Source organism: Echiichthys vipera, assembly GCF_963691815.1.
Source record: "Echiichthys vipera genome assembly, chromosome: 8".
NCBI classification, from domain to species: domain Eukaryota; kingdom Metazoa; phylum Chordata; class Actinopteri; order Perciformes; family Trachinidae; genus Echiichthys; species Echiichthys vipera.
Window position 1 is genome coordinate 12167367 of NC_139833.1, and position 68782 is coordinate 12236148.

General features: G+C 39.9%; 7 protein-coding genes across 11 annotated transcripts in view; 4 read left to right on the forward strand and 3 right to left on the reverse strand.

The window, feature by feature from the left end:
- Positions 1-602: 602 nt before the first annotated feature.
- casp2 (caspase 2, apoptosis-related cysteine peptidase) lies at positions 603-13257 on the reverse strand. 3 transcript variants are annotated; one of them, XM_083918258.1, is made up of 11 exons: positions 13129-13257; positions 9732-9896; positions 8765-8935; positions 7856-7925; positions 7059-7153; positions 6590-6772; positions 6026-6154; positions 5830-5920; positions 3607-3795; positions 2604-2713; positions 603-2483 (listed from the first exon to the last, which is right to left on the reverse strand). In XM_083918258.1, the coding sequence occupies exons 2-11, from the start codon at positions 9879-9881 to the stop codon at positions 2349-2351; spliced, it is 1323 nt and encodes a 440-aa protein (XP_083774384.1). In that variant the 5' UTR covers positions 9882-9896; positions 13129-13257; the 3' UTR covers positions 603-2348. The 3 variants fall into 3 exon arrangements, with proteins under 3 accessions (XP_083774384.1, XP_083774382.1, XP_083774383.1); XM_083918256.1 differs by having other exon boundaries at positions 3595-3795; XM_083918257.1 differs by having other exon boundaries at positions 3595-3795; positions 13032-13251.
- Positions 13258-16425: 3168 nt separating this feature from the next.
- On the forward strand, positions 16426-22806 carry rap1gapl (RAP1 GTPase activating protein-like). Its single transcript, XM_083919101.1, has 19 exons — positions 16426-16505; positions 16668-16700; positions 16821-16911; positions 17115-17150; positions 17246-17293; positions 17473-17667; positions 17749-17846; positions 19019-19097; positions 19558-19611; positions 19692-19775; positions 19867-19967; positions 20060-20189; positions 20286-20447; positions 21142-21213; positions 21647-21733; positions 22102-22257; positions 22358-22441; positions 22537-22556; positions 22644-22806. The coding sequence occupies exons 1-19, from the start codon at positions 16435-16437 to the stop codon at positions 22726-22728; spliced, it is 1686 nt and encodes a 561-aa protein (XP_083775227.1). The 5' UTR covers positions 16426-16434; the 3' UTR covers positions 22729-22806.
- Positions 22807-26354: 3548 nt separating this feature from the next.
- LOC310950287 (glutathione S-transferase kappa 1-like) lies at positions 26355-30531 on the forward strand. The gene is made up of 7 exons (XM_083918001.1): positions 26355-26543; positions 26633-26714; positions 28424-28552; positions 28696-28841; positions 28938-29054; positions 29142-29235; positions 30063-30531. The coding sequence occupies exons 1-7, from the start codon at positions 26475-26477 to the stop codon at positions 30110-30112; spliced, it is 687 nt and encodes a 228-aa protein (XP_083774127.1). The 5' UTR covers positions 26355-26474; the 3' UTR covers positions 30113-30531.
- Positions 30532-32466: 1935 nt separating this feature from the next.
- Positions 32467-39965, forward strand: styk1b (serine/threonine/tyrosine kinase 1b). Its single transcript, XM_083918041.1, has 10 exons — positions 32467-32849; positions 33796-33851; positions 34013-34183; positions 35413-35745; positions 35842-36023; positions 36141-36215; positions 38152-38360; positions 38541-38581; positions 39011-39107; positions 39281-39965. The coding sequence occupies exons 2-10, from the start codon at positions 33797-33799 to the stop codon at positions 39471-39473; spliced, it is 1356 nt and encodes a 451-aa protein (XP_083774167.1). The 5' UTR covers positions 32467-32849; position 33796; the 3' UTR covers positions 39474-39965.
- A 178-nt stretch (positions 39966-40143) lies between these two features.
- Positions 40144-46840, reverse strand: phc1 (polyhomeotic homolog 1). Of its 2 annotated transcripts, none has more exons than XM_083918039.1 (14): positions 46601-46840; positions 45568-45689; positions 45340-45450; positions 45185-45250; positions 44933-45076; positions 44386-44568; positions 43501-44205; positions 43247-43382; positions 42950-43128; positions 42761-42824; positions 42555-42642; positions 42225-42396; positions 41116-41353; positions 40144-41019 (listed from the first exon to the last, which is right to left on the reverse strand). In XM_083918039.1, exons 2-14 carry the CDS (start codon positions 45682-45684, stop codon positions 40868-40870), a joined length of 2355 nt encoding a protein of 784 aa, XP_083774165.1. In that variant the 5' UTR covers positions 45685-45689; positions 46601-46840; the 3' UTR covers positions 40144-40867. The 2 variants fall into 2 exon arrangements, with proteins under 2 accessions (XP_083774165.1, XP_083774164.1); XM_083918038.1 differs by having other exon boundaries at positions 45173-45250.
- A 624-nt stretch (positions 46841-47464) lies between these two features.
- m6pr (mannose-6-phosphate receptor (cation dependent)) lies at positions 47465-52788 on the reverse strand. Its single transcript, XM_083918567.1, has 7 exons — positions 52494-52788; positions 50498-50670; positions 50203-50372; positions 49910-50019; positions 49559-49689; positions 49336-49462; positions 47465-49245 (listed from the first exon to the last, which is right to left on the reverse strand). Exons 1-7 carry the CDS (start codon positions 52497-52499, stop codon positions 49123-49125), a joined length of 840 nt encoding a protein of 279 aa, XP_083774693.1. The 5' UTR covers positions 52500-52788; the 3' UTR covers positions 47465-49122.
- A 2952-nt stretch (positions 52789-55740) lies between these two features.
- arhgef5 (Rho guanine nucleotide exchange factor (GEF) 5) overlaps positions 55741-68782 on the forward strand; it is a 14895-nt gene continuing 1853 nt past the window's right edge. The window contains exons 1-13 of one of the 2 annotated variants that reach the window (XM_083918660.1): positions 55741-56228; positions 56800-60483; positions 61080-61125; positions 61365-61414; positions 62161-62531; positions 63743-63903; positions 66158-66310; positions 66392-66521; positions 66632-66706; positions 66809-66898; positions 67840-67988; positions 68156-68299; positions 68387-68457. In XM_083918660.1, coding sequence (XP_083774786.1) covers positions 56820-60483; positions 61080-61125; positions 61365-61414; positions 62161-62531; positions 63743-63903; positions 66158-66310; positions 66392-66521; positions 66632-66706; positions 66809-66898; positions 67840-67988; positions 68156-68299; positions 68387-68457 — 5104 coding nt within the window. In that variant the 5' untranslated portion in view covers positions 55741-56228; positions 56800-56819. The remainder of the gene's footprint in view (positions 56229-56799; positions 60484-61079; positions 61126-61364; positions 61415-62160; positions 62532-63742; positions 63904-66157; positions 66311-66391; positions 66522-66631; positions 66707-66808; positions 66899-67839; positions 67989-68155; positions 68300-68386; positions 68458-68782) is intronic. The other variant, XM_083918661.1, reaches the window with a different exon arrangement.

Consider the following 68782-nt stretch of genomic DNA (forward strand, 5'->3'; position numbering starts at 1 on the left):
TTATGACAACCACAAAGACACACACACAGATCCCTCTTAACCCCGCCCTGCTTTGTGGTCCACACGCCAGCGCATAACAGCCTAATCACACAGCTAGAAATGTGTTACTCTGACCGCCGGTGTGTGTGTGTGTGTGTGTGTGTGTGTGTGTGTGTGTGTGTGTGTGTGTGTGTGTGTGTGTGTGTGTGTGTGTTTGTGTGTCAAGGGAGAATGACTGTGGACAGCTGGCTGGGCCTCTATCTGATACACTAAGAACATTATCACTGGGCGGCAGGCAGTGCGAGAGATACATACATCCCAGTTACAGCATGGAAGGACCTGAGTGCAGCGGAATAGTGGGGAGTGAGTTATACTATACCTGAGAACAGAGAGGACAGGCTGTACGCTAGGAACAACACACACAAACACAGCAACAAGGAGGATCAAATAAAGTGGATCACACACACAGGAGTGTATATTTGTGCAGAGGCCTCACGATCATGGTGCCGGATTCAGCTTAAACCAAATAAAAACACAAAAAAAACACAGTGACAGGAAAATGCAGATACTTGTGTGCACATGCAGCTGTAAGAAAACAAAAACGGATTGTCTTGTTTAAAAACCACAGCCTGTTTATTGTATAGAACATTTGGCAGTCATTGGTTGTTTACAGAAATCAAATCTCTCTAGGCCCCCCAACCCCGCACCTCAGCAGAGCTTGGCAGCAAATAATAACCTTCAAAACGTCTCACCCTGCAGGAGAGTGACCCTCCCATACCACTCCAATATTTCTTTGTAAATAATTACAGAAAGGACAAGAAGGGTAAGCACCTCCCACACCAGGGTAAACTCTACCCCAAACAACTCAAACACATGGCTTAAAAGCATCTTTGTTTACAGATTGGTAACAATCAATACATTTTCGACCATATACTCTGTTTCTTCACTACAACACTGTTGTAACAAAAACACACTTTGCTTGATCAGGGCTTTTCTGGGAAACATCAATGCTCACACAGCCTTGAGAAATGGATTTCTGTGTGTGTGTGGTGGTGGTGGGGGGGGCAAAGAGATACAGTATTCTGTGAAAGCTTCATGGTCATAAATGCAGAGATAGAGCATCCTCACATGGCACAGGCCGCTGTGGAAAACTGCATATTGTTTATGGAAGACGTAAGAAACACCTGTTTTTATCCTTACTGTACCAGATACAGTAAATACCACAAAAACAATAGCGGAACTAACTAAATGTGCAGCTTCCACATCAGGAGAAACACTATTAAAAGTCGGAGTTAGCGTAAAGTTCAGAGTTCACAATGTAGGTGTGTAACCCCACGAGTAGCACCATATTCCCATGGCAGCCCACCACCCTGACAGGGACAGATACAGTAACACAGCTGAGTAAAAGTAAAATTTACAGAGGCTGCCCTATAGGAAATTTAAGGTAAAAAGCTGAATTTTCCTGATGAACATCCACAAAAAAACAATTCAAGGTCTCGTTTTGAAGCTGCCCTGTAGGTTTTCCCCTCTTCATAAGGAATACTATGAAAAAAAAAGTGAATTTCTCTGACGAGAGCAGATTTTACAGTTTAATCATCACTGTATCGGACTATACCTAAAATAAATGCTTTCTGCTATCATGACTGCAAAGATTGAACTTGTTAAAAAAGAGAGACAATGAAATGCATTTGTCTCTGCTGTGCTGCCCCCTGTCTGTCACTATACTAAAAACAAGAAACGGTCACAACTCATAACAAACATTATATACACATAAAGACAATGGGCTTAAAAATCCTTATAAAAACAATTTCATACAAAATAAAGCCACAAAAATAGATCTGTGTACAAAATACATTTTAAAAAGAGAAGAGTGAAACCTCAAAGTAGCTGTGCAGTAAGAAAACAACAAAATAGGATTCTGTCTTTGACTAAAAAGGATTACCAACTAAACCCTCTAACTGGCATAGACACAGACACACGGGTATGTTGTATGGTAATACGTTGTCCATTTAGGAGTATATGTAGATTAACACAAACTAGACTTCCAAGATGTGTGTGAGAGAGAGAGAGAGAGAGAGAGAGAGAGAGAGAGAGAGAGAGAGAGAGAGAGAGAGAGAGAGAGAGAGAGAGAGAGAGAGAGAGAGAGAGAGAGAGAGAGAGAGAGAGAGATAGAGTGTGTGTGTTTGTGCATGTCTGGGGAGGAAGTATTTACACAGAAAACATGAATGAATAAATCCTGTTTGGACGTGCAGTTGTAACAGAGGAATGTGTGAGCATGTGGCATTAATAAGCCATTGTGTGCCATTGTTGAGAAGCTTCAATGCAAGGAATGCTGTGTGTGCGTGTGTGTGTGTGTGTGCGTGTGCATATCAATACTGGGGCTGGTACTTGGGGAAAAGGTAGAGGTCTTTGCACAGTGAGCTGGTGAACTCAGACATCTCTTTGCAGCGATGGTGGGCGGTGCCAGGAGCGTAACCCTCACGTTCCTTAATACGCCTGTTTACCTGGAGACAGACAAGAGGGGGAAAAAATAAGACTCAAGTGCACTAAAGAAGAAGAAACGAGAAAACGTTTTTTTATTGACACTTATTGCAAATATATGGGTATAGGACACTAATGCTCACCTGCACCATGATGTCTGCAAGGTGTGTGTCTCTGGCGTGGAGGCGCAGCGTTGTGTTAAGTTCCTGGATGAACCAGGATCCTCTCTTGGTGTTCCGCATGGCTGCTGTGCCTTGAGGAGCAAGAGATCAAACAATACAGACGTTAATATATTGAGATGAGATGCAGGGAGACAGAGCCAAGGTGGTGTCTGGTATTTACATGACTGGAGACAGGAACTGTAAGTCATAAAACAATCATAACATCTAAAACTGTAATGGTTATTGTGGAAAAGTGGCCCAGGCTGAGAACAAAAATGGTGGGGGAGCTAAAAGGAAACTTCATCAACCTTGATCAAGCCAGAGACATTGTATTTTTTTTTTTTACTCCACTCACTCTTCTTCCTTGTTAAAAACCTGGTGTCTACATTACCCACAATGCAATTGTTCAGTTGGAGGTTGGAGTGCCTTAGTGGCTAATGAAGTCTAGAGCAACACAGGTCTGGTAACCTAAGCTTTTCACCTTTTTCATTTTAAAACTTGCAGTTTTCATCCCCAAGTTGAACTTGAGGCAATTTATCAGACTTCGCTCAGCCGCTTCTGTGGCCACAAAAGGCTTCATTCAACATTTTTTTCACAAATGTACTTTCTAAGACCTGTAAACAGACTTTGATGTGTAAAATCGGTTGAGCTCCCCCTTAAAGCCACCAATATCCTCCCATATTGGTTTTGTTGCTCTTAATTGCTGTGCAGAATGCATGCATTACAGGTTGAAATAAAGTGCACATTAAACACAGTTGGGTACAGGTGCAGGACAAAATCAGCAGAGGAAAGACTGAGTCCACATACTGATTTGTTTTTTTTGTTGGTTGAGATGTTGCTCGACAACATCTCTTATTTCATTACATGGATTACAGCATATCTCTACTGCCTCATTAATTTCCACAACAAATCAATTTAAATAACACATTTCATACATAAATCAACCCCAGAATAGCAAAAGTGACAGACTTACAAATTCTCTGACCTTTGAGAGATGCAAAGCCACAGATCATGTCAGACCGTTGGGGCAGTTTAATCCTGGGCCTCCCCATGTCCCCTCTCTGTCTGGAGTTTACATCCCCCTGTCCTTCTCTCCCAGCATCTCGCTGTTCACAGCTTGGAGAGCAGGTCCTCGCTGGCCCGTCTATCTGCTCGACTCCGCAGTCCATCTCCTCTGAAAGACAAGAAAGTTTCAATTAGCCCATTTTTCTTTTCTTGAGTTCAGTCTTGGTTCTGCAGTGGGGTTGGATATCAAACTCCGTATTTTAAAGGATACAGAATGTGGAGAGATAGCGAGACTCCATCGCCCCTGCAGTTTGTTTAAGTCACAGTTGGTCAGGGCAATGGCGAGCCAAATGCGATCACAAGTGTGGTTACACAACTCTATGCAGGCAACACTCACTGCAATATGTCATACAATGGTTAACCAAAAGCAGCCGCAGTGTAGTTACACTTCCTCAGAGACACACAATAGTGTTCAATCTGCCCTGGTGACAGACTGGAGGTTGTACAGACGGGTTGGGGAAAGGTTTTATTTTGTGTGTTGTGTCAAACCTTCAAAATAAATTACATTTTCTAAGTAAATAGGATTAATATGTTTAGGCTTATTTTACAGCTGATATTAGAATTTTGTTGTTACAGACAAAAAGTACTGAAAAAAGGTAATGCTGGGTACCAAATTCCAGGTATCAGTTCAATTCAGTGAATGATACCCGATCTTAGTCTTGAGACGTTTTTTCGTTTTATACATCTTCACTTGTACTCATGTGGACTGACCCTTGATCTCAAAACAGCTCAGACTTAGACTTGTCTCACACTCGACTTAAGTGTTCTTGATTACAGCCCTTGCAAAAAAACATACAGTATTACTTCTGGGTGGTGATCAATGTGAATCTAATGAACCCAAACTGATTTTATTCAACTCTGTGACAAATTATGTTGTCATCACACAAAACCGACCATCTTTTTAACAGGTCTCTTAAAATTATTATTTTTTAAAAATCTGTAAGCAACTACAAGATTCTCAAAACCAATGACACCCTGAACACAATTATTATTATTGGTTTTCTATTTGCAGGCGCAGCGACCAACCACATCTAATGAGCGTAAAGCAGGACACCTGTGGTTGGCTTTGCGGTGGAGCGAGAGAGTGTGTGACAGTAATTAGGATTGCTGACCCCAGAGGAGTCTGAAGATTTGTCAGGGCCTTATACTCAGACCGTAACCTCTATGGCAGAGACAGACTAATTAGCTGGGAGACACTTAGGTCACAGATTAATTACATGTTTATGGACCAAATATTGCACTATTGTATTTTGTTGCGACCCTGCTGGACATCTAAACTCCTCACTGTATGGGAACGACCAAACAACAGCTTGTGGCTGTTACATTTATTTATATATGAAAATATGCTATTATGACTAGACTATATAGAGTAGGTTTAGATGTGTATTGATATATAGATTTTCCTTATTACATTGTATTAGGGGCCGACCGGTGTGGGAATTTTGCGACCAATGCTGATTTTTAGAAAGAAAAAAAACAACCTTGGCAACAAAGGTTGCATTCCAATTAGGGTCGAATACCCCGTACAAAGCGGGTCTCCCTTGCTGAAACGGCCCAAATTTGTCACTCGAGCGGCCGTTTGACCGGCCGTTTGTTTACCCTCTGGGAGAGCAGGGCCTTTCTTCTGCCCTGAGAGAAGTCTGGTTGCTGATTGGATATAACTGTAAACGGGATGTGACGTGTGGTAGTTGTTGACGCCACAACAACACGGCGAAGTAGAGTAGACACTTCTGTTGAGGTGCCTTGGTTATTTTAAAAAATAACAACAAACAACTAGTACATGAGTGGTATAGCCACAGCGGCTATTCTATCAAATTTTGAACAATAGAAAATAACTATATTTTAGAATAAATCAAGTATTAATACTATTATCTAATTTTGATCTCCAGTGTACATACAATGTATTATATTGTCAACCAATTCTAGAAATAAAAACTGAGAATATAAAGAATAAATAAAAATAAATAGCTAAATAAACATGAATAAACATTCAGTATCAGTCAATTGTTGACCACTTTCTGCATATACGACAATACCGATACGTCTGTGAAGGCTAATATCGATAAAAGGCCTAACTCTACATTATATGTTAATAAAACGAAAGATGATAGAGGGGTGCGCAGTATAGGATCAAGAGCTTTACCTCCTCTGCAGGCCTGAATGAAAAACATCTTCGGCTTGTTCTGTAGCAGGGGACAGTGTGCATTGTCAAAGGACTCGAACACCCAGTCCAGCTGAAATTGAACGGGTCACAGAGTTACATTTCTGAAAACAGGCTGCATATTTACCCTAGAATGACATCATACACTTGAACTCAGAAAAATACCAAACAAACACACCTGCAGGAGCTGTCCGTCTGTACCATATATAGCTCCTTCCACTCCATGGGAGAGCAGACACACTACACAGCTGTCCACTGTCCGATGGTCTGGCCGACGACAAAAGGTCTCAATGCATGTCCTCATGTCCTACACAGAGAGAAAAGAATTAGGAAAACGGCGGTTAACATAGACTTTTGCTTTTTAAATACTGAACAAAGTGGTGAGGTACATAGATCATTCTGGGTTTAAGTAGTAAATCTATTTAAAGTCAAGGTCTCCCCCTCCGACAGCCAATACCAATAGTTTGCAAAGTGTACTTTTAAAGTATCTTTGAGCAAGATATGACAGCCAACATGCTTACTGGTGCCAGTTTCTTAAAATAAGCTAAATGACTAAAGTGTAAAGTGTGTTTGCTCTTTGATAACAGCTAAGGACTTTCTCATAATGATTCAAGGTCAAAATGTTTTCCTCTCCCCTTTACAACTTCCTTTTTCTAGCTTTGTCAACTAAATAAGATATGTTTGTGTTTCAAATACCATCCTGTAAACGCATAATGAGCCTGCACCTGTGAGTGTGTGTTACCTGAGCAGTGAGGTCTCTACAGACTGTAACCAGGTAGTCCAGCTCTGTGAAGACCTTCCTGAGGACCTCGTCATCCACCTCTCCTCCCTTCCTAGGGTCAAGGTCAGGCGCAGCACAAGGGTCAAATGTCACGTTACTGATCACCAAAGCAAAACCCCGAGGTGATGATTTCATTCTGTAAGACTGGAGTGCAAAAAGTGAGAGGAAAAAAACAGGTTAAGAAATGAAGTGGAAAAGGGCAAGAAGGGATCAACTAGTCCAAAATAATCTAATTTGCAAAAAACAGAGCTAGAAACAGCTTTAACACCACACCTGTATCAATTAATTTACCATCACTACATTTTATTCAGCTCTGCATTAAGTCACTCATATCCAGGTGGTGTGACACTGAAGTCAAGTATTGCTCAATGATTACAGAGCAAGCTACTGCAAACCTGTTGCTTTGACCCGAGGAAGACAAGTATTTTACCTGCGGGCAGTGAGAGAGGTAAAAGTCGGGAGTGCACGGTAGCACAGGAGTGTTGATGGGACTATCTGCATCCAGACTGAACTCCATGGCCTCTGCTGCACACACAAACACAGACACACATTGTTACAACGTTGAACTCTGCTTGTTTCAAGTTAAACTGCTGATGCCAAGTTTACACACCATTGTGTGCTCCCACCAGCAGTTATGTGACAACAAACTTTGTACTACAACGCTGTGAATGAGTCACTCTTGGGGTGTGGTGACTGCAGGTACAGACAGTAGCCGAACGCTAGAGCGACCACACTCTCAGTAACAAGATTACACAACAAACTGCTCACACAGACCGAACTCTGCTTTTGGTCACAAATCAGAATCAGAACAAGGTTTATTACCAACAATGTTTTCACTTAACAAGGAATTTGCCTTAGTGGTTGGGCGCATACAATAAACATATAAAGAGCAAATACAAATAAAGGTAAAGCACTGCAATAGTCATAAATTATAAAAAAAATTACAATAAAAACATGAAAAAAGATGGAATAGAAAAATGTTTAGCAAATATGTACAACTAGAGCTGTGATGTATGAATTTTACTGTTTTTTATTATTGGACTTTATTGAAGGATACTATTATCAGAGCAGCGTATTTGTGTTGAAGTATATGCATTTGACTGTCTATCTAAATCAGACAACAGATAAATCATTTATTTAAACACCACGCCTTGTTTCCATAGAAACAGAAAAATATTGACAACAACATTGGACACAGAACGCAGGGCACACTACACCACCACTCACCATGTGTCCTTGCTCTCTTGGCAGCAATTTCTTCCTGGATGGGAAGTGGAAAAGAAGTGTCCACAAACCTCTGAAATATAAAAGCATGCACAAATTATTAATGACGAAAAATGAGCTGCTTAACACAGAAAAGACAAGACAAATAATAGGGGATGTTGTACTTTACTGTGGTATCAGCAGTTGCTTGTTGTGGGGTAAATGTCAACTGCACTCCTATCTTAACTATTAGGGAACCTCCTGCCTGCTGTCTGACTACCTCAGCAGGCCATCAGGTCCCCTAACATATGATGGATGTGGTTTGTGATGCTCACATCTGTCTGCTTATCTCTTCCTCTCTTCTTCAACCTCTGTCTCTCTGTCTCCCTATCTTCCTCCCTCACTGGGACCAATCTTCTGAAAGGTGACTCTGAGTGCAGGCAGCTATCTGAGGTTCGGGCTGGGCAAGATGAGGTGCTGCTCACCTCTCTCTCTCCTTCTCTGTCTACTGAGGATGCCTGTGGAAGACCATTTAACTGGAGCATACTGTCATTAGAGATGTGGAACTTTCTTCAAACTGTGAGCATGTATAATTGAGTTGAAATTCATGAAACTCTTTTAAAAGACATTCAATGATACAAAGTTATACTGACATTAGCTTTTGTTCGGTTTAAGTCTTGTGAAAATGGCAACAGTGAAGATAACTGTAGTAATCCTGTTGTGGGGTTATGAGCATCCTGCTCACCTCTCTCTTTTTTTCACGTGTCAGCATGACCCGTCGCCCTACATTTCCCTCTGGCTTTTCTTCAGGCTGAAAACTCTGTGAGCAGAAAACAGTCTAAAAACTGCACTAAGTCTGGAAAGAATCTGCTGTATACTTTAGCTTTGTGTTGTGTGTGTGTGTGTATCTTAATGCATGAAGTGCATGCTCACCTCTACAGGTGTCTCTTTGCCATCTTTTTCTGGCGATTGTGTGAGAAGGTCACACAGGTGCTGCTGCTCAGTTTCTTGCAGAGCTGAGCAGAAGCTGCTGAAGGCTCTGGGTCCCCGCTTTGGTAAGAGTAGTAGTAGGCGCCAGCTTCGTTTGTGAGATGTTTGCTCAGCCTAGAGTAGAGGAGATCAGACAACCTAACATCACTGGAAAATATAACATCTAATCGTACATTTACACCCCTAATATTTGGACATTTGGTTTTCCAGCCATTGCCCACTGTTGAAGCTCTGCAGTTGAGTGTCACCAAAATCTGTCAAAATAATATAATAGCATGCAAACACTAATTGTTTAAAGGGGGCATCTCAGGTGGCATGCAGAATGGTCAGCCTGGGAGAAACCCATGCATTTTCATTACATGTTTAAAAGGTTTGTCGACCTTTCATTTTGGCCTTTTTGTAACGTTATCCATGTAAAGCTAAACTTTAAACTCATCCCAAATTAACTTCTTACTTTAAAAGTTATCTGAAGGCCATACTCTGGAGAAGCTTTACCCTTTTTGGCAAGTGATCCCTTAAAATTAAACAATGTCTACTTGTGACGTCTCATCAAAGGTTAAGTCTTAAGCGTGGACATGAATGGTAAGTATTTCAGCAAAAGAGTTTTTTTGTTTCATTAAATATATGTTTAAAGGCCAAAAGTAGTGAGAGTATCTGGAATTTTACAAAACAAAAATAATAATATTAAAAGAAGCGTTTCCTGTCCATACTTTGACCCCGAAGGTTTATCATGTGACCCATTTGGGGGTGGAAAACACAGGTTTCACCCTTGGGTTTAAACTTGACTATAACCTTTACCAAACAACAATCTATGATCAGCAATTTAAGCAGGTGCATCTAACATTCAAAGTGTAGGTAGCAGTAAATTCTTCTTAAACATTTAAATTAAATGTTATTCGTGTCCACATACCATGATGCTCTCTGCCATGCTCTCCGTCAGGATGTCATCTGCCTGTAAGGACTGGATGAGCAGCTCATCTACCACCAGCTGTTTGCAAAGGATCGCAGAACGTCTGCGTAGAGCCCGTCTGTCCTGCTCCAGCATGCCACACTCCAACATTTTTGCTCCAACAGACTAGGTACAGGACAGGTAACAGACACATGAACCTCCATACAAAAGAACGAAAGTCAACCTACAGTATAACAAAGTGACAATGTCCAGCCTCTTACTACATCATATATGTAAGTTACTGTGTCTTAGTTTAACATTATTACTTTAAATAGCAATGAGGCAGTATGGTTGGACAATTCACTGTTGCTGGGCTCTCTCACTCGGACAGGAATAAGTTAAATTAATAAATAAAACCACCACCAATGCTAACGATTGGTGGAAAGCAATTAGGTATATTTACTTTAGTGCAATTTTGAGGTACTTTACTTGAGTAATTCCATTTTAATCTACTTTATACTTCTACTCCACTACATTTCATAAGAAATATTGTACTTTTTACTCCACTACATTTATTTCTTAACCCTATAAAGCCTGACCCATGAAAAAATAGTCAGAAAATTCTAATTTTTTGGGACTGAAATGTTTATTATGCCCTAAAACAAAATCCCAATTTTTTTTTTTGCCACATCATTTTGTTTATGATATATTTTTTGTATCAAATTTGATACATGGGGTTGTTTTGGCAACTTTTTGTTCCCAACTTATGTTAATTTTAGATACAAAAACAGATCTTTCCCACACCATTTTGACAATATAGAACATGTCAGGTAGTTTTTCTCATTGTTTTGTTTACATTAAACTTTTTATAGCCTTTTTATTTCATGTTGTGGTAGGCACAAATACATTTACGGTCCTTGTTCTGGCAAAGATGCACCTTACACTTCTCACAGTAGACATGTGAGAAATGATTGCTGGTGCAGTGCTTGCATCTCTGACGGGTTTCTCATGTTGGAAAATGATCAATGCCCTCCCTTCTCACATCAAGAGGCACACTGCAGCCTGGCCTTTTACGGGGTGGTGTTGGAGTCTCTTCTGGAGAAGATAGTGGTCTGAGTTTGGCCTTTCCTGCACTTGTGAGACTAAGTGCCAACCAAAGCCTGAAACTTTGACAGTGCCATTGGTTTCATCTGGGGCTTTACCACTTTCTGGTCACTTCTGTAGAGTTTCCATGCATTGATGACAGCCACTGTAACAGTGTGCCACCAGATGTACATGTACCATCTTCGTCATCTGTAGCTGAACGTGTAAAGTGCAGACAGCATATCAAGGAGATCAGCATCTCCTATGAACTTGTTGTATGTTTCAACAGTGGCTGGTCTGGGTACCATTATGTAGGTTTTGGAATTGCAATCCCAGCGTTTCACATTTCCCACAGGTTCAATGCCACCAAAAGAGGAATTGAGGTGCACTGCTTTCGTCAATTTTTTTCATCCTTCATGGTGCAGCCTTTCATCCTGTTCATTCAGATTGTGCCAACATGGTGGATTCCTCTCTCTTTTAGGTGTTGCACCAGGGGAACTGATTTTAAGTAGTTGTCTGCAAAGACCTTGTGATTCTTTTCCTGCTGGAAGTGTTGATGTCATATTGTCGCACAACTTCTCCTGTAACACCTTCTTCAGAGTTTTCTCTGGCTGGATTTTCTGCACCTTGACAAACATCAAAGTCATAAAGAAAGTTTGTCCAGCATGTCCCCACATCTTAATACCCCATTTGTGAGGTTTTGCAGGCATGTAGACACATAGATGAGATTTCCCTTGATTGGTACCATAATTTCATCAACTGCATGGAATTCTTCTGGTGGTATGCAGAGAAACTGTTCTTGCATGGCCTGAGCTTCCACAAATTATCTTTCTTTGCATCATCAGACACACTGAGGTGGTCCAGAAAGTCAATCGGTGTAAGCAATTTCAAAAACCGATCTCCAGACATCCCATTACAAACTGTAGGGAGCTTTGTCTCCATCCCATATGCATGTACATGCCTAGAACCTGCTCTATCTCTTTGAAAGTTGTGTTTACTGACCTGCCCTCTCCTTGTAGTCTGTACAGGTTTGTTTATTCTGTAGTTTCATCAGTGACAAACTGTTTGAAACACATGTACGGTCTCCCGTCACACCTCTCATCTTTGCCTTACTCAACACATGCAATGAAATCGACTGATTGATATTTATTTTTCTCTAAATCAAATGTAATTTAAGGTGGCATTTCAGCCATTAATTAGAATAATAAAATCATCAAGATAGTCTGTGTATTGTAATACATGTGTTGATGTAGATTATATTACAAAATTGTGACATGAGTGTTCAGGGATTAATCACCTTATATACCTACAGTATCAAATTTGATACACTCATTTTTAACACGATTTAACTCTAATAAAAATAATGAACTATTAAATAATTATGCATTATTTCAATACAGAAGATATTTATCATGAAAAATGAGTAACAAAAATGTTTTTATTCTTACTGTAAGTTCTTGAAAATGAGTAAATGTTTTCCTGAAAAAGGTGTGTGGCTGATCTGATGACGGCAGCCATTTTGAAAAGGTCAAAAAAAGCCCCTCCAATGACTGCATTGGAATGATAATCCAGTAGTTGGCAGAGTACAGGTATCAAGTCGTATACAACAGGTTTTTAAGGAAAGTTTTGATAATGGTGATAAAATAGAGCTCTCAGAAACTAGCGTAGCAAATATGATACAAATGGTTTTATATCTTTAGTTACTAGATACTTTACAGATTCAGATAATACAAAATAACAACAAATTGATAAGATACATTGTTATAGATGAAGCTACACAGCAGTATATAAAGTAAATAAAAGTAGCCCTACCTTTACAAGCTGCAACATTAAAGTGATATTTACATTAATCTATCAATAAATATGATCTAAAAATCTAATATTCTGAAATGGGCTATTATGCATAATGAGTACTTTTTATTTTTGTACTTAAAGTACACGTTGATGCTAATACTTTTGCTCTTTTAGTTAAGTATTTTTCACATTTTGAATGCAGGACATTAACTTGTAACAGAGTATTTCTACAGTGTGGTATTACTACTTTTACTTAGGTAAAAGCCACTGATGCTAACGTTAGCTGAACAATGCATATGTACACAAAGGTGCAGCTAACTAATGAGTTTGCGAAGACAATAACCTTAGTGTATATTATTGCATTAAGGCAACGCCACGATGAACGTGACTGTAGTGAAATCACAATGACAGTTAAACGCTGATGGCTAATTAACGTTACCTTACCAATGCTAACTGGCTAGCTTTAGCTCACTTCGGATTGCTCCTTTTACTCTTGCATTAAAGTGAGCGACATGTATTTTCTTCCAAAGCCTCTTCTTACCGGTCTTCTGTTTCTGCAACACAATATCAACCCGTCCTGGAAAAACTACAAAAAAGATGTCGACGTGTTTCACACTTTTTCACACGAATATAACGTTAACAACATCCCGTCCTCACGATACAAACCAACTTCCGCGGGGTATCAGCGAGAGGGGCGGGGCTACGAACTAGTTGTTTTGGATTCTGACCAATGAGAGTCGAATACATTGTGACGGGCGTTTCAAGTGGCCAATCACCTGTTTTGTTACAGAACGGCGACAAGTTACTGAAAGTCAGGGGCTTTTAAGTGAATTTTGAATTTGAATCTGTTTTCTGTAAATAAGTAGCCAATTGATAAGGAGCACTTTGAAGATAGACACAAACAGTTAACTAATAGAGAGCCACTTATCTCGAATGGGACGGACTGTTATAGGCTGCAAAGAAATACACGGAAAGGCAGCATTATTATGGGCATTATAATACAGATATGATTATAGCTCAAATTCATAAAAAGCCACATTTAATTGAGATATGAATTATTCAATTAATTTATTCATTTCGGTATATATCAAGCTTTTATAACCAAAAGGGTGTATGTTGGAGCCAAAGCTTTTATACCCCTACCCCTTTTACCTTAAAAAAGTAAACTCATTAATCCAAAAGGATCAGATAGATAGATGGATAGATAGATAGATAGATAGATAGATAGATAGATAGATAGATAGATAGATAGATAGATAGATAGATAGATAGATAGATAGATAGATAGATAGATAGATAGATAGATAGATAGATAGATAGATAGATAGATGGATAGATAACTTTATTTATCCCCGAGGGGAAATTAGGTAATCGTAGCAGCGGTACAGAGCAATCAGAAGTACTAAGAATAAGATAAAATATAAAATACAAAATATGAACAACAATAAAATAGAATAAGATAGAAGCACAGTATCGCAGATAAAACACTATATTAAAATGTGCTGTGTTTTAATGTGCAAGTGAGATAAGGTGCATGTCAGTGATCACTATGAGTAGTGTGAGTTTATTCCCTGAGAGATCACAGACATTTGAAGAAGAAGAAGAGTTCCTTTATTAGTCCCGCAACGGGGAGATTTTTTTCACTCTATTATTGTTTTTCATGTTACACATTCACACAGGCCCGAAATACACACATGCACAGACACAGTTAGAGCAAGGGGGCCAGTCCACGCTCCATTCCCCGCCAAGTCACCTATGGACTGAGCTACTGCGGCCCCAACTAATCTGTACACTTAAATTTCTGATCACAACAAAATGAAGAATAGTGCACAGCTCATCACCCAAAATAGTACAAAATCGTTCAGTTTAATTTTCCATACTGTAACGAGAAATTATGTAATTCTTATAAAGTCTATTAAAGCCAAGTACAGCATTATTTATTATTTTATTTTATATTCAAGATGTTAACCTCTCTACCAGAAAGATACTTACTTTTTACAGTTAGTCTTTGGTTTCTCAAATAATAAATAATAGTGGTCTTCTCGGGTTATAACTGGAATCTTTCGCTTTAACCAGATTCTGGATATCTTGAGGAAGAAGTTTAGGTTTTGCTTTGTACTTGGTTTGTAATGTAATGTAATCAACTTGGTCCCTGAATTTCAAAATGTTCAAGCGACTAAATAGTGGGTCGGATTTAATTAACAGTGGTGGGATGTCATACTCATATAATTAATAATGTTGCGGTACTTGTACTTTACTTCAGTATTTCTATTTTATGTTATTTTATAAATACAATTCAGAGAAATAATGTCATTTTAATTCCATTATTTAACAAATCTGCTGCCTATACATCAAGGCAGTGATCACAATCCAATCATATTTGAAAATATAATTTTGTATTTTTTTTTTACATTTTTGTATTTAATTTCCATTTTGCTATTCATTCTTTCTTTAAACAAATTTTCAAAAAAATTACATTTTCTCAAGGCTGTTTTTTTCCCCTTTACAGAGTTACGGCCAAACATACATTTCATGAGGTCAAAGTGACCTTGATCTTTGACCTCCAAAATAAAATCAGTCCAAGAGGACATTTGTGCCGCATTTGAAGAAATTCCCTCCGGGATATATCACATTTACGAGAATGGGACAACCTGGAAATCTTTTTACTTATTCTTTTATTTTGAGAGGTCATCAAGCTCTTTGTTAAGAAGTACATGTTTCTTAGTTCATTGAATGTTTTATATTGTAAGAGGAAGTGCATTTCCGTCTCACCTTCAGTGACTATATGTTTAGTTTTCTTTCTCTGCCATGATTTTTTTGTGTCTGCCTCCACTGTCAATTTGTGGTCACTGAGCCTGTACTTATTCGGATTAGGAGCTCTCTACCTCTGTCAGTAGACAGATATTCTGCCAGTTCATAATCTCCTTTTCGGGCCCAAAAACATTCTTACTTACTTTGGCTTTGAGTTTCTTCTTTCTAGTGTTCAAAATGCAGAGTGCATTATAATTTGGCTTACTCTGATTGTTTGGGGAGAAGCGCTGTCTGAGTCAGAGAGTATCAGCTGACATAGGTGACTCTTTTCTGGGCTCAGCTCTTGGGTTTGGAGGTCTTTTGAGTGGGACGTCTACGGGGTTGATTTAAGGTGATAAACAAAAATTGAATGCTCTCTTTTGAGAGTTGGTATGTGCGTAACGGCTCTACACATGTTTGTTGGTTTATCTATCTGCGTACAGCACATTGTTAACATTAAGTTTTACTGACTAAAGATTCTGTTGGATGTTTGACCCAATACTTAACTATTGTGCAGCACAATAGGCTTAATGGCACTATCAAATATTTTAAGCCTCTCTCTCTCTCTCTCTCTCTCTCTCTCCCTCTCCCTCCTCGGGCTTACTTCACCCTCCCCTGCTGTCTATCTCCTCACCCTCACTGTGTGTGCTGTCAATAATTGATGATCCTCACTGACTCAAAGGGTAACAGGTCCGGGAGAAAATGTCTCACCCATATCTTTATTTATTTACAAGTCTATCTTTAAGTTCAGTCAGTCTGAGAAACCACCACGAGTGTTCATTCAAGCAGGAGGATCGATGGCGTGAAGCACCCCGACCGTGTCCGTTTTATAGTTTGTGGTATAGCTGCTGCACCTGTGACCATGAGCGGGTTAATGCTGAATGTCTGGCTGACAGCAGGACAGAAGGAGGAAAGGGAAGCTTAAATGAGTGAGAGGCAGGGGGCAGAGAGGAGGAGGAGTGACAGAATGATGGAGTGAATTAATTCAACCTTAGCCAGCCCTGATTGACTCTGTAGCAACCTGGCATGTGCAAACATTTACAGTGACACCAAAGCCATGGAGAGAGAAAAGAGGAATGACATGTCTTTTTCCAGAAAGAGAAGTTTCACTTTTGGGGCATATGGAGGGTGAGTAACGACACCGTCTCAAATTAGGGATCATGTTTTCAAGTTACTATAGTCGCTACATAACCTGAATGAAAAACAACATTATTTCTAGATATAAGTCGTCCTGTCTGTGTAAGATGATCCGTTTTCTTCTCTGAGTAGTTCTCACTTCCTTGTTTACAGTGTGGACAGATTCACATGTGGGGATGAGACGAGGTGAGGTTTTATTGTCCACTTTATTGCAGCTGTTTCACACTAACATTCAAGCTATATTGTATGAAGTAAGAATTGAATGAGAAGTAATTATTTATCCTGAAAATGAACCTGTTGCTGCAGACCCGAATCTGCAGAGAGCAACATACTGGACATCCTGGACTCTCCTGCTGGTGACAGAAAATCTTTCCTCTCTGCCAGCAGCAACCAGAGGGTGATATCATTATCGTGTTCAGCGTGCATCTTCCCCTCTTATTTGAATATAATTTGCTTATTGTATTCCCATATCCTGTATTACGGTAAAGTTTCCATTCGCAACTGAACCATCTGTCATGTTCCTCTTCCTCCCTTCCCCTTCTCCTTTCCTTTCTCTTCGTCTGCATGTATGTGACGTCTGCTGCCCGTTGTTCGTATCAGGACACAGAGCTGTTTGAAATCATTGAGAAGCTGCAGGTGAGTTACAGCCCGATTGATTTTGTGTAGTGTTCAGTTGTGTCTGAGCAAGAGAAGTTTCTTATCATCTTATCAATACTCCTCTTGTCCATCAGGGCAGCCGGATCGATGAGCAGCGGTGTGAATTCCCTCTTCCTCTGAAGGTTAGTCTTCAATCTGAGAATAAACAACACACAGAGTTGACTCTACATACATGTTTGATCCTGTATGTCTGTGTTTGTGTGTGTTGACACTGACCTTTCTATGAACGCCATGACATTTGTTTCCCCAAACAACAGAAACCTCATCATCGTCATCAGTTGCTCCTTTGTGTCTATTTTAGTCTCAGCTTTTAACAATAGGTGGAGACCTGCCACTCATCCTGCCTCCGAAGCTGGGGGGCTACTGGATAGACCCCCCTCTGGAGAGGCCAGATGCGAGTCCCACCTCCTCCCACGATGGCCCTGATCCGGAGAGCTACGACATCATGGAGAGAGATGGGGAGGCCAAAATCTACCATGACTTCTTCCGTTCACGCGTAAGCAGACTTTATCTAAAGTCTCAAGAAATGTGTTGTCTTTCCTGTATATATGTTTGATCATATTTTTGTTCCCTTCAGTACCATCACTCTTTCACAGCAATGGATCCATCTTTGGGGCCTCTGGTTCTCTCTGTGTGTTTGGAGGAAGAGGAGAACAAGCTGCGGGTGATACTAAGGTTGAGATCTCAAAAGGGGACATATTATTCTCATTTTCTGGTTCATACTTTTATTTTGGGTTTATACTAAATCATGTTTAAATGCTTCAATGTTCAAAAAACACATATTTTTCTCATACTGTCTGTTTGAATATACCTGTATTCACCCTCTGTCTGAAACAATTTGTTTTAGCGCTTGTCTCCTTGAGGCCATACTGTATAGAAAAATGGACGTAGCCTCTCTGTCGAGGTCCGTTCTCTCAAGTTGATCGCCAGCTTGTCAGACTTTGACTCCGCCCCATTTCCTCTTACCAAAAAAGGGCATTGATGTGACATTGGGGGGAGGGAGATAGGTCCATCAGGCTGACGTTTACCTCCGAGGAGAAGTGAGGGCCAGCGGCTAGCATTCACTCAAGAGACCACTTCCCTAATTATTCATTAACTTTAACCTCCAATAAAATAAAAACTAGTTAAAAAAAATCACTCCCATCAGTGTTGTCATGGAGTTATGACCTAAACATACAGAGCAGAATGGGTTTTTTTTGTACCAGGCTTTAAACAGGTTTACTTATGCTGTGAAAACAGACTGCTTAACATGGTGGTCAATGAAAAATTGCTCTATTGTGCAAACTACTCCTAGTGGACACTTGGATAACTGCAGCTTTTGGTACTTCCGTATTGTATCAACTAGGAAGTAGCTGTGGGAAGTTGCAGCTAGGGAGTGACTGTAACAGCACTGTAGCTGCACTTTCTGCCTATATAGTATAGCTATGACATCACAACTGTACAGGAAGTCCTGGCGGCTCACTTAAAGGCACAGTTTCTGAAAACATGCTGTGTGCATTTCACTGTGGATTGAGTGTTTTGATACTTTCAAAATGTTTATACAGCACCTCCACCTGCTTAAAATACACTTTTACAATATGGGACCTTTAAGTTTAGTCAACTATGAGACCATTTTTGTATAATACAAGATGGAATACAACAATAAACATTTCCCAGAGCACCATGCTTTTCCTTAGTATTCACCTTTCACTCATTCATGTGTGTTGCTTATTGTAACACCTTGTGGAAGTTTGAGCTTCACTGTGCAGGTTGATGTTTGAGTCTTTTCATATGAATATCTCTGTTTAACTGCTAATTACAAGCGATCGTGCATCACAGATGATAATACAGTGTTTCTCGTCTCACAGAATGAAGGAGTGCTCTCTGCATGGAGTCTTCTCTGTGTCTCTTTTCCCCAACATCCCATCTGCTGTTGAATTAGCAAAGGTATCAAACTACTTATTCTGGAAATATTTATATCCATAGAACTAAATCAGAAGTATTATCAGCAAAAATACTTTCAAAGTATATACAGTATATATATATTTTTTTTTATTGATGTATTAACATGTATGAAGCAGTTTCATTGTTGTAGCTGGTTGTGATTGTGCTTATTTCAACTACTGTTTATACAGTTGAGTCGTGTTATTTATTTAAAGATAATCAAATTTTTATAACCAATATTGTGTATGTAGAATTTATATGTAAAATAATAATAATCTGAAATGTAACTAGTAGTACTACTAAGTAATTAAGTGTAGTGGAGTAAACATAGTATAGTATAATGAGTCGCAGAAATACTTAAGTAAAGAGCCTCTGAATTGTACTTCAGTACTTTCAGTACCTGAAAAATACACTACCTGTGGTTGACGGCAAAGTCTAAATAACAGACTCATATTCTTTCTAGATGCTCTGTGACAAAGTGAATGTCTCAAAGTTTGAAGTGGTCAGCTACCTCAAGGTAATGCTCCAAACTTACCAACGACTAAAAAGTAAATAACCACTTTTGTCAAAGCTTCTCTCCCTCTCTCTCCCCCCCAGGCTCCAGAGCTCATAACTACATTTGACGAACACAGGGTGTCTCCTAATTTCAAGTTTGGCATTCTGTACCAAAAGGAAGGGCAGGTAAGATATTTGCACAAAATGTCCTGCATTCATAAAAATAAATGGCAACATATCATAACAACTGCCTCTCAGACAACATCTGTCTCTCTAGTTCACCGAGGAAGACATACTTAGCAACAATGAAGAGAGTGAAGAGTTTAAAGAGCTCCTTTCTATTTTGGGAGAGACCATTCAACTGCAAGGCTTCAGCGGGTAAAGTGCACCACGCTGATGTTGTTTAGCCAGATGAATGACACGTAATGTGTAACGCCACATGATTTCTTCTTCTCGCTCTGTTTTCCCAGGTTCAGAGGGGGGTTGGATGTGTGTCATGGTCAGACAGGAAGTGAAGCCGTCTTCACTTCCTTTCATGGGAGAGAAATCATGTTCCATGTTGCAACTAAACTGCCTTTTACAGAGGGCGACCCGCAGCAGGTCAGCTACTTTGTCACCCTGATGAGTCACGGGACAGCGTTTCTATGAGGGGAATTAGTTGAAAAACGCTGACACACTTTTTTTCTACCTACACAGTTACAAAGAAAAAGACACATTGGCAATGACATTGTAGCTTTGGTCTACCAGGAGGGCCCAACCCCGTTTCTATCAGATGTGATCAAGTCTCACTTCCTGCACTGTTTCCTGGTGGTCCGAAGAATTCAGGGTCCGGAGGAGACAGGTGAAACTGCATACCAGGTCGGTGATTAACACAACTAGTTGAATCTATGGTCCCTATAATAAGGTGACTGGCTTATTGTTTTAACAGATTAACCCTTAAAGTATATTTGAAGCCGAACCAATGCAAGTTTCTTCAGGTTGATACTGAGCCAAATAAATCTAAATTAATAAATCTCCTCATGTTCTTTTCTCCCTTGTCTTGTTTTACTGCCGCTCTTATGTTTGACTGCACGCTCAGCCTGCAGATGTGCTCAGCTTAGCACTCCTGACAGATTTTGCACCTAAACTAGCTACTGTATCTCATATTGTCTCGTCACAAGATCAAATAGAGACTTGACATTGGACAAACTAATGTGCACATTACCCAGCAACCATCGTCGCTGCATATCTGTGTAAAAATACCAAAGAAAATAAAAGATTAATCATTAAATTAAAAAATAAAAATCATCATGTCATCTGATTTTTCTTTCTTTTATGTAAATGATAAACCTAACAAACTTTATTTGCTAAGATATCTTAAAGGATCTTTTTTTATCAAGATATGATCTCCGTAGGACGTTTTACAGTAGAAAGATCATCACTGCTCTCTGGTGGACAAACTGTGCAATTCTAAATGACCTTGGTGTTTCTGTGCTGCAATGCTTTGTTACTTGGTAGCTATTGTTGGCCAGGATGGTTTATCAGTCAAATATATTTTTTCTCCTCTTCAAAGGTGTCCGTCACAGCCAGAGAAGATGTTCCTCTCTTTGGTCCGGTCCTCCCAGACCCTCCCATCTTCACAGATGTAAGAAACTAAACCAAGGGCAACAAGCTGTTTTCATTTCACTAAAATATATCTAAATATATAAATAATATCCTAATAAATATCAAGCCACAGCAAAACTTTTAGTTTTCAGCATTCCTTTTTTTCTTTGCTGTCAGTCTAGCAGTGAGTGACTTATACAAACTTCTCAAATAAACATCAAAGATTTCATACTTGTTTAAAAATGTTCCAGCTGTGAGCAGCTCCCTCATTTCCTTTGTTCATTGCATTGTGGGAGAATAGTGTATTAATAGAATATTTATGCTGTGTGCTTTGTTTTTAATATATCTTATCCACTTCCCTAGTGAAAACACAAAATATACTCAAAACCTGCTGAGAATATGTTTGAAGCCTTGCTCACAAAGTACAAATCAGTTATTGAGACGCTCTCGTTTTCCTCTGTCCTGTCTTCAAGCGTTCCCAGCTGAGAGAATTCCTTCTGACCAAACTCGTCAATGCAGAGATTTCCTGCTATAAGGCTCAACGATTCAGCAAACTAGAGGTGGAAGAAATAACCCTCTTTTCAGTTATGCTCTTTATTAGTGAATATCCAAGCTTGTTCTCTTATTTTTTCTCTGCTATCCGTGTTAATATCATCACTATCAGTATAAATATAATCACCTCTATATACACTATATATACTGTCATATCCACCTGCCTCCTGTATATAAAGTAACATGTTACACAAATCATCCCATATTTATTCCAGCACCCTCTGCACCATTGCACTACAGTGTTGTCCTTGTTTTTAGCTGCATGTCTGTGTCTGTCTGTACATTACAGAGGCACATCCCTTGTATGTGTTCACACTTACTTGTCCATTAAAGTCGATCCTGCTTCTGATTCACGTGTCCCTCCTTTCTTGCAAAGCTTCGCACTCGTTCGCTGCTCCTGGAGAGCCTGCAGGCTGAACTCTCCACCCGTTCCCAATGCATGATGGGGGATCCATCACTGTCTTCTCTCCCGTCTTCAGAGGGTGCCCGGGGGATTTCTGAGGGGAGTGGAGGATTCATTGAAAACTTTAAGGTAATTTTTTTCCCTCCTTTTGCCTTTCAAGCTTCAGAAATACTCTCACATACATGACTTTAATGTTTAACCATTTTCCTTCTGAATCTCATGTCATTAGAGAGCCATAAGAGTGCGGAGTCACTCTTTCGACACTCTCGGGGTGCCCAGAAAGACTGGTGGCAGTGCATCACAGAGGCCTAAGGTAAAACTTCACAGTGGGATCAGATGTGTTTGATTGAATAAATACTTACTGAAAGATAATATTGAGATAATATTCTGTTCTATCTTCCTTGACAGACAGACAAAGATGGAGAGAGGTGAGGCTGAAGAAAACATGGTAAACATTTAGTCTTGTGTGTGATTTGAGTGAGAGATACGGAGAACTGTTTTTTTCTGCTTTTCAGTGACAACTCTCCAGGTCCTGTGCCTGCTGACAGTCTGGGGCCGGCTGAACTCAAAGATCAAGCAAGTCCTCAAGAGGAGACATAAAAGGAAGCATCAGATTGAAGATTTTAAATGTTAATATACTTATAGACATTGCTAGCCTATATTGTTACTAATTTATCATCCTGCTGGGTGGCTTACATGTAAATAGAGTGTAAAAGTAAATGGTATTTCAGAGGATATAATTACTTTACTGTCATAGCAGTGATATTCTACATTAATGAAAAATGTAACATTGGATTTCAGTGAAATGTTAAAGATATAAAACTGCCAGGGAAGGCTCAAATGTTTTGAGTTTACACTTGTAATTTTTTTTATTGTTTATAAAACAGTTTTACTTCATTGCGGGGTGTAAAGATAGGAAGTGAAGAGGACACGGAGTTGGAGAACAGCAGAGGAAATGAAATTAAGATGAGCTCAAAATAAAGAAAATGAAGAATGATGATTGTTTTAATAACGATGATGATAATGTTACCAGTAAAACATGATTAGTGAAAAGACAGTTGATGTTGTAGATTTAAGAAACAAACACAGAATGTAAAACGAACCAGAGCAGAGGAGGAAGAAGAAAAACTGCACGTACTGACGGAGAAGTATTCAGATCTTTTACGTATATAAAAATGTTTCAAGTAAAAGTCTGCATTAAAATCAAGTAAAAGTAAAAATCTATCATCAGCAAAAGGTGCTGTTACTTTGTTGGAATTATTATTAAATTAAAAACAAGTTTTCTGTGTTTAATCCTAATCTGCAGTAGTCTGCAAGTAATTTATAGCGGTAAAATAAATGCAGTGACATATTCTAAATAAAAAGATTAATAAAAATATTTTACTCTCAAATTAAATAGCCCTCAAAAATGTACTTATTTTTTGGGAACTCATCTTGTAAAATATAGTATTATCATTTAATCATCTACTTTTAATTCATATTTTGTTAGAAAATGGTGACAAATTAGACGGACACAAGTCTAACAAAATAAACAATAACACAAAACAATGAAACATAACAAACGGAGAGTGTTTGTTTCCAACACAGGATTTTATGTGTTTTTGTCTCAGGAGGGGAACACTTTAATAATACTTTCTAAATTTGGATCATGTCGATGCTTTTTGTTGTATTTTTCTTAATTATAGTAGCTTAAGTTTTCTTTTCCGGCTTTTTTTAATTACTTTTTTGTAATTGTTTGCTTTTCTCCTTAAATTGAGGGGAGGTTTGTTGCGTAAGACTGTGGATTTTTCACCTCTCCTGATACATTTCTTGTTTTTCCATCATCTGAATTTTATGCAGTTAGCGGGTGTGTGCAAATGAAATAACAAATAATAAATAAATAAATAAATGGAAAAGGTATATATACATGTTAAATTAATATAAGTAAGTAAGTATATAAGTAAACAAGACTATCAGAGAAAATGTTTGGATACAAACACATTTGCACAATCCAGATCAGATTATTTTTACATTATTTACTTTAGGCTCAAACATTTTCATATTGTTTCAACATTTCACACACTTTTAAACAGTTGTGTTAGCTTACTTAGTGTACTATGTGTCTTCAATTCCTCGTGACAGCTGCTCCACAGATTTACGCCTTTAACTGAAATACAGTTATATTTTGTATTGGTCCTCACTAAGTGTTTATTGAATATACAAGTTCCCCTTATTATAAATAATAATAATAATATTAATAATAGCTTTATTTATGTAGCCCCTGTAAAAACAGACTTTTACAAAGTGCTTTGACAGGCAGAGCGAAGACAAACGCACATAGAAATCTATACAGTACATTCACATCAACAGGCGAGATACAGAGTAGGAAACTTCTACTAACATTGAAAACAACAAATGACCAAGACAACTGACATTAACAGATGACAAGGTAAGAGGACGGCAAGAAGACCATAGGATAAAAACGAAATGAGCAAGTAAAATAAATAAAATATATATATATATATATATATATATATATATAAAAATACTGTATACAGTAAACAAATATTGGACACTGTCTGCTGGTAATTGATAGTTATTCGCTTTGTACATGATTTGTAATATTTTTAATTCAACTAAGTCTTTATATTATAGTCCAGTAGGTGGCGGTAATGCACCAATGCGTGTCTATCCAACCGCCAATTCATTAAAAGAAGAAGAAGAAGAAGAAGAAGAAGAAGAAGAAGAAGAAGAAGAAGAAGAAATAGAAATAGAAGAAGAAGAATTTTTTTTTTTTTTACTATTTACACCTCCTGCTCCAGATGAGGGCAGTAACGTGGTGTGTTGTTGGTTCATTAAATCACTTAATAAATTAAACTGAGCTTTTCCGTGTTGTTTGGAGCTCGAGCGAACTGTAGTCAAGACGAGTAGAAAAAGGCTGAGTCACCAAAAAAAAGCCTGAGCTTCGGGGTCTGACACATGCGCAGTAAGAGCTGGTCTGCAGCTGTCAGTGGGCTTCATAGACCGCGCACTAGGGTTGAACAACAGAAGCAAGCCCAACTGGTTTTGTATCCTGTTTTGGGAAAAAAGCCCTAAAGAACCCAATATAGGAACGTTTTGAGAAAGACCCAAATATACCCTTTTCATACGCCTATTTATTATTTTTCTCATGCGAATATGGAAAAATATAACCTTCAGATATCCCCATGAAAATTACTGAGTTGATTACTTAAATCAAGACAAACAAAAGCATGTATAACAAGTTTTTTTAATGGTTAACATGGGGAAATTATAATGAATTATGTGTGTGCTAATTTTCATAAATACCATAATTGATCTAAACATTGGGTAAAGCTGGTGAAAACGTCTTGTTGATAAGTAACAGTAAAAAGACTTAATGTTAAGGTCATGAGCATTTATAAATGGAGCAGGAAGAAGGACTTTAAACCAGGGACTTGGGTCACTGTTGAATGGATTTCCCTCCTGTCGATGACTGAGAACAATAAATGTATTCTGCACAAGATACAAAATTACACAATAAACATATGCATTATTTTAGCTTATTTTTGTCTTCTGAATGCTCCTGTTGTCTCCTGTTCTTATCTCGACCCATCCCTCAGAAACAGCCCCACGGACCCAGACCCAGCCTCTGCTGGTTTGAAGTACTACTAAAGTACATTTATTAATGCTCATGGGTCGACTAAAGGGGTCCCATTCAGACCTTAATATTAAGTCTTTTACTGTTCAACAAGACATTTTCACCTGGCTGTACCCAATGTTTAGATCCAAAAATTAACACACACACACCTTTTGCCAATGTAAACAAACAATTAAAAAAACTATGTTTGTTTCGATGTAAGTAATCAACTCAGTCATTTTCATGGTGATAGCTGAAGAAAAAAAGCCCTGAAGAATCCCAGTAGGGAAAAGTTTTGGAAAATAACATAATAATAATAATATAATATTTTTCTCCCCTATTCGTGTGAGAAAAATAATGAATAGGCGTATACATAAGGTATATTTGGTTATTATTCAAAACTTTCCCCTATTGGGATTTTTTTCCTCACTCAGGACATATTGAGGATACAAAATCAGTTTGCTTCTGTTGCAATTTGTTCAACATTGACCCCTATTTTGGCTCCAGTTCCACTGCGCATGCGTCGTACCCCAAAGCGCAGCCATTTTGTTTGTTTGTGTCCTAGCCTCCTTCCAAAGCCTTGACTGTTGTTAGCCTAGTTGAACTTTGACACACTGCACAGCCCGACACAGAGATTGCTTGGAGGTAAAGGAGGCGCTTTCAGTTTGCAGTTAAACTTAAACATTTCTTTTAATAATTTAATTTAATACTTAGTGTTTCTGACCTGAAGATGAAATCCAAGAAAGTGATCGAGTTGTTCTACGATGTGGTTTCTCCGTACTCTTGGCTCGGCTTTGAGGTTTGTTTGTTTTATGGATGCCAGGTTCAAGAACACAGACACAGAGTTGGTTAAAGGGAAACTTTCTCAGGGCTCGTTTGTGTTCACAGGTCATGCTCCGCTACAGACACGTGTGGAACATAGAGCTCAAACTGCGACCTGCGTTTCTGGGTGGCATCATGCAAGGATCAGGTCAGTAACACTGTTATACTATAGGTGGTGCACATCATCTGACAGCTGGGAGGATTCATTTGAGATGCAGCTCAGCACTGTGTCAAGATTTTCTATGCATGAATCAGAAAAAAAAAATTAGGCCAGGCAAGTTTATTTGTACAGCACCTTTTCAACAACAAGGTAACCCCAAAACATTAAAGCATCTGGAAAGAAACACGTAAAAAAATAACAAAATAATAGGTAAAAAAAATGACATATGACAAATAAAAAACAAAGATACAATTTTAAAAAAAAAGAATATCAAAGGAATAGAAGTTACAGTGCAGAATAAGCAGTTAATACATTGATTTGTTTACTGAAAGGCAGCAGCAAACAGAAAAGTCTTCAGTCTTGATTTAAAAGAGCAGAGAGTTGCAGCAAACCTGCAGTTTTTTGGAAGTTTGTTCCAGATATGTGGTGCATAAAAACTGAGCTCTGCCTCTCCATGTTTAGTTTTTCAATTAAATTCAATTTCATCATAACAAAAGTTATCATGGTGGTGATCATGGACAATGTCTCCCACCCCCTCCATAAAACCCTGGACAAGCTTCAGAGCAGCTTCAGCAGCAGACTCATCCAACCCCGCTGCCTTAAGGAACAGCACAGGAAATCATTCCTACCTGCTGCCATCAGACTTTACAATGCTGCACAACAATGCTGAGCGACGCTCAGGGAATAAACTCACACTACTCAAAGTGACCTATCACTGACATGCACCGTATCTCACTTGCACATTAAAATCCACATAGCACATTGTAATATAGTGTTTTATCTGCGATACTGTAGTTTTATGTTATTTTATTTTATTGTTGTTCATATTTTGTATTTTATATTTTATCTTATTTTTAGTAACTTCTTATTGCTCTTTACTGCTGCTACGATGACCTTATTTCCCCTCAGGGATAAATAAAGTTATCTATCTATCTATCTATCTATCTATCTATCTATCTATCTATCTATCTCAGCACACTTTACAGAGTAGGTATAGCCCACACTCTATGACTTATTTATGATTTACATAGACCCATTTCCATCCGCACCACATATCTGGAACAAACTTCCAGGACATTGCAGGTCTGCTGCAACTCTCTGCTCTTTTAACTCTAGGGACACAGAGCAGACATGTCCAAGACGATCTGAGAGGTCCGGATGGAAATGAATGAATTAGAATAAATTGTTAAAGTGTATAAGGGCTTAGTACCTTATGATTTAGGTTTATAATGCCCATTAGCATGTATGCTCCATAATGTCTCATAAGTTATTGCAGCATTGTTTCTGTTGATACCATTTGTTACACGTGTTTGGAGATAAATTTAACCGTTTGAGAATTGATTAAAATGGTCAAAATCCTCCAAAATCCCATGTTAACACACCAAAACGGCGAGGAACACCATTAGCTGGTCGCTGCAAGTCAAGAGGATAAGATAATCCAGCGGTATAGGAAGTAATTACCTGTACCTCCAGCAGCTGTAACATTAAAGTATTGTGCACATGCATCAATTATAATTCAATAATATAATATATAATATTTTTAAATGGGCGTTTCCACATAATGAATACTTTTAGTACTTTAATATTTTGATGCAAATACATGTACTTTTACTTGAGTAACATTTTGAATTTCACTCATATCAGTGTCGATACTGTAACACTGTTATATTTCATACAATATTTATCTGTCCTGACAGGCAACAAGCCCCCCGGTCTGGTTCCAAACAAGTTCCTATACATGACCAAGGATCTGAACCGCCTGTCAGAGTATTTTGGTGTTCCCCTGCAGCCTCCATCAGACCCCTTTGAGGCCATGTTCAAAAAAGGTGCTACGATGTGTTTTGATTGAACCGTGGCTGGATTAAGTTGGTAACTCAGCCTTGCACAAGACAGTGTTGGTACTATGTATTTACTAAGCAAAGCTATTAATGCAGCAAGTTTCAGGTCTTCTCCTGCTTTCTTCTCCTAGGCTCCTTGTCTGCGATGCGATTTGTTGCAGCGATACAAGAGAAGGAGACAGGTGGAGACCAGCAGGTGGAGCGAGTGTCCCGGGAGCTGTGGAGAAGGATCTGGAGCGAGGACAAAGACATCACAGAACCTGCATCACTGTCTGAGGTACACATCTTATTATCCGGCCTGGTTGTGTGTGAGAAGATTAAGAAGCACTGTTTAGTGATGTCAGGTTGTTTTTTTTGTTTTGTTTTTTTGTAGGCAGCGATGAAAGCAGGACTGTCTGACAGCGAGATTAAAGAAGCGCTGAAGCTGTCCACCTCAAAGGAGATCAAAGACAAGCTGAAAAGCGCAACGCAGGAGGCGCTTGATCGGGGGGTCAGTTGTCCTTCAGTTCTTCTTGTAGATTCAGGCAAAACAGACAATACCTCACGATGTAATGACAAAATCCTTGCCTCTTCCTAGGCATTCGGCTTCCCCCTTGTGGTGTGTCATGTAAATGGGAAGCCAGAGATATTTTTTGGATCTGACAGATTTGAGCTCATGGCCCACTGCATTGGTGAGAAAACTGTTGCATCATCCATGAACACAAACACACGTCATGTAAAAGTGACAATAGAACAATTCAACACTTTGCGTCACCTTAAAGTGTAATTACAGTGTAAAATCATCTCAGGGTCTTTTACAGCAAATTCGGTCATCAAATAAAGCAATCAAGTCAATCTTTTTCGTATAAGAACGATTAACAGAAAAATTCGGTAGCAGCCGGAGGTGGCTAACAATAATAAGCTCAGGGCAGCACATGCAGGCATTAAAAATGCTTTTTTAACCACTAATACTGATCGAAATAACACCAAACCTCTTCAGTAGCTTAATAAGAGTCCTTACACATAAAACAAAGCACCAACAACATAGTTTGTGAACCCGGAGTTTATTAAAAGAGTGTTTTGAAAGACTTACCTACTGGCCCAGGTACCAGCTTCTCTCATAGTAAAGTCCATTCAAGTCAATTACCAAATGCAATCCAAAAGGAAGGAGCCCATTGATGCTTCGTTTTATGTGTAGGAATTTGGTGTTAGTATTTTGAGCAGTATTAGTGGTTAAAAAGCTGTTTTTATGCCTTCACCGTAATGCCCCGAGCTAATTATTGTTAGCCACTGGTGGCTGTTAGCGACTCTACCGGATTTCTCCGTTAATCGTTCATACAAGAAAAAACTTGTCTTTCAATTGTCATTTTTTGAAATGTTCTCAACATTTTACAACATAACAAAACTGTGTTACGACTTTTCTCCTTTTTGTTTCTGTTGTTTGCGCAATGTTCAGCACCTCATTAGCGATTCAAGCTGAAGCCGTTTACTGACAATCTCATTTTGTTCTCTGTTGTAGGGGAGAAGTGGCTCGGACCTCAGCCCGACAAAACGTCTGCCAAGCTGTGAGGTGCAAGGCTGCCTTCAAACACTGCTGGTGTGCTCACACATTTTAATGATGTCTGAAACCAAGCAGTGTATTTCCATTGTACCTTAATAACTAATGGTAGTGTAAATAATGTAATACTAAATCCCTGTTTGGCTCGGTGGTTACTTCACATCCAGAAGGTCCTGAGTTTAAACCTATAAAGGACGGAGGCCTTTCTGTACAGGTTTCCTCCCACAATCCAAAAACATGCAGGTTTGGTGGATTAGAAACTAAACTGTACATATACAATAGGTTTTATTGTTAGTGTTTATATGGTTGTCTGAGGTGTTTGCTTTGTGGTTTACTGACGAGCTGTAAGGGTGTGTTGCAACGTTAAACAGGATGTGGTTATAGGTGATGGATGGGTGGATAAAATCTTTGTTATGAAATAAATATCGAATGTCAAATCAAGCGTGTCACTACATGGGATGGCAACAAAACAGTCAATTTATAACACTTTGCACAGTTTCCATTTTTTATTTCAACAAAATACTGCTGCTCAATATCACTCAGATTATACAGAATCACATCAATAATACGTCACAGTGGTTCAAAATAAAAAATGAGTGAATAAGTGTGCAGTGGATCTCTGCTTACACTGATCAGCTACAATCTGTTTACACTCTCAATTATATTTATTGCTACGGATAAATACCATCATACAGCAATCACAATATGCTAAAGAACACAAGGCAGCTCCGCGTAAGAGCATGCAGGCAAAAAAAAACATTTTTTTTTTTTTAAAGGAGCACTAAAGACAAAATGTAGATGATTGCAGGTGTTTATGTTCGCGTCGTATGGCAACTGATGGAAAGCCAACTTGTGACAAAACATGTTAAAATGGGTGGACTGAAACGAGGGGACAGCTCGATGATATGTAAATGGAACTGGAGTACAGAGTGTTTTGAGATGTTTCTAGATTACTGTGAAACATTGTGCTGCATTTACAAGAAAATGCACAATTTAACAAACTTCATAGTCAACGATTTTCAGTCCACTCTACACATCCATCGATCTGATTAATCTGTTTGTTTGTTTTTGTCATTTTTAAACCTGTTTTGCACCTTGATGCTTTTTACTGAAGCGGACATGAAAAAGACAAAAGTCCTTCATTTGTGTGGATAGTTTCATGTGATGAAAAATACAATATTAGAGAAAATGCAGTTTAAAAGTCTTTTCACATTTATGGTGTTGATAAAAAAAATGTTTTGTGAGAGAAATTAGCTTTGATCAAATTCCTAACTGTCACGTCAGGAACGTCCAAATATTTATAGGAGACTATTATTATTATTATTTTTACTGAAAATAAACTAGTTACTGTAGCTGTTAAATACAGGAAGTTGAATAAAAAGTACAATATTTCCCTAATGAAAATATAAAGTAGCATGAATGGAAATACTCAAGTGCAATGACTTCAAATGTGTATCTAAGTGCACCAGATTGAGATTTTTCATGTAAAAGAAACATGATAATCTTACACATGCATCATTATATATTCAACTTCCCAGTCGCTTTGGCTCCTGACCCTTTACAAAAAAATCAGTGCATAGGTTGAGCCACGGTCACTTCCAGATACCCTTTCATTTAAATAAGTGTTTGAAGCTCAAAGACGTAAAATGATCCAATATTTAACAAAAAAAGCAGAGATTAGAGAAAAGTACAAAACATGAATAGGCTATAAATGTATGTGTCAGAACCTTATACTTCTTATAAATATTCTATAAGCCTTTAGATATATCTTGTAGGTTGGCAACCACTGGACTAATCTTTCCAGGTGCAGATGCATTAGTTAAATCAGTATTAACAACCTAATAATATAATAATGTGTCACGTTCATGGGCCATTTTTCTACAAAATCAATACTTTTAATCCCCCCGGGATTATTAAAGTAATTCTGATTCTGATCCTGATATTTTATTGTACTTTTTGAATGCAGGACTTTTACTTAATATAAATAATGTCACATTGTTGCATTGGTACTTTTGCTGTGAAGGATTTCAGTACATCTTCCTCCATTGTAACAATTCATTATCTCAATTGACAGCATGCTATGTTTGTATTTTTATAATGTGGGAATGTTTTATCTACATTTAATGCCTGAACCCAGGAAGTTTATTGTTGTTGACTAAATACTCCAGAGCAGGCAAAGCTTGTCATACGAGTTCTAGTAAAACGAAGGCCAAACATGCTTAACAAAAGGCCTAAAAATGTCAAAGAGTGGCAGGACCAGTTTCCCTAACAAAGAGGAAAAAGGCAGGGCCAGAAGGAGCAGACATATGTCGACTTCAGGGAAAAAGCTAATTACAGAATGTAATGTAGTTGAGCAAACTCTTAAGAGAAGAAGGGCGAGGACTGTGGATCTCCATGACAGTGGTATCAGTTCGATACATCACTTCGTAAACAGATTAGAGAGACAGAAAGGAGGAAGAAGGAAGAGGCAAACAGGAGAGAAGGGGGTTAAGGTGTTAGGTGTGGAGGGTGGAGTTAAGAAAACACACGCAACGTGGAACATAGACAAACAGAGAGCAGCGCGGTGATCCCCAGAGCCGGACAATTCACCCGAGAGGAACAAGACAATGAAGATCTGAACAGCACAACACATTCAGCTGGAAGGATGCAGGAAAAGTGTGTGACTGTGTGAAGGAGGGAAACATGAGCCTGGAATAATAGGATTGAACGTTTTCTTTTGGGATATAAGACGCAACTGGAGGAGCTGAGGTAAGGATTTTATACACTACATGGCTTATTTCCCTATAGAAATAGATGGATGTGTTGTTTTTTAAGCCATGTAATATATTATTACAGTAGCTTTGAGGTGGAGTGAGCTACTGGTCATCCATTATGTTAATCTAATGAGACCTGAAATGAAGTTGATGTCTTTCTGTGACAAATGTGACAGTTTTAAGATTTTAAGCCTGTTCTCCTTTATGTTTGCCCTTTGGGTGTGTAGTACAACACTAGCATTTATGGGTTAAAAAATGTAGCTGAACAGGTTTAGGTATCTTGGATATGACGTAAAAAGAAGATCATGTGGTGGTAGATTTTCCCTGTGTGTCTGCAGTCATTTCTGTTCTTATACACTGCATTTAAAGCAGCTCTTCATTCAGATATACAGCACAAATATACCTCAGTTAGAGATGATAATGTTTTCTTCATTTATGCATACACCTCAAAGTCTTTATCTTAAGGTTGACCCACAGTTGAAGTCTGTGCTGTAAAAGGATCAAAGTTTTGTGTTACAAAAAAAAGATGAATTAAACAAAAGCAATTTGATGAGGTGGCAGGGTCTTTATTCTGATTGTCAGTCGTCAGTGGCTCGTAGAAACAGTTTGGCACCTCCGAGACAGTGATACAACATCTGAAGGTCTCAGTTACACGTTCGCTCAGACACCTTCTCGTGCACGATACCTGAAGAAGAGTCATGTTACTCTTCACAGATTCAGCTCCAAAGACAAAATGGCTTTCAGGACTTAACCACTGTCACTTTATGTGTTGTTTTTGCAAATAGAAAATGTCCTGAAGCTATTACACAACTGTAAACATATGCACGTACTAGAAACCCACTGAAAATAAAGTTTGACTGTGTGAACAGCATATGAGGAATTAACGAAAGGGAATGACATATTTTTCTTTAATCACATCTCTCTTTTCTTATATTTAACAGGATGTCTTCAGTATCAGAGGCAGACTTCCGCTGCCAGCATGGAGATACGATCTGTGGTACGTTTTGTCAGCAGAGACAGAACTAACCTGGTCTGGCCTTTAAGAGACATGTCAAATGTTTAGTTCACAGATGAACAGATGTCAAACCAGCACAGACAAACATGTTATGCAACTTTTACCTGTAATGATTGTTTCCATGTATCTGCTCCTGTTTGCAGAGATCCGCGTGTACGAGCAGGAGGTGATCATCGTGCCCATCTTGCTGCTGGCCAGCTTCCTGGTCACTCTGGTCTTCATTCTCCTGCTGCGCTTTTGTCCAGAGAAAGTCGATCGTATCCGTCCACAGGCCTTAAAGTCGACCTCCAGGAGAACGCTGCATGGCATCGATGGTAAGACCCTAGAATAGACGCACAAATTTGAGATTTAAATAAATGAAATCACAGATCACAATATCATAGACATTACATTGGATGTACACTGTCAGTAAGCTGTTTTTGTATTTGGCCTTTTCCAGGAGGTCTAGTTAAGAGAGTAAGCCTAATTGTAGTCTCTTTTTTATCAGGTTTTTCATTTTTGTCTTAGTTTTGCACCTTAAAACTTAAACTGTCCTTAGTCTGACTGATCATTGTGTCAATTTAACAAAATATAGCAAAGAACCCAAAATGAAAAAAATGACATAGGTGCAAAAAATCTGTAGTGAAGGTCACCCAAAAATATTATTATAGAAAAATTAAAGATTGCCAGAAATATACACAAAAATACAGAAGAAAAACAAAGAAATACAACTATATAACAGCCTATTTACATGTCAAATGATTTAATTCCAACATGCTTTTGTTTATTTGTTTTTGTGTATGCCTGTAAATTATTCGCATTAAATGAATTGTTTATGGTCATCAGACATACATGAAATACTGTGTCAAAGCCACACATCCGCACTTTTAATGGGCTTTCAGTGATGTTACTATAAATAAAACATGCTCAGTGTATTCACAGTATAAAAGACGAGTGCTAGAATGTTTAATACAGGCAGTAAAACCAGCAGCAGAGAGCAGAGATGACAGATGACAAGTTTGAGTTTAAGCATCCACTGTATAATATAACAGATGCACCGATCCAGTTTTTTCAGATTCAATCCGATACTGATACCTGATACCGATCCGATACTCCTGTTGAATGAATGAAGCGTATACATTGCCAAGAGAGTTAAGGTATCAGGCTTGACATTAACATTTAGCCTAGTTAAAAAGGTAACAAATAAACACAAATATAAATGTACTTAATATAATTTATAAACAAATAACAGTGTACATTAGCAGCAAAAATAAATAAATAACACTTCCATGTAAAGTGCACTGCAAACAGATATTTTTAAATGTAATATAATAAATAAAATATAGCAACTGCCTGAAACCCAACAAACAATGACTTAATTAACTTGCTGTGTATGATACTAATGAAAAAAAAATTAATTAGTCAATATCGGAGCCTCTGCATCTCTATATAATATAAAGAAACATTTTCATATTTACCTTCTCTCATGTAAATCCTTGCACTTGTCTCTCATGATAATTACTCCGTCTTCCTCTCTTTCTCTCCCTTTACTTTCTGTCCATAGCTCCACCAGGTATCAACGTCCTGGAGCACGAAAGCATTGCTCTGGACATGCCCAATACCTACTTCACCTTCCAGTCCCAAAACAATTATCCAACCAAAAACCTTGCCATGCCTGTGGTAACACCGCCTCTCCCGCCCAGTCCCCCACCGCAGCCCCCCAAGCCCAGTTTCACTCCCATCGTCCAGCCCAGAGAGTTGCCCCGTCAGAGGCTGCCAGAGTCCTTCAACCTGGTCACCCCTTTGCCTGCTGCCTTCTCCCTGCACTCAGACTCCTCTGTGTCGCTCTACAGGGCCCGAATGGAAAACAGGAACGTTGTGCTGCGAGTCTTAAATGGTGAGATGGTTGAACTTGAATAAAGTGGAAGCTCTTATCTGTAGCTTCTGTGTTCCTCTTTCACTCTCATCTCCCTTTGATCCTCGCCCTTTACAGACTCTGCTGATGCCACAGAGAGACACAGCTTCCTGGGCTTTGCATCTTTCCTGGCCCAGCTGGGACCACATCCCTTCGTGCCAGAGCTTCTTGGTGTGGTCTCACTTCGAGCTCCTCTGGTGACAGTTGTGGAAGAGATGGAGAACAGAGACCTGCTCAGCTTCCTGTGGCGATGCAGACAGGTATTTTATACTGCTGCCATGTGTGTGGTAACTCACTAAAAGCACCAATGCATATATTTACAGCATAGAAAGAAACAAACATTCATCTGTAACTTCTCTTTGTGTTTATTTTTTCAGGAACACGTGGATCCTCCATGTGAGATGACCGAGAGACGAATATTCACCATGGCCAAACAGGTGGCTTCAGCTCTGGTCAGTATGCTAACCAACATGTCCTCGCCTTCCTACATACTGCTAGACACATATTTGACTTTCAAATCAGTGACATACACTTACTCTGTCTTGCCCCCATCTCAGTACTGAGTTGTTGGGTTTCCCCCGAATCTGCCTTCATCAAACAATGCACCCACCTCACAATCCCAGAAGGCATTTTTATGTACACTTGTGTCATTACTTTTACTCTGTGGAAAACAGAAACATTCTGGAGATTGTACTTAAGCTAAATCTTAACATATGATCGTGTTACCATGTTAACATATGTTAATTAGCCCTAGACTATAGCTGATCGGGAAGGGGTCACGCCTACGTGTCCAGGTTCCTATGCATCGTCTTATGTCTCTTGATAATCTAGCATTGCAAATGTGCTAGATCTATGTTCCTGGCTTTTCACAGAAAGGGTCCCATGTTCCCCGGTCTGTTATTCTTTCCACAATCAGTGCTGAATTCCACGGAAAATAGGCCTATGTAGCCTGTACCCTAACCCGTAACCCTGACCCTAACCGTAACCTCTAAGCCTAACCCTCTAACCTATTTCATATTGTGATTTTATTGTCTGACCGTTTGAAATACTGTACATGCACCTACATTATAGCACTTTTAAAGCACTTTTATCTAACCTTTTATCCTGGGTACACATTTAACATTTTATTTATTTTACTTTTTAATTTTTTAAACAAGATCATAGAATGACCCCTCATGATGTCTGACATGCAGAGGGAGCAATTGTGCAGAAAGGAGGGTACTTTAATAACTAAATCTTCTCCGGTTGACTTTCATGTCCAGTGGTATCTTGTATCTCTCTTTAAATATAGATTTACATTTTAACCATCATTTGAACCTTTAACAACTGACTCAGGTCTTTTTAAGGAGGTTTTTGAAGTGTTTTAATGACAGGGAAAGTCCCCATGGGCTTCACGTCAAAACCTAACAAAATGGTAAATTAAATTAGCGGAGGCATAGGCTTATGCGAGCAGGGAACATAGGACCCGGGTAACATAGGGATGACCCTGCAAAAGTTTGGTAAGGGCTATCTTTGCAGTTCAAATTGCAACCAAAGGAGATGGACGGTTCAATTACAGTTTGAATGGTTAAAAAAAAATGTTACGACACTGTGGAGGTATCAATGTCTAAAGTCAAGAAAACCGTCTTACCCTCAGATTTGAGGGCATAGGTTTAGAGGGGTTTAATATCAGATATATATATAGATATAACTGACTCAGGGAAACATACACTGAACATCTGATCAAGGTGCTGGGAACATAAAACCCTTTAAAAGGTCTCCTTAATGATTCAAATTAAGAGCATATTGAACTGGGGAACCTGGGAAAATGGATACTCTCCGCTGAGCTGATGGGAATGCCGTTAGTTGTAGCTGGTATTTGATGATAAAAGTATAGAAATTTTAACCTAATGATGAAGACGCTAAATGAAAAGCTGGAGGATCACTAAAGTTATTACAGTCTTGATGGGGAACATGAATGTCTGCAGCTAATTTCCTGGCAATCAAACATAAAGTTGTTGAGACATTTCTTTCGAAAACCACAATGTGAACTTCCTGGTGGCGCTACAGGAAAAAAAATCAGGGAACCACCAAAGTCGTTAGGGGATCTTGTATCTATATGATAGCAATCCACCCAGTAGTTGTTGACCAACAGAGGCCATTGCTAAAAAAATTACTTATAAACAATTTGATCCACCCAAAATAAAACTGCATTAGTCTATTAACTTCTGCTTTGTCTCTCAATGCTTTAAATCACTGGAACTGACCTAAAAATATTTAAAATAGATGCTCTTAGGTTTGAGGAAGACCTTTATGAACTTCATGTCAGCAGTGATGACTGAACTGAAAATAGCGGCACAGGCTTTTCTGTTTAATCCTGAGATGACCATTGTCTTGTTGTCCAATTAGGAGTTCCTTCACAGCAAAGATCTTCTCCATGGAAACATTCGTGCCCGCAGTGTCCTGGTCACCAAGGAGTTCACCGCCAAGCTTTGGGGCCTGCATGGCGTCTACACAAGGAAAAACCACGGAGCCACTCAAAAAGATGATCTCAGCATGAAGAAATGGCAGGCTCCAGAGCTGTTAGCCAAGAGATCTGCCGGTCAGAGCAGCGACATGTGAGTTGTTCTCTTTTCATCTCTGGTATTGTCTGTCGTTTAAATCCTCCAATACAGATTCTGCTGCAGCATTAAAAAAAAATTTATTATTAAATGCTGTCCTGTGAGTATATTCTTCTTATTATTACTATGACAATTAATAAGTCTCTAACCATCATTTGTTTCTGTGTTCCCCTCTAGTTGGTCATTTGGCATCTTACTGTATGAAATGGCAACATTAGGTAAGTTGAATTTTAACTTTTTGGAACATAAATAATTGATAAACCTAAAGAATAATTTCTCAACTGTGTGACATCTTCCTATACCATTTAAACTATCTGGTATAGGTGTCATCTATCACTTTAATGCAAAACATATGTGGATGTTAGTCAATGAAAACCTATAATCAGGATTACTTTATAGCCATCTTGGATTTAGATATGATTTCTGCATCATTGTGATGAAGTAAACTGTAAGGTACTGGATTTAACCAAAAAAACAGCTCATCTGGCTATTTTATCCATGAGCAGCTTTTCTATTGGTTTACCACAAAATTGAGAATACATGTTGATATTGCAATGTAAAATACCATTATACATATACTTACAGTACGTATACCTTTATATCATATCACCCACTCCTACCTACAACATTTACTCTATTTGTTCCAGGTGAAGCTCCTTTTGCAGAAATCTCAGTTAATGAGCTTTTGCAGTTTCATCAACGAGGGAAAAGTCTGAAAAAACCTTCCAACTGTTCCAACACGCTGTAAGTATCCACTGCATACAAGACGATATGATTTACTGTACTGTTGCTGAATTTTTTTCTTGGGTTAAGTTAGGTAGAATTCTTACTACAATGCGTGCTCAACTAAACCTGAGTGCAGAGCGCAGTTCCTTTCTTTAACAAAAGCCTTATGAATCTGTAAATCTCTCTGTCAGATACTCCGTCATTAAGGGCTGTTGCCAGTGGAAGGACCAAGATCGACCCTCTCTGGCTGAGGTGAGCCGCAAGATCCTCTCAGGAGAGAAAAATGCCTCTGACAAAGTCCTCAAAGCGTCTGGGACAGTAAACATTGAGCAGTACCTGCGGGAGGCAGGATACGGGGAGGCTAACAGTTACACTGTTTTCTGATCATTCCATGTGCCAGCTAAATAAATTGCACTATTCTCCCACTTTGCACTTCTACAAAACAATATCTTTCAGGTGCAATAAAAGTGTTCCACGCTTTGTTTATGAGTGCTTTGGGCATTGAAATGTTTCTTTTATTTTATACATTCTCATACGAGAAATACTGTATAAGTTGTTTACTTTTGGGAAACTTTTCTTCTGAGTCAGACCTCATTCATGTCTTTGTCTGTCGAACTCTTGGAGGTTCAGTTGGGGACAACCTGTAGTACCCTTAAGGATATGTAAACTTGACCAGTGTACAGCTACTGCATCCTGAACTTGTAGTCGATATATTTATGACGGTTTACAGATCTTGTGTATAACCTAAAGCAAATGTATATCAGCAGATGTAATATATGTATGTTTTTGTACGATTCTATATTTGGCAAATGTGGAAATGAAGGGCACATAAATGTATTGATGCTATTATTACAACCACTGTCTTCATGTGAACATCTACGAGCAACAAATGAGCTCAAATTGTTTACACAAATTGAAATGTGAATAAAAATAATACAATGTTCTTTTACATATTGAACGTCAAACACACACACACAGAGGTCCAGTAACAGGTATTGTTTATTGGTAGTACGGCAACCATGTACACAGAGCACTTCTACTCCACCCTTGAGAGAGCAAACCACGAGGAATACCTATTTTTCAGGTAGTTAAGTTGATTAAAGCTACTAAAACTATATTGTATCTGTGAAAAAATAATTTTGATTGTAGTACAAAATGGAAAAGATACAAAACTAAACTTTTAAAAACTGGTAAAATGAACTAAATGAAATACCAGGCTTTTTGAGTGTCCTTTGCTTGATGTGATTGGAGCCTGGATCAAACATCTATGGTAAATAAACACTACACTACTAAAAAAGACATATATAAATGAAGTGGACATCACTCCAAATCATATCACTAAAGTTAAAGCACCATTTGAAATGCATCAACAAGGCAACATTTCTTTTTTTTTTACCCAACAGGTGAACTGTCCTTGTTAGCAGACCTAGCACCAATTACTGCAGGCTGGCAGATTTGCACAGTTTCATAAGAGTATACATAGAAAAGGTTTCTACTCGCAGAGTCAGAAAAAAAAAGACAAACACTACTGACATGAATATTTCAGAATGTCCCATAATCACCACTCACACATACCAGTAAACATACATGTTTTTGCACATTCAACGTCCAGAAAGTAAACTGTCCATCCCCATGTCCACATGACTGATGGTGCACCATTCTTATGTAATAACCATCATCACCCCCCGCCCATAGATCTTAGTCTTTTTAACTTCTTACTAAAAGGAGGAGCAGGAACTGAATCCAATCATCAATGTCCCTCTGAAGAACTCACTGCATCACTCACGCAGGGTGTTTATGGAGGCACAGATCTTGAGAGCGGGACCCAGCTTGATATTCATGGTGGAGATGAGATGGTCCTCTCGCAGGAGCAGCAGAGCCTGCCCGTCTATTTCCTGTGACAGAAACTGGGCGGCCAGCTCTTCACAGCCTGGTGTGACCAGGACAGAAAGACAGAATTAGTACAGAAAGAGACAGGAGACTATGTTTGTATTAAAACATTTTTTTCTAATCACTGAACACCAACCTTGAAGTGAAGAGATAAATCTGCAGACTTCTTCCACACTCCACTGAGCTGGAGTTGCTGAGAGAAAGTTAGCCCCCTCTAGTGGGAGGCTACCGGGAGCTGAGCTGTCAGACGGCGGAGCGCTGCGCTCGGCTCTCGAGCAGGAGTGTGAAGAGCTCGGGGACAGTGAAGGTGAATCGTCCTCCTCTTCTTCCCCGTCACTGGATACGTCATCTGAGCGGCTGGACTCAGAGTGACACTAAGTCAAGAGAGTGGAGATGCAAAAGTCAGCTGTATTTCTTGATAATGTAACCAAGTGATAGGAAGCATAAGGCTGCATTTTTTTCTTTTGTTATCAACAAAATCCATGTATAGCAAAAAAACATCCAATGTGTTAGTCCGACTCTCAATATTTTCTGACTTCGAGGTCATTTGTTCTCTCTGAAGATGTAAATCTTTTTTTTTTTAAAACAATATGTTAAGATTTATTATTTCACACAACAAAAGATATATTTTGATATAAAATAAATAAAGAAAAGGGGTTAAACAAATTACATTTAAATAAAAGCAAGAATAATGATAATACTTTTAGTACAAAACTAAATACAGTACATTCATAAATTGAGGAAAATATTCAATACAACATATTCTCTAACATCATGTTGCAGTGCACTCAGCCTTTTTACGGTTTACCCATTGCATTTGTTGGGGACTATTTTTTCTGCAGAATAATACACATTTAACACACTACAGGAAACATAAGCGTATCTGGTACCGACTTTTTTTCAAATTTCTTTTTTGGGGCTTTTTCATGGCTTTATTTATCAGGACAGCTGAAGAGTGACAGTGTACAAGAGAGCGAGAGAGAGAGGGGATGACATGCAGTCTAACCTGGGCTGCTGCTGCAGTATTTTAGCCTCTGTATGTGGGCCGCCCGCTCTAACCACTAAGCCACCAGGAGCCCCATTTGATGGGTTTTTAACGTGACGTCTACAAAACCATTTCAGGTTTTAGATACATTGGCAATACGTGTTAGTAGAATGAATTCATTGTTTTGATTTTTAGTGCGATTTGTTAACTAGGTAAATACAGAATATGACAAGTCTCATGCTTTAAACTGCAGGTCTTACCTTAACAGACAGATGCCTGCTCGATATTTTATTACAGGTGATATTAGAACTGCTCCTGCGAGAGGGGCCCCTTCGCCGAGCAGCGCTGTCAGTGGGTGCTGGAGGTGGAGCCAGCCCTGCACCACTCCTCCCCCTGCTTGTCTTGAAGTGTTGGCTGCAGCTCACATTATACCTGTGGATCCAGGAGCACAGTCAAAACGCAGAAAGACATTCCTTAGATTGTTGTTCTCCAGTGGCATCTCCTGGTATGACCTTTAGATGGTAGCTTACGTACGAACAACAAACCACAATAAAAACAACGCTGAAACGAGAAGCGGAAGTACGTCGTACCTCTTTGCACAAGTATTTGAGCAGAACCTCTTTGTTCCTCTGAACTGGCTGGCTGGTGCGAGGTTTCCGCAGTACTCACACTTTAACACTGAAGAGGAAAAGGAACGGATAAAGCTACATTATGGAAATACGGATCATGCACACAGATTTATTTTATCATTACTTGATCATTTAAAAAAAAAAAAAAGAGTTGTTCCACCACTTACACGGAGGTCCATTCTCTGAGCGGCCAACCAGGGCAAAATCTCTGTCTTTGAGAAGTCCAGCAACCTGTCACATCAAATACAAGCCCGACCGTAAGGAACTTTTACACACAGGAAAGCACATACATTCCATTTCAAATTTGGGATTTGATTTAATGTGAAATCTGTGTTGTCACAGCAGTGTACACTTACTGGGAAGGGCTCAGCTCCCTCCTGGATGACAAAGCCCTCTATGAGATGGGTGAGGACTTGAGGTTTGACCACTGCCTGGGGAACAGGCGCTCTGTCTTTGTCCACGTGCCCGACTCTTGACAAGGGCAAGGGCAAGGACAGTGTGGGAGGAGATGAGAAGGTAGCTGCTACAGGAGGAGCTAGTAACAAGTGAATGAAACAGGGAAAACAATGAGCTTTCGAACCAGAATTCTAGACAAAGCAAAGTATTGCTCCTAATAACCAATGCTTGAGTTTGGAGATGATACATTGACTAACCCGAGTCCTTTGTAGGGGCAGGGGATAATGGAGGAGCGGAATCTTTCATGGGTGCAGAGTCTATAGATTGTGTCGCCATCTCGTTTGGTGCATCACAGTCAGATTTTCTCTTCAGGGAGCCAATGGCAGGCTTTATCTGATAGTATGTGGGGGGGAGAAACTGTTACAACTCAATTTAAACTGATAGTTATCCTTACACTGGACCAAAGAAGTGTCTATGTTGCTTAGTACGTTCTTTAAATGGTTGATCTTACCATAGCACTGTTAGTGGAGACTGTGTTACCATTCCCACCAGATGTACTTTCCTGGGCCGCGCTGCTTCGTGCCTGCGCCAGGGCGACAGCCTGTACATTTCCTGCCAAGCCCTGCCTGGCTCCTACAAGTTGCACAGGGATGTGGGGAGCGTTGTGCTGGCTGTTGCTAGGTGGCGCCGGGAGAATGGGAGGTGGGTGTCGAGGAGGCAGCTGCACTGGTAAGCGGTGTCCCTGAGCCATCTTGGGCTGGATTGGCACAGGTCCTTTTTCTGCAGTAGTGCTGGCCTGTTGCAGGGGCTGCACCACCAGAGTCTGCGTATTAACGTTGGCTTTTGGGGCCACTGAGCCGATGGAGTAGCCTTGGGTGGTGGTAGGAACATTTGAGGTGGGTACCAGGATCATAGGGGCAGCAGAAGATGACAGGAGGAGTTGGGAGAGAGGGAGTGCTGTAGAAGAGGTGGAGGAAGGAGCTACAGAAGCAGCGGTCTTTACTGTCATAGTGTTGGTGTTCGACTGCTGTCCAAAGCTGGGTTTCGCCATTTGTTGCTGCTGTTGTGGTTGCACTTGCTGTTGCTGAGCTGTCTGGGCGAAAGTCTGCTGCTGCTGACCGATAGGAAAGCTGGCAACATCTTTCCTCTCTGGAAGCTCAGACTTGACAGCAACTGCTCTGGGGGTGGAAGCGCAGTGCAGGGCCAGATTCTGCACCTGTGAGATAAAGTAGGAGTAGGTTATGGTAAAAATGCATTTGAAAAAACAAGGCAGGAGAGGGCTTAGTAGAGTCAAATAATCCCCCCATGACAATCATGTCTCTGAAAACTATCTCATATTTAAGGCTGTAAGAATTTAAATAGTTCAGGCTTCACAGTCAAGTAATGGTACTCAAACCTGATCATTGTCAGACTGGGCGCAGGCAGTGTTAGGAGCAACTTCATGATGCTGCTGCTGCTGCTGCTGTTGTTGCTGCTGCTGGGGCTGTGTCTGTGCAACTGTTGCTACAGTAGCTGTTGCTGTACCACCGGGCATGAAGATGAGCTGAGAGGCAAGGGGAGCCCTAAGAGAGCGGTTGACCTGTGAGGAGCAAGACAGGTGATCAACCTTGTAAATGGCAAATATTTCAATTAGTGGCTGCTTAACTACCTGGCTTATTGAGTTGGCAAGATTTTTGGTGATAAATGTTAAGTGCTAAGAGAGTTAAGTTACGAGCAGTTCCAAGAAATTATGCAGAATCACAATTCTCTTAGTGAAACTTCCTCTTGGAACACGAGTGTAGTTATGGGTAGCAGAAGATACTAACCCAAAGCAACCAAAAAGTAAATCTTTAAATCACCATATCAATAAAGGAATTGGTGACACAGAAAGGCCTTAAGTGTATTCATTTAATTGATTACTACTTGAAAATGAAGACATGAGCATACAATCATTTTGAACTCACCCTAAGATACATCTGTCCCTGTCCTGCGGAGTTTCCACCCAGCAACACTGACTGGTTGAGAGCTGTTGTTGTCGCGGAGGTGGCCGGACCGTGGGGACGGGGATTGGTCATGGTACCTCCTGCAGATGTGGTGCTTAGGTTGACCTGAGAATAAGATAAAATTGTAAATTTTAATCAAACCCACCTTAGTATTTCAAAAACCAGCTGTGTGATTATTAATTCATAATAGAAACCACTTACAACAAAACTTACAGTGGTGGTCGCCTGGGACATGCTGTTACTTGGGGTATTGGACTGACGACTAGCTGCAAGCGTGGCCTAGTTCAAAGAGAGACATTAAAGGGATTACAGGGAGTGTGATGCTTCTGCTTCTACTTGGTACATTTTGCAGTCATAATTCTGGTCACCTGTTGCACAGCCGCCAAGTTGTGGAGTTGAGCACTATTGATCTGTTGCTGCAGCATGAGCTGTTGGAAGTACTGAGCTGCATTTGGCTGTCTTTGTAGTGCTTGGAGAGCCTAAACAAACAAAAACACAGAGATAATCGTTTTTTTAAGCTCAATTGAGGTCTCAAGGTAACTTCACGATAAGAAAAATGAACCTTTCATCACATCTATGCAGTCATTTATACACACCTGTACAGCCTGTCTCTCATAGAGGGACATGTGGGCGATCTGGGGTGCACGAGAGTTCCCACTTGTCTGAGGATTTCCATTGGTGGTGCCTGTGTTTTGGTCCTCACCACCGTCCATGTTTGCTGCTCAAAAACAGAAGCCACTCATCAAAAGTAGTTGTGACCAAACACTTTTTGTTCTCTAGATTTCTATTTCTACTTTCTGTATTAAAGCAGCAAATGTGCAAATAACAAAAGTGTCAGTAACAGATGCAAATTACAGTAATAGCCTGTGTAAACGGTAAAAAAGCAAAAAGCTAAATACAGGCAAAAAGACACAAAAAGGCAGTAAAACACAAAAACATTATACATTTAACTGTAAATGTAATTTTCCACTCTTTACTGGGGGCCACACAACAACAATAAAAAGCTTAAATACATGCACAGCAGTCACTAGTTTAAGTACAATAGAAACAAACTAAGTGTCAGCTTAGTTGGTTTCAAATATTGCTGGAGTACACCATGAAAATAGCTAGTATTAGCATTAACAGAGATAGTGAGGTTTATTATTTACCCAAAAATCACAGCTTTCTACACCCCTCTGCACAAACACTATTCTTAAACTACTTATGAGCTTGCCCTACGTTATTACTATTGCACTAATAAAAGTGGCAATCATGAGCATTGGTGCATTTTCATTAGCAGAGCGGCTGTCAACATGATAGATGAGAGAGAGAGAACGAACAACAACATGGAGGAAAAACACAAAGTAAGAAAGCAGCTAGAGCTAAAACTGCAATGGACAATGAACAAAAGTCTGACATACCATATCTAAATTAAGTCAGCGTTTGTAACCAAGATAGAAAAGACAGGGATATTACATGAAAGCGGGAAAAGCAGTTAGTTTGGTGCCAACGCGGACAAACAGAAAAGAAACAGCGTTAAACATTATGCTAACTAACTAGCAATGCTAGCTTCTTACTGTAGGCAGAAAACCAACAACTACCTGGCTCTCAAACTGCACAGTCACGTTAGTCCACGTTTAGTGTATTTACCTCTCCTTGGTATTTCTGTCCCTTTCCTTAAATGCGCTCAAGTTTATGTTGCGATCTTGGTTTTAATTGCAAACAGCGACAACTCCTTTCAGGGTTTTTGCCTCCAACGAAGCCCCGCCCCTTCCAGATCCTCTTCTTCTTCTTCTTCTTCTTCTTCTTCTTCTTCTTCTTCTTCTTCTTCTTCTTCTTCTTCTTCTTCTTCTTCTTCTTCTTCTTCTTCTTCTTCTTCTTCTTCTTCTTCTTCTTCTTCTTCTTCTTCTTCTTCTTCTTCTTCTTCTTCTTCTTCTTCTTCTTCTTCTTCTTCTTCTTCTTCTTCTTCTTCTTCTTCTTCTTCTTGCGGATGAAAAACCAACGTTCAATGACGCCACCTGTTGTACCGGCGCGTGTAGACGTACAGTGAAATAACAACAATAAAACAATTTAAATCATGTTTTACTCTGTAGCACCTTCGGATTGCTTTTTAACAATGAAGTTATTTACATATATATATATATATAATTATTATTAGAAGTAGTAGTATTAATTATATTATTATTGATTATTGCATTATTTAAAGAAATCAAATATGCTTTGTTTCTTGTTTTAAAAAAAGTATTATATTTTTTAAATTAAAACGTGATTGTCTAATAAGATCAGTCTATCAATCAAAAAGCTTCAGGGTTGGTTTAAGAAAACAGAAAACTGATTTTCCCTGAAACATCTGCCAAGTGGAGGTGTATGTATCTAAGCCCTATATTAAATTTAAATATAAATTATTAGTAGAAATGTTTTGCATGAAATGTTTTTATTAAAACATTTTACATTCATTAAATCTCCAAAGGTGAGTGCACTTGGGTTTATACTCATTTCACCACTACAATGGGCATACATAAACTACTTTCATATTTTATTTTTGATGGAATCAGAAAACAAAACAAAAAAGGTTGGTGGCGTGAAATAATCCTTTAACCAAGCGACAGCATTAATCTCGATGTTGTTCAGTTCACCACAAACATAAGTGTACATTTCCACCAGAGGTGATTCCCTGAACGAAGCAAATGAACGTCAAACTAATAACACAAAAAGCAAGTGATAGAAACAAACCAAAACAAACGTAAGTGCTCACACAGACAATAATACAACCTAATTCACAACTGAAACTTGTTAACGTCATCTTGCCATCGAGGTCACAAATACTGCTTTAATCCTAAGCGTTGACATTTTAAAAAAATATTACAAACCTCAATATATATATACTCAGAGCTGTAACATTTTTGAAACCAGAATATATCGATACAGGAGGTGTATAGAAAATGAAGTGCTTTCACAGCAGCTTTGTCCTAAAGAAGCAAAGCATCAGACATAAAAAAGCCAGAATATTTGGTCAAAAAACAAGTACAAGTACTTTTCTTCCACTAATAAAGTTGGTGTGTGTGTGTGTGTGTCAGTTATATCATGTTGACATCCTGATCAGGATATTCATTATTAAATAGTTTTGCTATCATTAATATTGTTCCTTTGTTTATCCAATGTTTATCTTCTATGAAAATACATGTAAATACAGTATACCACATATATGTACAGCATAGTTTTGACAGTAGAATTCATATATTAATCTCTTCTAATTGCTCATCACTGTGTAGTAGCATTTATAAGCAAGAATAAGTGATTTGAGATATAATTACATTTTTTTATTTTAATTTGATGCTTTGCTTCAGACACCAAATAAAGCGCATCGATTTAACAGCATTGTCGACCTTTTCGATAAAAAATTTAAAAGGATGGTTAGTAACAACTGTCAAGCTCAGGTTTTAGTCAGTAAGCTGATAAACATTATAGGGACGTTAGCATTAATGTAAACGCAATCAGTCCAGCTAGGATTTCTGCAGTGATTTCTACTTGTGTAGCAGTGCTGAAAGTACAGTCACAAAACTTAAAAATTAAACATTAACATTCTCACATTACTTCATATTACAAACTTTCAAAACAAAAATAAACTAATTAAAGCCAAATTACACAAGCAAAAGCACTCATGTGTTTTGTAACCTGCAACTGTCACGTATGCACAACCACGACTCAGAAAAAAAAAAAACAGCCTGCCGCAATCTGCACCAATTTCAAACGACAATCAATCATTAGCTAAGCAGAAAAAGATGAGCAGTATGTAATTAACTTTAAATCATGTCAAAATCAAACTTCTCCCTTATCTGCCAGATTTCCATGGAAAAAGAGTCTTTACCGTCACTTGCGATCTCGGATGAGTCACTCGTTTGTTTGACATCCAACAGCTGAATGAAATGCATGGGGTAGTAAGAGGGGACAGGTCTGTCAGCCCTATGAGTAACATGCCCTCTTAAGTGAAAAGCAGATCACACAGCAGTCGCCCTAGGCACAAGTCTGGAATACACGGGAAGTGTCAACAGGTCCTAACCTAAACCAGCACAGGAAAGATGAGACTTGTGTCTAACAGCAACCTGTAAGCTGTGAAAGAGTAAACTGTGTCACACAGTGAAAGATTCTGTCCCCTGTCTGATGCACTGAGGTCACATAGGTAGTAAGTGATCATCTCTCTCCTCTTGCTCTTCTTCTAAAGGTTCTGTGGCGACTCCCCTGTACGCCGGGGCTTCCTCGCGATTTCGTGACCGGCACACAAAGTCGCAGCCATCCTGTAAAGAGTGAGGTAAAGTTTGTTACGAATTTCAAAAACAGTCACATGATCTTTCAATGACGCTATGTTTCACATGCACTGGGCTTACCGCTGCCAGATTGCCAACCTCCACCCAAAAAGCATAATTTGGGAATTGCTCCATCCCTTTGGCTCCAACAATCAGTCGCTGGTAGAGGAAACCTCCGATGAGATAAACAGCCAGGAGACAGAAACCACTGGAAGAAGAGAAGGCCTACGATCAATGGCCGTCTATAATATGATATGCTTTAACGTGAAGGGTTTTTGTGTCACTATAGACTGTCTTTACGCACATGATGAGTATTATGGAGCCTGTGCTGATGTGGGACTCAATAGCTGGGCACACTGCACTGGAGTCCAACTCAAACAGGTAGAAACAGTCCTGCAACCTCTCCCTCTCCTCCAGCACCACCTTCATCTTGCCCTGGGGGGTGAGATGGAAAGAGACAGAGCTAAACACAAAGAAACATACACGCTAACAGGGTGCAAATCAAACAGGAGAAACATCAGCACTGTGTCTGTACAAACAATTTGACATAATTCAGCCACTTTGTTACATTAATAGAGTATTTTTACGGTTTCCCATGTAATAATCAAGATGAAGAATGAAAGGACCTTGATTACTTCATCAGTGTTTCTTTTACCTCGTTCATTTTCCTGTCGCAAGAGATCATGACCATGGCTTTTCTCTTTTCCTTGGAGCAGTGGGTATCATATGCGTCGCCATTTGTGTAGATCAAGAACACCCAGTCACCTGCAAGGACAGTGAAAGTGTCAAAACAGGCACAATACTGAGCTAAAGTACCCCTTTAATGGTTAATCCTATGTTCAGAGGTAATTAGTCTTCAACCTAAGATTCCAGTTCACAAATAGTTATTATCCACACACACAAAGTCAGATAAAATTTGTGTGAAGTTCTTCTATTTTGCAGACTTACTTCCTCCAATGGCCTGTGTCGAACCATACATGCCAATCACTGTTGGTTTAATTTCCGGTTTCTTGCTGTCCACCTGAACGACCCCAGCTCCCGAAACACCCGCTGCGTCGCCACACAGCTGGAACACGTATGTGTAACTCTCAGTTCCATTGTGGATTTCTGCTGTAAAGCTGTCAACATGAGAACAAATCCAAGGAAACAATGAGTGATAAAGTGGTGAAAACACTGAATGACAAACCACAAACAATCTAACGTCACATTAAACATGTGGGTACACAACGGAGTCACTTCTTACTTCTTGTGGGCAAGTGGCTCTAGTCGATTGAGGACTTTACGCTCTGAGTCGGTTTCAGACAGCAGTTTACAGGCCTTGGTGCTGTCAGCGGTGTGCACCCCACTCCCACACAAGACCAGCTGAACAACCAGGGTCCACACCAGCAAGGACCCTCCACCGTGACTGCTGACCACCTGACACAGATATTACATGAAAAAAAAAAGGTTGACACTGGGTTTTTAAAAACCCCTCTATTATTTAATTCATCACCATGGGATAAGATAAATCTTTATTGGGAAATTGAATTGTTACAGCAGCACAAAGACTGCAATTGTGCAGATAAACAGAAAGTAAAATACTAGATAAGAAGTATGTAAAAAAAAACAATACTAAAATAAGAAATAATAAAATAAAAGTAGCAAAACTATATATGTACATATGGAGACAAAAATTGTTAAAGAAAAAAATTTAAACAAAAGAAATTCTTCAATATAATGCTTATTATTTGTTATAAATTAGGGTTGGACAATATATATATATATATATATATATATAAATTAGGGTTGGACAATATATATATATATATATATATATATATATATATATATATATATATATTTATATATATATATATATTTATATATATATATATATATATATAAGTCACTGGTTAATACAAATTGCTGCTTTATTTTATATGATATTGAACTGAATTTTTGGGGGTTTTAGACAGTCGGTCAGCCAAAACATGCTATTTAAATACATCACCTAAGGCTCTGGGATATTACAATAGGCATTAAGCACTAATTTATAAAGACATTAATAAATTAATCAATTGAGAAAACGACTGGCAAATGCATCTATGAATGAAAATAATCCTTTTGACATCTAAGGTTATTGTCCTTCGCACAAATAAAAAAGTTTCACTGGAAGACTTTGTAGGCAGAAAACAAAGCATCAGTATTGGGAGTTAAATTGTGGCACAAGAAAATGGTTTGAAATGCTATTTTTGAGGGTTACAAATGCTATTTTCCCCCCTTTTTTCTTTACTTATATTGGTTTCTCTATATACTTTTTCTTGGAGGTTGGTACATTTTAAAGCTTTTGCTCCGGCCTAAGCCTTTGTCAGTAACTATTTACTGTTTGAGTTTACACAGTGATATGTTTATAATGATCGTTTTATAATGACTGAATAAACAACAACAACAAGTATACAAGGAGAGAGGATTATATCTATAGGCCTTTTCAATGGAACTTCATTGCTAGGCAACAACAGCCTCGGTCCTTGTTGTTCCTGTTATTTACACTCACGGCAACAGGAAATAAACCAGGACACATTTAGAGTGTTTATGTTTAGTGATAGAGCGATATATCGGCTGATATTTGCGTTTTTGAGGTGCATTAGTATAGGCTGTTGCAGGCTGCTGCGTTCGCCGATAGTTTCCCCCCAGCATTACTGACAGACAGGCGCCCACAGGCAGCTCTGTGTGGCTGGAGACGCCTTTTTAAGTAAAGTTAATGTTCCTTTTTTAAAATTGGGACTCGTAACACTTGTTATCTTCTATGTGTTAATTTTTATGATGTAAATTGAGGAAGCAAAAATAGTATATGCTGCAAATATCCGCTCAAGAAAATGGGCAGTCCATATTGTTCATCGGCTAAGGCTGAAGTAAAAAAATCGGCATCTGCCCTTAAAAATTCATATCGGTCGATCCCTATTTATAACTTTGAAACGGTCTGTATGGCCTAGTCCTCTATTTGAAATAATTCTGAATTAAATGGTGACATTATGAACACCATATGTCCTGTTCGCTAAGCCATAACTTGTAACATAACATAAGGAAATTAACTTGTGAAACCACATGTTGTTTAAAGCCTTCACTAAATACAGTTTGTGCATGAACAAAAATGTCCGTTCATCTGCGCAGGAGGCAACTTTTCCTTAAGAAATACAGTTAAAAAACACCCTCTGAAAAGCTGAACAGAGTTTAACTTTTGGCTGCATTGTTGCACCTACCTCCATGACTTCCTTTGCTGTAACTAAGCGGGGGGAGCTCCTTTGTTAGTTACAGTTTAACAGTTGTTTAAACATGTAGCCCGAGGATGATGTAGAGAGCTCACTCGCGCTAACGTCGCTTCCTGGTTGGCTCAATAAAGCTGATATTTTGTGATGCAGATACAACAAAGTCGATTTGCATGTGCTCGGATGTTTTAAATGAACATTATTAGCTGGTTTCCTGTGCTGGATAATAAACGCGCTTTTTTCCCACGTTAAAATGTGTGATGTGTGACCCAGAAGCTAACGAGCTAAGCAGACGGAGTGCGGAAGTGAAACTAAACACACACGAGCATGTGACCGTTAGAATGAAGCGCGACCAATGAGATTCAGCGGAACACCCGCGTCATCACTGCCGCATCAGCTGACCAGAGACAGATGTTGATGATTTTACAGTGTCTATAGAAAGTCATGATACCCTTTGAAAAAAAGTCACTTTTTTGTTTTACAGCCTGAAATGATAATATATATATACACACACACACACACACACACACACACACACACACACACACACACACACACACACACACACACACACACACACACACACACACACACACACACACACACACACACATATAATTTATAAAACCCTTGATTTGGGATTTAATTTCCCTTTTCTCAATGTCAATAGGAATACATTCAATTCAATTCAATTCAATTTTATTTATAGTGCCAAATCATAACAAAAGTTATCTCAGGACACTTTACAGAGTAGGTCTAAACCACACTCTGACTTATTTGTGATTTACAGACAGCAACGTCAGACAGACCCAGCTCTGTGGAGGACGGACATCTGTCTGCACCAGAGAGAGGAAGAAAGCCTCCACAGTGACTTTAAGTTGATTAAACACCTCTTTAAAACACAGGAAAAAACAAACTAGTGTGATTGTCATTATGATGGTAGGATTAATTGCATTAGTTTAATCTTTGAGTATTGAATGACCTGGCAGTGGTGGCAACTGAGAGTATTTTGTTGCTGAAATTGCGTGATATTCACCTGTATAAGAAGTCAAATGATGTTGCTCCAGGACAAATATTTTGAGCCATGTTTTTTCTCAAAGAAAAGGTCTGTTGTTTAAATAATGTTCTTATAAAACCATGTGTGTGGAATATTTTTGCTCTGGATTAAATTACAGTTTAGCAGGGTGCATTTATATTAGGCTTTACAAAATAGAGTAGCCTCCGGTACACTGTTTCGACTGCACCAGCGTTTTTCACTGTCATCAAAACATGGACCACAAAGCTTGTTTACAGTCATCTGCACCTCATCCCTCCAACTTGTCATCAGGAATTTAAATACAAGGCATACAAGACAGGCTTTAATCTGTTCAGAGTTTGGTCAGATAGATTTCCGAACACAATGCCCCATTCTTCTATTCATTACCCAGTATAACGACTGAAAAATGATCAGATTAAAGACGACCTCTGTGTGTTTGCTTGGTGCATTTAATACTAACTTATACGTAACAGCGGCCTAATAGCTCGCCATCATTTTTAGCATCTCAACTGCAAAATAGAAATTAAATTGAGAAAAACCCAGCTGGAAGCATTATAAATACAAAATATTGTGGACAAATAAGATATGATATATTATTATTAATATAGTAGATCAAACTACACAGTAGTCTATAAATATATTAAAATGAGCCCCACCTTTACATGCAGTTTTAAAATCATACGTGCACTGAGTTAAAATTATACATTATAATCCGGTTTATAGCTAATATGTTTATACTTTTACTTTTGTAAAGTTTTGATTGCAGTACCATTACTCGTAATCGCTCCACAGTTGCTACTTTTACTTGAGTAAATGATCTGCTTCTTCTTAAGTGATTCAATGTAAGGTGAAGTAAAAACCTAAGTGGTGCAACAAAACTATGCCACAAGTAGTTTTTTTAAATGCACAATCAAAAAGGCATGTATCATATTCAAGATCATTCAAATGGCAAACAATATAAACAACAGAGCGAGTGACATCAATAACAGATAAAAGAGAAAAGTCATTAGACAGAAATATATTATACTTTTAATCATGTAATTAATAATAATAATAATAAATAAAGACAAAGGTCAAATGCTCCCCGTGCTGCACAAGGGTGTGTGAATGTGGTGTGAATGATTAGATTAGATGGTCTGTAGATGTCCGCTGCCATCAGTGTGAATGGGTGAATGTGACAAACACTGTGGAAGCGCCTTGAGTAGTCGGAAGACTAGAAAGGCGCTATATAAGTACAAGTCCCATACCATTACCATTACAAAAGGTCAGTCAGGAAATAGGGTCCATGTATATACAATTCAATTCAATTCAATTAAAAAAACTTTATTTGTCCCCGGGGGGCAATTCAGGGCACACAGAGCAGCAAATAACGACAGTGCAACTGTACAAGAACATTTTTAACCTAACTACAAGAATAAAGTGTAAAAGAAGAGAGTGTCAGGATGTTAGTGTGTTAGTACAGGTTAGATACGGAGAACATCGTCGGCGTGAGATGTAGAAGGACATGCGTGTATCAGATGTAAGCAGACATGTGAACGGGTGTATATGATGTAAACAATGTAAACATGCAGTAGACTGTTGAAACAGGTATGAACAGAACTGTAGCGCAGAAGAGATATAATTGGACAGTGATCGGATTCAGATGAAGGACATCATTTAACATTCAACACGACACAATCAGCAACATTTTACATAATTTGCATTTATTTTTATGAAACAACATTTGTATAAAGTATTTAGCCAAATTAGATAAATGTTCCCAACAGTTGGAGACCAAATCAAAAGTAAAGGTCAGAGTTGTGTTACTCCAAAACCTTTAATCCCAGGCACTCAATCAACGCAGTAAAGCGGCCGCTGTTAAACAAATCATTCACGTATCACCCTCGCAAATGCCCCTCTCTTGGTTTCCGCCTCTGTGATTGCTTAATCTTTTTTTAATCATATGAAACATTTTTTTTCCCCTTTCGCCCCTCTCTGAACCATCACCACCAGTCAGGGGAATGCAGAGAAGTTTTTATAGGCCTCACTTTCTGTTTCCCCTCCCCCCACTCTCCCTTGTGCCGCAGCCTTACCTGTCTGTGTGTGTGTGTGTGTGTGTGTGTGTGTGTGTGTGTTGTGCAGACACACCCGGCCACTCAGTATCGACCAATCGCTGCTCCCAAGACAGTAACACACAAGGAGGTGTACTTCCTGTATTTCGCTAAACAAGAGTGGGACAGAACAGGGGAGAGAGTGTTTTGTAGTTTATTTCGCCGGCGGGGGGTCCACACCAGTCGGCAGTAGAGGAGAGAGAAAAGGGAGTAAAAGTAGTGGGGCAAACTTTTGCTTGATTTATTAGAGATCTTCCCTCTTCAGCAGAGCACAAGACAGCGAGAAGGAGGAGGAGGAGGAGGGGAGAAGATAAGTGTCAATCTGTTGAAACTTGTTTGGGAATTTGAGAAAAGAAGAGGAGGTGGGGAGAGAAAGAGGCAAAAAGGAAGGAAAAGCAAGGATAGCTCAAGCGTAAACATTAAGTTTCACAAGAGTTAAGTATTAGGAGAAAAAAAGGCAGTTTTTGAGGATATTTGTCATGTCAACAATGTGAATACAAGGAATGCATTCTTGTGTGTTGTGCAATCCCATGCTTTTGAGTTGAGCTGGACCCAGAGTGGGGAGGGGGGGCAACAGACCTCCCCAAGGAGACAAACGTTCAGGTGAGTTTCTTCAAAATTCATGCTTTTGTTGATTTCAAAAGAACACTTCTTCTGTAAATTGCTTCTGGTTTGAACACACTGAGTGGAATCTGGCTCGGTTGTGGTTTACATGTTACATGCCGTGCCTATGTGTCACACAGGCCTTGGCTTTCTGAAAGACCTGGTATGCTGGGGTTTGCAAGTCTATGCTGCATTCTTAAGAGAACCGTAGGAGGGTGTCACCTTTTTTATCTGGCATGGTTTTTTTTTGTTTTTACTGTAAAGTTATTGTACAACCAGTCTGGCTTAGAGTATCATATAGCTTTTAGCTCCAAAGTGCTGAAACTTGGTGTTCTTGGCCAAGTGAAATACGAGAAAAACAGGCTGTTAACTCTACATTCGGGGGCTGCTATCAGGTTTTTTCAAAGGTAAAGTAAAATATAGTTTTCATATTCAACTCTGTGATATTTACTAAGTATGGAAAAGCTTGCAGACATCTTCCTATTGTTGAGCTTGACTTTTATTTCGTGATTTGTTCCTGTAAATGTTTTGACTTTTAATGCCTGATTTCTAAATGGATGATGTCTTTTAGGTACTCCAAACTATGATACAATGGGGACCAAAAGACCCGGCTGCACCCTCTTTGACACTTTATCTAACATAAACACGTCTGACCGCAAGCTTCAGCCAGGTGGAAAAATCTCCCGGGATCCAAGTCCCAGGCCAGCGATGACCGCCCAGTCGGAGCGAGAGAGAGACAGCAAGCGAGAGGAAGACTGGAAGAGGGAGAGAGAAACGGTGAAAATGAGGGACAAAGCAAGATACCGAGATATGGACCCACGGGATAGATACTATGAAAGAGACCGAGCTTCTGCGCCCCGGCCCAGAGAGGGAGAAAGAGAGCGGTGGGAGAGAGACAGGAGGCTGGAAGATGACAGAAGCAAAAACGGGAGGCCGCTGTCACATCTAGAGAAGGAGACCGGCAGAGACGTAGAGAGGGGGGCGAAGAAAGGTGACACTTTCCCCAGAATGAGAAAAAGCAGTGCAGAGCGTGCCAAAGTAATGGCGTCCACCACTGAGAGAGGGGAGAGGGGGCAGAGAGATAGGCCAAAAAGAGTGGACCCTGATGAGTGGGAAAGAGAAAGAGAGAGACACCGAGAGAGGGACAGAGATGAGATCCGAGGCAGGGGAAAGGGAGACGGAAAAAACTTCAGAGGAAGACCTGTGGAAGATGAGAAATCACGAAAGAGGGAAAGATATCAGGAGTCTGGTAATGTTTTTCCAGACAGGAGAAGAGAAGTGAGCGATTCACGGGACAGAAGAGAGAGGGATACGGGTAGAAAAAGAGAAAAGCCGAGGCCTAACGTGGGACAGATGGAGGCCAGGGTGCCTTCTCCACGCAGAAGAAGAGGGGGAGAGGTCTACTCGGATAGGAAAGAGAGAGAAAAGGCGCAAAGGAGAGAGGGAAGGAGGGACACCAGGAGTGAAGGAGACAGCGATGAGAGAGAGCTAAAGAGGGAAAGAATGAGGCACAGAGAGAGGCAGGAGTTGACATATCAACACAGCAGAAGTGAGGGGGACAACACAGGCAGCACACAGAGGGAGGGAGATCGAGATAGGCCCAGGGAAGACGACAGGCAGAGATACAGAGACCAGGACAAAGAAGGGGATAGATCCAGGAGGGCGGGATGGGAGAAAGATAGGGAGAGGTACAGAGAGGCTGACAGGAGAGCAGCGAGAGACGGAGAGAGAGAGGAGGACAGATTCAGAGAGCGTGAGCAGAGGAGAGGCAGGGAGACTAAGGACAGAGAGGCCGATCCGAGTCGGGACAATAAGAAGGACAGGAGCAGTCGATCCCAGAACGAAGCGGCCCCTAGGGTGCCGCCGCGAGCTCAGAGCAGCGGAGAGTGGAGCAGCGACATGGACAGCGAGATGAGATATAGAAGAGGTAGAGACAGTTATGAAGAAAGGGAGTCGGGGAGAGAGAGCACCACTGAGAGTGATCGGGACGTGGAGGAACAGAGAAGTGCAGGGGAGCAAAAAAGAAGTGAGAGAGACAGGGGCGACATGACGGAGCAGAGAAGGATGTGGTTAGAGCCACAGAGGGGCAAGAATAGAAAAGACAAATTTGTAGACAGAGAGGGACACATAGGGGAGAACGACAGAAGGACAGAGTCACAGGCTGAGTGGGAAATAGAGGGGCGGCGAGTAAAAGAGGAACCGGATGAGAAATACTTGGACCAAAGCGGTTACAGAGAAAGACACGAAGGGGGAAATGAGCACAGGGGAGACTCGGAGAGGGAGACAGAGGGTGTAAGTGTAGATGGAGATGAGTTGGGTGAAGTCTGGAGAGAAGCAGATAAGGGAGGGAAGGGACATCTCTCTGACAGCGATGGAGGGATGCAGGGGAGCCGGCGGTGGGATGCAGAGGGAGAGAATGTGACAGATGACACAGAGGAGAGTGACAGAGAGGAAGAGGGTGGCAGCGATTATAGGGGCCGCTCCGAGAGCGAAGGAGGAAGTGAGACAGGGTGGGGGCGAGAGAGAGACAGGATGTTGTCAGGAGACTGTGGCTTTGTGACGGTGTCCAGTGGCGGAGACGAGGAGGATGAAAGAGAGGAAGATGAAGAGTTTGAGGACTGTCAGGAATTCTGGGAAGGCGAAGCTGGCGCGTCACCGGTTGCATTCAAGCGTCGCCAGGGAGATGAGGAGGTTAATCAAGAGGAAGAAGAAACGGGGCGGGAGAAGCAGCCAAAGTATGTCTTCTGTGTGATTGGGCAGACGCTGCCCCAGTCAAACACCAGCACGATGTCACCGTCACAAGTTGATCACACGGGAGAAGCGGGAAGAGACGACCCAAATATGGAAAGTCGTCATCACGGCAATGATGAGGCAACACAGCGACCTCACGATGACCCGCATACGACACTAAGGAGAAATGATAGACACCCGATCATCAACAATCAAGACACAGAGAGGGAGAGTGAGTGTGACTTGAAAACCAAAGTGGATATCAGATACAGAGTGTCTTCAGAGACTGGAGAAGGAATGAAGAGCAAAGTGGAGCACCCCTATGCTGAAATAGGAACGATTAAAAGGGACTCACAGACTGAAAGGCTCCTCATCCAGTGGAGAGAGAAGAACAAAGATGGGGTGGAAGGAGAGAGGGAGCAAGTTTCGCCAGTTCCGAGTAATCCTTATGCTGATGTTTGGTCTCAGGTGGATTTTGAACAAATTCAACCCTTCTTGGAAGGGATTAACACCGGAGCAATGAGTCCGGAGGAGGTGGAGGCCATTCGGATCCGGATGAGTGGGGCATGGAGCATGTCCGAGGAGCCAAAGCGTCATTCCCAAGCCCCCCACCTTAAATGGGCCAAAAGTGTGGTGCGGGAGATTCTCGGACGCTCCGAAGAAAATACTGTCGATGAACCTAATGCAGAGGAACCAGGAGACCGAGGGGTCTCCCAGAGTAACAAACGGGAGGAGGAGGAGGCTGCTGCACGAGGGGCCGAAGAGTTGCCTGTTGAACAGCACTCAGAGCCAGAGCTGGAGCTGGAGGAGGAAGAGGAAGAGCCGCTGGAGGTGGATGGATTGAGAGGTATGAGGCAGAGCCCAGCCGACATGCATGCTGACCAGATCACAGCTATGCATGGTGACGCACCTACATACACTCATGCTGACACACTGTTAGACACAGAAGGGAAGGAGGGTCACAGTATGGACAAAGAGACAGAGCCGTCCGGTCATCTCCAGTTAGAAAGGGCAGCTGCAGAGGTGAATATTAGTGGAGAGACAGGTGATGAGGTAAAATTGTCAAAGATGGAAATAGACGTAAGAAGAGAGAAGGAGGTGGAGCTGTATCTATCTGTGAGCAACACGCTGTACAAGCCCAACAGCTGCCCCATTCTTAATTATGACAGTGAGTCTGACCTCCTCACGCCCTCCAGAGAGGTTGGAGGGCCGGAGGTGGCGGAGAGGATGGGTGAAAGTGAAGAAGAGAGGCAGGGAGAGGAGCCAGAAGAGAGGGATACTGCAGAGGAAGTGGGAGAGGGAACTCAGGTGGATAGCAGAGAGGGAGAGGTGGCGTTGGCAGAAAGGAAAATAGAAGGGGGGGCTCTGGTGAGCAGCTGCAGTTTCCGGGATTTGGGTCCCGAGGCTCGATTTCGGAGAAGGGGAATCCGTAAAACCACTGAAAGAAGAAATGGAGAGCCTGTAGAAGTGGAAGAAGATGAAGGTGTTGGAAGGGATCGCAGAACCAGAATATTCTCTACAACAGGTAAAGAAAGAACATGGAGGAGGGAGACGATTGCCCTCTAGTTTCACTTCAATCATTTGATCAGATTTCAGTTCAGAGAAAAGCACCTTTTTAAAAGAAGACGACATTTGATTTCGCACACAGACAGACTTTAATCAGACACGATCTTCTAGTCATTTACTTTCTCTTTTTTTCCCTTTTTTTTTTTTACCATGTCAGAGTTTCTTGCTAATCACATGTGTAACACACATGTGTGTAACGCAGCTGATCTGATTACTTTAAAATGGAAACTACGTCACAGTGTTGTGCTGCGAGCTCAGGTTGTAGGTGGAGAGATAAGTGGAGGTGGGGAAGGTGCGTGCATAAAATAAAAAGGCATGAGTTGATTCTGCTTTGAGGCATAACAAGAGGCACGGGTTTTTGGAAACACACTAATCTTTTCTGTCATTCCTTGTTGTAGAAGGGTTACTAACTAACTAACATTTGTTTGATTTATTACCTATTTATTTATTTATATTTTATTCATTAATTCATCAAAACTGTCATTGTAGTTCATAGTCAGTTAATCAGAATGCTTTTGTATCACGTTTCGACGAATGGATACTTTTTTATTCCAGACGACGAGGACGATAAAAGCAAAAGCTGGGGAGAAGTTGAGCTGAGGTGAGTGAAACGAACACACAACTCTGTGAAATACAGCAGTGATCAAGATGTATCTAATAGTTAATTGTGTGCACGTATGTGATTGAGAGTAAAGTTATATTTGTGTTGTAAGTACTGACATATTTCTGCATATTAAATGCAAATGTTCTGCGCTTAAAAGCGGTTTTAGACTGTTTGAGTCAACTCTCTTTACCTGTCTTCATGGTTTTAATTAAGTATTGTTCTTGTGACTCTTGCAGAAATGTTTTGGACACAATCGACAGACGGAAAAGGAATTCAAGGTTTTTCAGTGAGTTTCTCTTCATCTTGGCTTCTTTAAGGTCATACAGCTTAAACGTCTGTTGTTTCAATTTGACTTGGTAGTGGCAGTTTTGATTTGAAGAAGAAGATGAGTGTTTTTTAAATGTCAGAGTAAATTATAAGACTGAGTATTAACAGAGATCACGTAGGCCACACTGTGACGCATCTTCAGATCATATCTACTCTGGCCGTGGTCGGGAAAAGCATGATGCAATTGGGCAATTTCCTTCAGTATGTGTGATTCATCTCTGTGTGCAGACTGGCTCACTCAACTGTTTATCTTTTACTCTCAACATGTTGGGCCAGGATTGTAATTAAATACACAAATGAACAGTGAAGTTCACTGTTGGCTCACACCATTTTCAATGATCTTTTAAACAACCTAAAATGGCAGCGTGTCCCTTGACCTATGACTTACATGGATATTGTGTAAAAATGGGGCAGGCGTGTGTGAGTATGTGCTGTGTATATATGTGAGTCTGTGCAAGCTGCAGACAGGTTTCTGCAAGTATTCATATAATCTAACTTGAGGCAAAAACAGCTGCTGCTGCGACTTTGCGTTCTGACAAGTATGTGTAAAAGGAATGTCAAATGCAAACAGCTCCTCTTGGCTAACACTGTTCCTGTCTCTACTTTCTTTCCTTTGCTTCCCTTTATTCTTCAACTTTCTTTCTCCGTTGTCCCATCTTCTCTTCTTGCTCCCTTACTTTGTCCCACTTCCTCTCTTCCTCCCAGATGCTGCCCAGCTCTACCAGCAGTACAGCGAGGCCGCCCAAAACTTTGAGATCCTGCGCCAGGCCCGCTCCGATGTCGTCTCTTTGTGCGAAGACACTACCCCATCTCCTGCTCCCTCACCCCCTCCTGCCCGCCGACCTCTCCCTCCACTACCTCCTGTCCCGCACCCCCACTCCTTGTCCCACACGTGCTCCATCACCAGCGTCAAAAGCTTGCCTCTCCCCGAGCCCCACAGGAATGAAGGCAGGCCTTCCTCCCCGCGTCTCTCCATCTCTCTCACGCAGTCATCCACACTGTGGCGGGAGCTGCCGGGGGTCAGGAACAGTGTTGAGCTGGAGGAGCTCTCAGAGGACCAGAGGAGACTACAGGAGGTAAAACATTGTCTTTCTGCACATGTGAAAGTCAGCACTGGTTGGCAGAACTTTCGTCATACAGCTACAAAGGTTTTGCTTTCAGTTTAGTTCTTACTGGCACAACATTCCCGCCTAAAATTTAAGGGAATTCTCCAGGCAATCAAATGCAAGATGATTATCTTTCTTTTTTTGCCACAGCTTTACTTCCTTCACCCTTCTGTGCGGATTTTGAGATTGATTAGATTGGATTTTTAGATTAAAGCAGCTAGAATTGTTCCTTTCATGGACAGTAAATATTAAACTGTAAGAATCAGTGTAAATGTTTTGTTTCATTCTGCTAAGTTACTGGCACAACATTACTCATTCAGTACCAGATAAACACAACATGCTTACACAATCTCATTTTTGCACGCTACTGTCGGGGCAAACTGTGAGTGTATTGGGAGCGAACCACTCTTTACTGCATTCTTACAGTTATAACTTTTAATAAAACCATGAATATTATTAATAAAACCCACAACTAACTGTCTTTGACTAGAACAAAAGACCATGATGCAACAATTTGTAACACTAATAACTGTACATTTGTGAAATCACACCATCGGACGGCAGGTTTTATATCCTGTCTGCTCCCTAGAGTAGAATAAGCCACAAAAAAGTACTGTGACATAACTTTTTGGTCACATCACTCAGCATTATTTTTACTTTGAAATGCATCTGTTGTCATGTAAAAAAAATCATCAGTGATGGTTTTACTGATTCCCCTCTTCCTGCTTATTAACCACCGGTGGGGTGTTGTTTCAGGTCAAAAGCTTTTGTCCGAGTTCTTTTTATGGTGACTTCTTTGAAATGGCATGACCTACATGAATCAAAATTTTCACTGTTATTACCTCACACCTCAAACTGCTAAAACCACCCAAAATATTCAGACTTGCCACATCCCAGAATAACCCTCCCATTTATCAACTTTTTATTGTCAGAGGAGTGTCTCTCACCAGAAGAAGTGATTGCGTAAGCATGTTGTGTTTCTCCGGTAGTGTAGGTGTTTCCTTCTTAACTTTAAAGCCGACGTCTCTGAGCTGGAACACTTCCACTTATTGTGAAATCGTCCTCCTCCGTTAGTCATATCCTAACTGTCCCAGCCTGTAGAGAACTGACAACAGCTATAATTTACAGTGTAGCTGGAACTTAATCAGAGTATTATTTTTTATCATGTATTTTTCTTCTAGGTGAGATTTGAGGTGGTGACATCAGAGGCCTCGTACTGCCGGAGTTTAGACATTGTTGTTGAACATTTTGTTAAGTCCAAACAGCTGGGGGCGCTGTTGACCACTCAGGATAGGAACTGGCTGTTTTCCCGGCTTGCTGACGTCCGAGCCATCAGCCACAGGTAAGAAATATGATTAAGACTTCATGTGTTGAAAGTTTTGGGAAATTCTTTATGTTATCTTTTATCTGCTTGATTTCGAATATACTCGATATGCTCGATTTTCAACATAATCTGGTGTTTTATGGACACATTCACTCATGTAATCAAAAAATATTTTAATATTTGAAGTGAAACGATCCGATTGTCTTATTTGTTCGTTTTTTCCAGGCGTCTCACACCAGATTTACCCAAACCCAGCATTAAATAATCATGCTAAAAACATACAAAGTTGACATGCACTGCAGGGAAATTAAACAAAGTGACAATATACATTGATTTCTGTGGGTATAAATTAACTTGAGATGTGATTATAAAAGGTTTGAAAAGTGCTTGAATATTAATTCAATTCAATTCAATTCAATTTTATTTATAGTGTCAAATCATAACAAAAGTTATCTCAGGACACTTTACAGAGTAGGTAAAGACCACACTCAATGACTTATTTATGATTTACATAGACCCAACAATTCCTCTGTAGAGTACAGTGGCAACGAAAACCTTCCCTATAACAGGCAGGAACGTCAGACAGACCCAGCTCTGTGGAGGACGGACATCTGTCTTGACCGGTTGGGGAGGAAGAAAAGGAGAGAGAAAGAGAGAAAAGACACACAGATGGACAGAGAGAGACAGACAGACACACTTCCAGAGATGCAAGCAAAGCCTAACAGTAACTATAATATTTATAGTAATGTGAATATAACGTATATGTTAGGGCAGTTAATACAACAGAATAGTAGAAACAAGCACAGCTAAGGTGATAGAATATGACAATGATAATAATTATGGTGGCAAACATGATCAATGATGAGTAGTGGCAATAGCAGCTATGATACAGCTACAAATGTTATAGTTTATTAAACTAGTGATAGTATATATGAGTAACAGTGACAATAGCAGCAGGAAGCGTCATGTAGGACCACGGCAGCAAGCACCACCACAATCAGCAGAGACCTGCGAGACGACAAAGCACAAACGGCTCCGGGGAAGAAGCTGAATCATTAACATGCATTGATGGGACATGAATGATTCAGACAGAGAGGAGAGAAGCTCAGAGTATCAGGAAAAGTATTATCCCCCGGCAGACTAGGCCTATAGCAGCATAATTAAGCAGAATAAAGTCTCATCGTAAGCCCTAGCTGTAAGCTTTATCAAAAAGGAAAGTTTTAAGTTTACTCTTAAATATGGGGACAGTGTCTGCCTCCCGAATAACATTTGGGAGTTTGTTCCACAGGAGAGGAGCTTGGTAGCTGAAGGCTCTGCCTCCCATTCTACTTTTGGAGACTCTAGGAACGACGAGTAGCCCTGCATTCTCAGAGCGCAGAGATCTAGTCAGGTGATACGGTACTATGAGCTCTTTAAGATACGACGGAGCCTGACCAATAACAGCTTTGTAGGTAAGGAGAAGGATTTTACAGGTAGCCAGTGCAGAGAAGCTAATAAAGGAGAAATATGTTCTCTTCAGTTTGTTTTAGTTAGTACACGAGCTGCAGCATTTTGGACCAACTGGAGACTCTTAACAGACTTATTGGAGCAGCCTGATAATAAGGAGTTGCAATAGTCCAGCCTAGAAGTAACAAATGCATGAACAAGTTTCTCTGCATCTTTCTGAGACACAATGTTCCTAATTTTTGCAATATTACGCAGGTGAAAATATGCAGTCCTTGTTGTTAGTTTTATGTGAGAATCGAAGGACATGTCCTGATCAAAAATAACACCCAGATTCCTTACTGTGGTGCTGGAGGACAACACAACATCATCCAGAGTAACAATGTCTTTAGCTATTGAATTTCGGAGGCCTTTGGGGCCAAGTACAATAATTTCAGTTTTGTCTGAGTTTAACATCAGGAAATTGCAGGTCATCCATGTTTTTATTTCCTTAATGCACATTTGAAGTTTATCTAACTGATGGGTTTCTTCTGGTTTGATCGACAAATATAATTGTGTATCATCAGCATAACAATGAAAGTTAATGGAGTGCTTCCTTATAATATTTCCTAAGGGAAGCATATATTACCTTTTAAAACCTGTACGAACCGGTTTAGAGCGAGTTCCCATCTGAGCCGTTTTTACATTTAGATATATGTAACATGAAACATACATGGAGTGAGTATCAACCCTTTTTCTGTTGTACAGTTTCACAAAGCTGAAGATAATGTGTAGAAAATATGAGAAATAAGCGTATAATAACTCTTTCTGATTTTTGTTGCTGTTGTAGTTTCTTATCGAAGCTGGAGGAGCGGGTGGAAACAGATATCATATCGTTCAGCGTGTGTGACATCATCGCCCGCCACTGTCCGCGCTTCAAAATGGTTTATGTGCCCTACCTCACTAACCAGTCTTATCAGGACGCCACCTACCAGAGACTCATGTAAGCCCTTCACTCGTTTGTGTCTTCAGCTTTCGTCTGTATTCTTCTGTCTTTGCATTTAAATTTCTTTTTCTCGTACAGGAATGCGAATCCAGGGTTCAAGCGGATTGTGGATAAATTAGAGAGGAGTCCCGTTTGTCAGAGGCTTCCTCTTCGATCCTTCCTTGTTCTTCCCTTCCAGAGGATCACAAGAATTAAGCTGCTTGTCCAGGTGTGTGTGTGTGTTTGTGTTTATGTGTGCGTGTGCGTGTGTGTGTGCGTGCGTGTGTGCGTGCGTGTGTGTTTGTCTATCATTTTAACATGCACACTGTTTCTGTCCAGAACATTGTAAAGAGAACAACCCCTGGTACAGCGGAGGCAACTCAGGCCATCAAAGCTATGAAACTTCTGGAGAAGGTACGGAAACATCCCCCTTTTCACTTTACATTAACTTGGAATTATTTTTCTATGAAATCCTTGACATCATGAACTCTTTTCTTTTACACATTTCTCCTTTAGTTGATTCAAGAGAGTAACGACAGCATCACTCAGATGAAAAGCATCGAGTCACTTGTTTCTCTCAGTGCTAAAGTGGACTTTGAGTGCAGGGTGAGTAACGACTACTGGTCATGGGAGGAAATTGTGACGATATGATCATAATGTGTTATTATTTTACCAAATGGTATTGTCCAAATAACTGATTTTAATGCAAACTGTAATAAGAAAATAAGATGATTGTTTGTTTCAGATATTTATTCTTTAAACAGATTGATATAATTTTCTTTAATGTAATAATTTTACATATTATCTTGCATGTGTATGCCATATCATAATTTATCAATGTTGCAAAAAATAGTTTTTACATCATGGCATTGATTTTATCACTAATGAGTACAGTCCCTGTGTTTGTGGTGGTAAATGGAAACTACAACAAAATGAATAATGTTACATAATGATCTTAACTCAAGGCCCACTTACAAACTTTTAACTTGTACCAGGGTTTTAGCATTAGCTCAGTCGTCATGGAGATGGCTCAGCTGGCTTGCCAGTCTGCAGTCATGTGCAGGGTTGTTATGAGTGCTGGAAATCCTTGAAAACACTTTAATTTTGATTTAATGAGGTGTTTTCAGGGTTTGAAAGAGTTTGCTTGAAAACTCTGTTGTGTTTTAATTTGTCATCCTTCGGTTGGAAGCTGTCACAAAACATGATTTTTGGTTTCGTAAAGCACATAACATCTTATTTAATGTGACGAAAAAGTGCTATAATCAGTATACTGTAAATACTGTATAAGAAAAGGTAATTTATCACAGCTGTAAAGTGCTGGAAAAGCATGAGTGCACTTTCAAATGCTTGAATTTGACTTTGGAAAAGGTATAGGACCCCTGCATGTGACAAATAATCACAAGATGTTTTTTAGAAACCCCCAGAAAAGGACCTTGAGTTCAGATACATATATGAAACTTGTATTTCCTCTGTGAAAAATTAACTTCACGCTCAAAAATAATATTATACTGTCTTTTGTCTCTGTTTTCTTTGTGTGTTTTATACAGACACTTCCTCTGATCAGTCAGTCTCGGAGGTTGGTGCGAGAAGGGCCGGTCACTGAACTGATGGATTTCTCTGGCTCTATAAAGGATACAGAGAGGAATATTTATTTGCACCTGTTCAATGACTACTTGCTACTTTCACTCCAAAAAGAGTGAGTCAACAAACATGTTTTGTAATGTTCGAAAAATCCATTACAATTGGCTACATCCTGTTTTCCATGTATTTATCATCTGTTCCCCAGTCATTTATCATCCTTTAAATCTCATCAGTGTTTCCCTCGTTCCTCTCATTTCTCTTGTGTGCTTTCGCTGCTTCAAGAGGGGGACGGTTCACAGTAATAGACCACTCTCCTGTGTCAGACCTGCGTGCCGAGAACTGTCGTGTCAAACTTCACTCCCTCCAGAAGAACCTGTTCCGGCTGCACATGACACAGAAAGCCTTGCTGCTACGGACCGACACACAGTAAGAGACCAGGACAATGGCCGGTAATGTTTGTATATCGGTTGTCACAGCATAAGATAAACCCATCTTTTCCTTTTCCTCCTTCAGGAGTGATAAGCTACGTTGGATATCGGCTCTTTCCCGGCCGCATCCTGAAGTAGATTTTTCTGCTGCACAAGGTGAATTATTGCTACTTGGTTTAGCCGTTTAAAATTTCAAAAGCTGTGTCTGAACGCTGCCTACTTCACTCATTGCCTACATAATAAACACTCAATGACTATGTTTACACTAATATTCCACTTTTATTCCAAATATGACAATATTTGATACGGGTCATATAAACAGCAAAAACAAGCAATTTAATTTTCAGATTAAGACATCTGGGATAGACTGGTGTTATTCAGGGTTTCTTTGGACATGTATACACCAGATTCGGATTCGAATATGCTTCTCAATTGGGTTTTTTATCGCAGTTTGTGACACTTTAAATGCAGGTCTGTGCGT

What these genes read in the sequence shown, in the direction of transcription:
- casp2 (XM_083918256.1), bottom strand. Translation starts at nt 9,881, where the DNA reads ATGTTGGAGTGTGGCATGCTGGAGCAGGACAGACGGGCTCTACGCAGA. An exon ending in CAGACGGACAGCTCCTGCAG is followed by an intron (nt 5,921 to 6,025) that starts GTGTGTTTGTTT and finishes GTTCAATTTCAG; the next exon opens with CTGGACTGGGTGTTCGAGTC. An exon ending in TCTCAAAGGTCAGAGAATTT is followed by an intron (nt 2,714 to 3,594) that starts GTAAGTCTGTCA and finishes TTGCTCCTCAAG; the next exon opens with GCACAGCAGCCATGCGGAAC.
- phc1 (XM_083918038.1), bottom strand. Translation starts at nt 45,684, where the DNA reads ATGGACGGTGGTGAGGACCAAAACACAGGCACCACCAATGGAAATCCT. An exon ending in ATGAGAGACAGGCTGTACAG is followed by an intron (nt 45,451 to 45,567) that starts GTGTGTATAAAT and finishes TTGTTTGTTTAG; the next exon opens with GCTCTCCAAGCACTACAAAG. An exon ending in AGGGAGCTGAGCCCTTCCCA is followed by an intron (nt 42,825 to 42,949) that starts GTAAGTGTACAC and finishes TTGATGTGACAG; the next exon opens with GTTGCTGGACTTCTCAAAGA.
- LOC310950287 (XM_083918001.1), top strand. Translation starts at nt 26,475, where the DNA reads ATGAAATCCAAGAAAGTGATCGAGTTGTTCTACGATGTGGTTTCTCCG. An exon ending in TGGCATCATGCAAGGATCAG is followed by an intron (nt 26,715 to 28,423) that starts GTCAGTAACACT and finishes CTGTCCTGACAG; the next exon opens with GCAACAAGCCCCCCGGTCTG. An exon ending in AACCTGCATCACTGTCTGAG is followed by an intron (nt 28,842 to 28,937) that starts GTACACATCTTA and finishes GTTTTTTTGTAG; the next exon opens with GCAGCGATGAAAGCAGGACT.
- styk1b (XM_083918041.1), top strand. Translation starts at nt 33,797, where the DNA reads ATGTCTTCAGTATCAGAGGCAGACTTCCGCTGCCAGCATGGAGATACG. An exon ending in TGTGCTGCGAGTCTTAAATG is followed by an intron (nt 35,746 to 35,841) that starts GTGAGATGGTTG and finishes CGCCCTTTACAG; the next exon opens with ACTCTGCTGATGCCACAGAG. An exon ending in AACAGGTGGCTTCAGCTCTG is followed by an intron (nt 36,216 to 38,151) that starts GTCAGTATGCTA and finishes TTGTCCAATTAG; the next exon opens with GAGTTCCTTCACAGCAAAGA.
- rap1gapl (XM_083919101.1), top strand. Translation starts at nt 16,435, where the DNA reads ATGGAGAGAGAAAAGAGGAATGACATGTCTTTTTCCAGAAAGAGAAGT. An exon ending in ACATGTGGGGATGAGACGAG is followed by an intron (nt 16,701 to 16,820) that starts GTGAGGTTTTAT and finishes CTGTTGCTGCAG; the next exon opens with ACCCGAATCTGCAGAGAGCA. An exon ending in AAATCATTGAGAAGCTGCAG is followed by an intron (nt 17,151 to 17,245) that starts GTGAGTTACAGC and finishes CTTGTCCATCAG; the next exon opens with GGCAGCCGGATCGATGAGCA.
- m6pr (XM_083918567.1), bottom strand. An exon ending in GAGCCACTTGCCCACAAGAA is followed by an intron (nt 50,373 to 50,497) that starts GTAAGAAGTGAC and finishes TCATGTTGACAG; the next exon opens with CTTTACAGCAGAAATCCACA. An exon ending in AGGTTGGCAATCTGGCAGCG is followed by an intron (nt 49,246 to 49,335) that starts GTAAGCCCAGTG and finishes CACTCTTTACAG; the next exon opens with GATGGCTGCGACTTTGTGTG.